The 72089-nt window shown below is 38.5% G+C and overlaps 1 protein-coding gene across 3 annotated transcripts; it reads right to left on the reverse strand.

Annotated features, from left to right (window-relative positions):
• Window positions 1-274: 274 nt before the first annotated feature.
• Window positions 275-31166, reverse strand: PI4K2B (phosphatidylinositol 4-kinase type 2 beta). 3 transcript variants are annotated; one of them, XR_010841202.1, is made up of 11 exons: window positions 30663-31165; window positions 22919-23055; window positions 21161-21361; window positions 20410-20541; window positions 18455-18608; window positions 16857-16918; window positions 14485-14584; window positions 9703-9836; window positions 9073-9132; window positions 1933-2176; window positions 275-697 (listed from the first exon to the last, which is right to left on the reverse strand). XR_010841202.1 is itself a non-coding variant. In XM_059065954.2 (10 exons), exons 1-10 carry the CDS (start codon window positions 31162-31164, stop codon window positions 2003-2005), a joined length of 1641 nt encoding a protein of 546 aa, XP_058921937.2. In that variant the 5' UTR covers window positions 31165-31166; the 3' UTR covers window positions 1872-2002. The 3 variants fall into 3 exon arrangements, 2 of the variants coding, with proteins under 2 accessions (XP_058921937.2, XP_058921936.2); XM_059065954.2 differs by lacking the exon at window positions 275-697 and having other exon boundaries at window positions 1872-2176; window positions 18455-18593; window positions 30663-31166; XM_059065953.2 differs by lacking the exon at window positions 275-697 and having other exon boundaries at window positions 1872-2176.
• Window positions 31167-72089: the final 40923 nt, after the last annotated feature.

Below are 72089 nucleotides of genomic sequence, written 5' to 3' on the forward strand. Positions count from 1 at the left end.
GAAAATGGTGGTTTGTCATCATTTATAAACATAAATGTATTTACAAACATTCTAAATATTCAATATACATACTTCAGGAGAAATCTAGTCTTAAGACAGTGATTTTTATTACCTTTCGTCTACCATGTTTGACACTATAAATATACTTACTGAAAATATTAACACAATATTTAAATAAAAATGAAGTTCATGAAAATTTATAAAATAAAACCAATGTACTCTGACTTGTAATCATATCTTAAATATTTCAACTCTACTTTTCTGGCCTGGTCAGACCATTTAAAAATATTTCCACACTATTTTAATTTTAGGGTATAAAACAGTAGCAACTTACTAAGTTTCCATTTTTAAAATTAATATAGAAATTCTCAAAATACTGAGAAACCTGTTTTATGAAAGCAGTACCCACATCAGAACAACTTATTTCATTAAGAACACATCTTCAAAAGGCACATTTTAATTACTGGTATTTATCTAAAGATATTAGCTTGAGTTTTGAATTTCCAGTCAATTTTCCATTATGTCAACATTAAGATCATGGACGGTCAGGGGAGGTAGGAGAACACAGGTTTCCAATGGACTTCCACTAGGAGAGCAGTATCCTCACTCATCACATCCACGTAGACCAAGAGAAAGATGTGTAGGAAGGGAGAACGGCAGATCTGACTTCCATCCTAATTAAACCTTCAGGAAATAACTTTTTACATAAAAATAACTTAATTTAAAAAATTACAGGACAGAAAGCTTAACAACAAAAGGCCAAGACCACAAACTGCCCAGTTTAGTCTGAGTGGTGATGTTATTTGTTTGGAGCCTAAGAAGAGAATGAAGCTCCTGCTTCTTTGGGATCAAATCTTCATAATGGGCTCATCTCAATTTCAATCACTTGGTAAGTTAAAAGTACTACAAATTCCCAGGATGTCAGAAATACTGATATTCAAAATCAAATAAAAATGACTTAATGGTTATCTCTGTTATGTTCCCCTTTAGTTGGGACTAGCAGTCTAAAGTTGACTGTAATTATAATCACATCAGTAATTTCAAGTACCCTGCAACACTACTATTATTTTTAAGAGGTTATGTCCTAGGACCTGAAAATGCAACTCAATATACAGTTTGAGTTATGGTTTACCTTTCAGTGAAGTTTAATACTAATTGAAGTACTAAATTGAATGAGATCAGTACTCTGAGGTACTAACTGATTCAGTATTGATCCCATGTAAGAAACAGAAGGGAATTTTTAATGCTATTCTGGAATTTCAAAATACTGGGGATCTTAATTTCATATTATTCCCCTCAAGTCTCAGTTGAGTGTTTCCATTTTTTTAAAGGGGGAGATAGCGTTAGATTTTTTTTTCCCTCACTATAACAAAATAATTGACCAAAAATATTCTGAAGTACAAAAAAGAAAATGGTCATTGGTAACTTGAAATATAATTTTCTGGTCCCTAATAATGGTCACTTTAGGAGCATTTATTCAAGTTCTAAAATAGCAGCTTTTAAAATTAAGGCAACATTGTTTTATTCTTAACTATTTTCTATTAACTACTCTACTAAAGCTCATAAGAGCAGTTTCATCCTCAAAGGCCTTTCATAATGTAAAAAGAGTTAACATGACCATTCTTCTCAATATTAAAAAAGTATATAAAAATTTATTGTATTCAAAGTCAACAAACACCTTATTTTTCTGTTTGGAATTCTAGAGTAATTATAGTCATTCCAGAATGTGTAAACTATGAAATTACCTCTGAAACTAACATCAACCACATAAAATACAGTTTTTCTATAAAAATACGACATAGGAGATATATCACTTCTTCCCTGAAATAGAAATTTAATATTTGGACAAAAAACTGTAAACTTCAATTACATTCAAAAGAAAACCTTTTAGAAACTTATATTATTTGAGGTTTTGGCAACTGGAGCTCTTACCAGCAGGTTTACAGGGCGGTAATGTTGTAACAACACAATAATGCCAAACACTTTCTTTCTCTCACATCTGCTACCAGGAGGAAAAAAAAGGCTTCCTGCAGTGGACAGTCTGGGTGAATGAATTGCTGAGGTGGACGATCCGACCCTGACCTCCACCTTGGCTGCGCTCCACAATCACACAAGGCATCTGTACTAGCTGGACAGGACTCCTCCTGTCTTTCAATGCCTGAGTAAGATTTAAGATCTGTGGAAAGAAGAGAGGTTGTCATCAGTTCAGAAAAGATAAAAACCTTCCGTTCATTGACATTATTTTAACCATCTATTCATAACTACAATTTTTATTTCATCCATTTATGCCCAACAGAGACTGTGATGAGTAGTAACTGCTATCAATATACATATGTGGATGTATGTATGCTTATACACACACATACATATACACAGACAAATGCACAGTATTAAAATGAAATAACTTTTGCCAATTGGTAACTCTGAAATATTCTAGAATGCATCTATGTCCAGAAGCAATGGAGTCAGAGACTGAATGAAGTGAATGGTTCCACATACATACCCCATTTGACACTGGACCTAAACAAATACTTGTCTAAATAGTCTGGTTTTTACTAAATACTTGCCTTACCTACTCATTCAACAAATAAATTTACTGCATGCTTATTATGTGCTAGGCTCTCTTCTAATTGCTGGGGATGCAACAGTAAGAAAACAAAATCTCTGCCTTCACAGAGCTCACATTTCAGCAGGGGAGGAGTCAATAAACATCACAGACAAGTCAGTTATACCAAGTATTAGAAGGAAAAAGTGCTATGGGGAAGCATGACGCAGGGCAAGTGAGTTAGAGAACTGGGGAAGGTAGCATTTAAAGTAAAGTTTTATTTAAGAGTCTATTCTTAAATAGGAAAAGTAAAACTAGGAAAAGTAAACTATATTACATTCCATGTTTAAACATACTCTTGGAATTGCTACTTGAGCATATAAATAAGGTTATGAAACAATGCATAGCTTACAGCCTATTCTACTCTGTTCAAATAAAAATTTAATAATTCATTTTCTTTTTTCCCCTGCATATCAGGTAAAAAATTCCCTTTGTTGTGTACTTTAGAAATAAGGATGTCTCCTTCAGGTATTTGAAAATATTTAATATACAGATGGTGTGCATTTTACTAGTTGTTGTAAAGACTGTTTAATAGTGAGATAAGCATAAAGGTTTCAACATAAAGCCATACTAATAAATAAATATCATAATACTTGAACAGTATAAACTAAATGGTTTAGATCCTGGAAGATCTGAAGTATTTAATACATCAGAGAAATAAACCTTTACTAGTAATAGTAGTTACTCATTGTATTTATGGTTTAGGATTCCTTTTAAGCTCTTCCCTTAAAATCTTCTAGGCTGGTTATGTTTTGATAAAAAGACAAAAACAATTTACAAAATTTATGTTTATAAGCATTGTTCTTACCATGAAAATAAATGTGGGTACCAGCATGGCTAAGGAATGAAATATTCAGTTAGTTTCCTCTTTTGATTTTAAAAATCCTGTTCTAAACATGTTAATCTAAACACACTAATTTAAGTAACATCTAATATTTTCCTCACTCTAAAAACAATACATGATTGTTGTAGAGAATCTAGAAGCGGAATGGTACAAAGAAAATGAAAGTCATTCTACAAGACTAAAAAATTTCAAATATATAATAGCAAAAATTATTCAGCCTTAAAACTATCCAAAATATTAGTATTTCTTTGGGAGTTGAGAAGACACTTGATGATTGTGCATTTATTTACTAAAGAAATATTTATTGAGCACGCACTGTGTTGGGGAGAAGACTAAATACAAGGGAAAAAACCCAGCTGAGCCCTTCAAGTACACACATTCTAGAAACAAACAGCCACACAAACAAATAACTGGAATGTAGTGTGAGAAACACTTCAGCAACAGTGGATCTATGCCCTGACTTTACAATCTGATCCCCTCCTTTACATACCACTCATTTTTTCATTTCCCAAAGAATAAACACATCTATTACTATATCTTTACATCAGAGAAGATTATTTTTAGAAATAGACTAAACATTGCAGGCAAGGAAAAACACTTTAGAATGCTCCATCTGTGCCACATTCGATACCATGGTAGGGGTGTGATAGGTCAAGGGCAGATGCTGTGAACTCACAGACTTCTGCATATAGACTTTGCTTTCCTTTGGAATAGTTCACTGGTCCTCAAATTCTAGTGGGCATGAGAATTACTGTACTATCTACATAAAACTATGTATATTCTACTTCCTGGTTGGTTTTAAGCTATTTTTCAACTGTAGTGTGCCCAATTTGCTGTCCTTTTTTTCTTTTTGGCCTGCACCGTACGGCTTGTGGGATCTGTTTCCTGACTAAGGATTAAACCGGGGCTGCAGCAGTGAAAGCCCGGAATCCTAACCACTAGGCAACCAGGAAACTCCCCCAATGTGCTGTCTTAACATCCAATTTCTGAGTGAAATGTGACCCCAATACTCCCATGGAGTGCTAGGGAAATCAGAACACCCTGAGTGGCAGGAAGAGCCTAGGAAGACAGAGCTGGAGCTTGAAGGAAAAACTCTTCTCCAGAGGAGGGGAAAAGGCACTCAAGGAGAGAGGACGACAGCATGCAAAGGGCACCACTGGGAGATGTGAACTGGGACTGAAGAACAGTTCTGAGTGGCTAGGCTTAGGGGAAGCTGAAAATGACAAGAGATAAAGGCAGCTATGTTGGGTGGAGGCCTACTGCAAAGGTGTTGGAGACGGTGCTCAAAGTCAGGGCTTAAGCCTGTACTCACTGACAAATCAGGGGAGTTTTAAATCACAAAAGAGATGATCCTATCTGCTTTGAGAGAGATTGTTCTGGTATAATGTGGAAGAAGGATGGGAAAAGAGGTAGGGACACCAATTAGAAGATCATTAAATCCAGAGAAGAGATGATAAGGACCCCAGGCAGAGGCAATGCCGAAATGTTGCAGATTTGCCAGACTTAGACTCCCTTATTAAACAGATGTAACATGTTACCCCTTTGGGCCAAGTTACAAAGTGCAGACAACTATGTAGAGCTGTTATGAGGAAAAATAATAACAAACATAAAAATATCTAGTAAACAGTCAAGTACTCAGGAGGTATGAAAGCGTCACTTTCATTTTCTTTAACATCAATTTTTACTGAATCTGCAAATGAGCTTCTGGTTTATATATCACTGAATAGAATTTCACTCTGTATTAATAAAACTGTTTTATTAATAATTTCTGCCACTTTTATAATGTGTATACACATTATAAAAGTATAAAATATATTTCAAATAAATATTTCTGAGGTCCAGTGTTCCAAATAGGCACAGGTAGAATAAAAAATGAATGCTCTTATTGAGCTTGATCATGACCCTACTGCTATTTAATGTAAAATTCAAAAAGTTTAACTGAATAAACATTTCTAGTCAAATTTTAAAAGAAATGCCTTCATACTAGTTCCTAATTCCAGTCCACATCTTTATATGTAGAATGAGAATTGTCACTGATTATGTGTGCAAAACTAAAAACTTACTATAAACTAGGACAAAAGACTAGGTTGTACAAAGCACAAATCATGATGTTAATTGGCAAAATTGGAAGGGAGAGGGATTCAAGGGATAATTATAAATGACTGAAATAATGAAATGGAGCAGGACCCTATGTCCTCTGCCTGTCTTTTGTCTGTGGAAAAACCTTAGCCGGAGAATAAGTTTAATCAGAGAAATGAGAAAATGTGGAAACAAAGGAAAACAGCCAAAGGAGACCAAATAATAACAGGTTAGTCACTAAGCATAGTCAAAGACCCTTAGTTTCTCCTCAAGGGCTATAGATAATATTCTGGGCCATATCCTGTGAGCTGTCTTATAGATACTGAAACCCCCATCAGGTGGAAGAAGTTAACTACATGATGACCAGACTGTAGCCATGACCTAAGCTGCCACAATTCCAAGAATTGGCCTCAAGGAAATGGGAACAAACTGATCCTGGAACTGAAGATTGTACTTACAACAACCAAGGTGATGCTGGTCAGACCACCGCATGACCAATATCAAGATGACTGTCAGAGCTGACTGTGCTGTTTCTGCATGTAGCCCCCTCCTTCCATCTATAAAAGCTCTTGCCCACTGGTTGTAGGAGGGGGGGAAGGGAGTTGGCCATTGGACAGGCGTCCGCCCTCCCCCCCTAGTTGCTGGCAGCTAAAATAAAGCAAACTTTCCTTTCCACCAACCTTGCCTCTTTATTGGTTTTTGAGCAGCGAGCAGCCTGGATCCCACTTTTGGTTTCAATAACACAAGTATTTTGACTCAATTAAGGAACTGGCTGAATAATGAATTCTGTTGCTTGAAACACAGGTATTAGTTTTTGTTTGTTAAGCCTTGGTTTCAAAGCACTGATTTACTTTAGAATATAAAATAATACCAGATTTTTTTCAGACCAGCTTTTTTTTTTAAAAAGGGTTAAAACCAGAGAGCTACACAATCATGACTAACCATGACTAACCATGACTAACCATGGTCAGAGTACCTTACTCTTTTTGGCTATCAGAAAGGTCAAAACCAAATTAAAATTAAAAAACCAAAACAAAATCAAATTAAAACATATAAGGTTTTATTTTATTTTTCTTTCCCAGATCCTGATCCTGTCACTTTTATATTCTATTGCACTCATTTACAAAATACTTTATGCCTTTGTATAATACTTTACTCCAGGATATGAATAAATAAACCTAAAATAGCAGATAGCCACTGGTATATCTTTGTAATAGACCTCAGAACTAGAATGTCTCTATATCTGTTCAGACAAGCATTTTAAAATTAAAATTTCTCACTTACTAACTTTAATCTACAATTAAAGCTTACAAGATTATTTACAGCTTTTATTAAAAAAAACACACAAATATTTCTGAAATAAAGATACATCTTTAGGGATAAGAGAATTCCAGAAGATGGAGCATATTGTTAAGTCAAATAGATTTGTTTCAAGCAAAAATGCCAAATTAGGGCATAATTACCTATGCCTGAAAATTTAGTTCAAATATAGTTTAGGGTGGTAACACTCAGCAACATAATTACAATCATCTAAGCCCATCATTCATACCTGAATTACCGAAAACACCTCCCCACAAGGCTCCCTGGTTCTAGACTCATCTGCTGAGTCAATGGGCACCCCACTGTCCAATCTGCAGGGCTTCTTTGTTGGGTTATGGACACCTTTTGCTGGGATATAAATTCTATTGCCCACTCCATGCCCAAGACGCACATATAAACAGAATTTAGCACATAATCTCAGGGAGTTCATAGGAGAAACCCCAGGGTAAGGTCTCCTCTTGGGAAATGTCAGGACATGTTAAGTCTCAGCATAACTCTCCCTTTAAAAAAAAATTCTGATTCCTTTTTTATTATATACAATATATTAGCAGTATTATGCACTACATTTTATAACATTCTGGAGATCTCTCTATACCAGTAAATAGACAACTTAGTCATTATCACAACCCTTTTTTAAAAATTGAAGTATAGTTGATTTACAATATACTGCATTAGTTTCAGGTGTATAGCTTAGTGATTCTTTTTTTTTTTTTTTGCAGATTATACTCCATTAAATGTTATTACAAGACACTGGGTATAATTCCCTGTGCTATACAGTAAATCCTTGTTGATTATCTATTTTATGTACAGTAGTTTGTTAATCCCATACTCCTAATTTGTCTCTCCCCTCTCCCTCTCCCCTTTGGTAATCATAAATTTGTTTTCTATGTCTGTGAATCTGTTCTTGTTTTGTATATAAATTCATTTGTATTATTTTTTAGATTTCACATATAAGTGTTAATCATATAAGTTTTGTCTTTTGCTGACTTATTTCATTAAGTATAATATTCTTTAGGTCTATCCATGTTGCTGCAAATGGCAATATTTCATTCTTTTTTATGGCTGAGTAATATTCTACTGTATTCTAAGCCAATCATCTGTTGATGGGCACTTGGGTTATCACAACTGCTCCAATCCCTTCCGTGTGGAGGCTATACCCGGCACTCAAGACCCTCCAAAATCTGGCTCTAGCCTGCTTCTCCAGCCATTTCACTTACTATTTAAAACTTATGACTCCAGCAAAGCACTGTATAAGCGCAAGAGAACACAGAGATGTATATGTTAATAATCTGTCCCTTTTCCTGACCCCCAGCCTCATCAGAGCAAGAGTTCCATCAGAGTAGGAACTTGGTTTTTACTCACTGCTTTATCTCAATCACTAGGACAGTTTCTGGCTCTGGTTCTGTCAATAAATATAGGATGAATACACAGTTATCTAATTTAACTGTATCTATTTGTTAATGTTATATAATAAATAGTGCAAAACCTAGACTTGTCTTCTTTGTCACAGGTATGCAGCAAATAGCTACCTTAAATGAAATGCATATTTTAGGAAGAAAAAGTTAATTAGTAAGTCACTAAAAGACAATGTTTACACTATAGTTTATTTTCATTTCAAGTCTTCCTTTTGGAATCTAAATACTATTAGTAGAGTAGAAGAACCAGACATCACCTGTAGGTCAGCCCAGCCTACAGGTCCACATCAGCAGATGTAAGTGATACCCTGTATTGCTAATTAAAGGAGGTGAAAAGGAGTGAGAGGATTGAGTTACAACTAGTACTTTTATGTCCCAATTAGTGCTCAACCATGGTGACATGGTTATTTACTGACTGCTCTAGCAAAGGCCAAACATATTTTATGAGGAAAATAATCAACAGTAAACAGAAACTGGTATTGAAACATTCAAGCAAGTGGATTTGAGGAGGAAAACGATACCAACACTCAGGAAAACAGTTATCAAAATGAGGACAAGAATTAGCAGTAGGAGGAAACTGGCTAACTAAACAATACACAACAAGGTAAAAAAAAAATCTAATACAGAAGACAAAAGAGAAAAAGAGAGTATTGAAATCAACTTCATATCTAATCATCTGAGCTATTTTGGTTAAGAATAAAGGACAGTGTTGAGAGCTGCATCTTTGGGTCACAATGGAAAAAAAAAGTTGACTACTGTTTCAAAGAGAGTTTTTCCTTAATGAACAAGATCTTAAAAAGGTGACCTACCTGACCCCTCATCACAGACATCTGCCTTTCAAAAGTGGCTTTGTCAAATCTTCTGTCAGTCTATCACAAAAAGGAAAGAAAACATTACTATAATTCCAAAAATCAGGATCTTTGAAAAAAAGAAATTGAAAACAAATGAACTCTTCAACTCAGCACATAAGGTCATTAGAAAGCTAATAGAAAAAAATAGCATGAAAAGATTATTTTTAATTGATGTATTTTCATATTCTTCCAGAATGACAATAAATAGTGTAGTTATACTCCAACTTGTTCCAGAAAGGATTTAAAATGACTTTCCGGCCAATGGGTTTAGGCTTTTTAAAAAAGAAAATTGAATCATAGCAGATCACCAAACATTTATTATAATTCAAAGTAATTCTGTAAAAATTCAACTTTTGAAGAAAACAACTTCTCAAATTATAATGTAATTTCACTTCAAAGAATACTTATAGTGTAACTTCACAAACTTATGCTCCTATAAAGTAAAACTGCTAATTCCTTTCTGTTATGTCAGGTTCTACTGCAAGCAGTGATACCAGAAGCAGTAAACTTCAAATTAGCTCTATTAAGAAAATCTCTTTTGAGATTCATTTCATTTTCTGCAATAATTAAAACTAAAAACTTATTTACCTTAAAAAGTTCATAAAGATCTTCACATAAATCTTGCACAAAGTTCATGTCAGAAATATATGGTAGAACCAAGTTTCTTATTTCTTCAGAAAAAGGAACTTTTGCTTGAGGAAGCCAAGCCCAGTGAAATGGATCTAATAATAATAATAAAAAAGTATTCTTATCAGTGAGGGGAAATGGTTTATTTAGACCTAAATTTACCCTGTTTTTTCCCTACAGTTCCTAGGTTAAAAAAAAAAGATAGGAGACCTAGAGGGGTGGGAGGGAGACACAAGAGGGAGGAGATATAGGGATATATGTATATGTATAGCTGATTCACTTTGTTATAAAGCAGAAACTAACACACCACTGTAAAGCAATTATACTCCAATAAAGATGTTAAAAAAACAAAAGGAGAAAGGAGGTATCAGAGAGAACAATTAGTTTTTGTCATCTAAATTATTCAGATTTCTAAGTTTGGATGGTTAATTCAGATGGTAAAGCACAGTAAGGTATTACCTGAACTGGTTAGGTTTCTGAGTTTTAAATAGGAAACAGTAAGAGTTTTGATAATGAGTCTATCTCAAACAGCCCTATATCAAAAAATATATCTGAATCTCTGGTTCCTGTGTTTGGAAACAAACTATAATTTGTTCACAGCCCCAGATACCATGGCTGAGGTCTCCCTGCCTTTTCAGCCACAAATTATAAGGAATTGACCAATCATATTTGTATATGTGTGTGTGTGTGTGTATGTGTGCGTGTGTATGTGTGTATGATGTTCCAAAATTTTAAATCATTAGTAGGTAAACAGGTAATTGGCTTTGAGGGATAAAAGATCCATGATTCTGGGCTAACTCTAGCTCTCTCCCAAGAAGACCATTAAATATACACAGTGCCAGGACTAGAAAGATTTGTAACGTAATGAGATTGTCTAGATAGGGTACGTATTCAGATTCTTGCAAGAAAATGTAAGGCTTATGAGAATATGATCACCCATAGAACTCCAGTGGGTACATCCAATGAGAACCTCCGGCTCCTACCACGTAGAAAGCCCTGAGGAAAAAACTCTGCCTTTAGACTCATTCCTTCTGAATTCTCTTTTATCTATCTCTTTGAACACTGTGGGAAGTACAGTCCATTCCAAAGAAAGCCTTTCCTGTGGCCTACATCTCTGAAGCTATGTCCAATTACCCTTTGACCTTTCCCTGACCAATTATATAAAACAAAAGCCCTGATTCTATGCCTGCTTCTACTTCCAATCCCTATCCCTCAACTTCTACTATCACCATTCAAACTCTCCCCTAAGATCACCAGTCATCTCATAAGGGTTTCTCCAAAAGCCCATTTTCAGCCCTCATGCTACTTAATGTGTCTTTGCAGCAAGCAGCACTGTTCTCTATCATCTCCCTCTGTGAAATTCTCTTCTATGTGGTTTTGGAGATACCACTCTCTCAAACTTTACCTTCTGCCTTTTAAGCCATTTCTCTTCTTTGCTGGCTTTTCATCTCATTTTCAATGTCACCATTCCCAGATTCTATACTTGTCCTTCATCTACTAAATATTCATGAAACATTTACTGAGTACCTATGTACCTCACATTGTCCTAGTGGTGACATTTGTTCACCATGATTTTCCCAGGTGATAGCACTACCACCACGGCTTCCACTTACCAAGGTGACAGTTTAAAAATGACATCCTTGGGCTTCCCTGGTGGTGCAGTGGTTGAGAATCCACCTGCCAATGCAGCAGACACAGGTTCAAGCCCTGGTCTGGGAAGATCCCATATTCCACGGAGCAACTAGGCCCGTGAACCACACCTACTGAGCCTGTGTGTCTGGAGCCTGTGCTCCGCAACAAGAGAGGCCGCGATAGTGAGAGGCCCCCACTTGCCACAACTAGAGAAAGCCCTCGCACAGAAACAAAGACACAACACAGCAAAAATAAATTATTTAATAAACGCCTACCCCCAACATAAAAAAAAATGATATCCTCAATACCAATTAATATTTCAAGTTCTAGACCCTTAATCCCCAACTGTGTGTTTGGTAAAATTTTCCAGGTGTACTGTAGGCATCTTAAACTTGACACTTTTAAAATGCAATCTGTGGCATGTGGGATCTTCCGAGACTGGGGCACGAACCCATGTCCACTGCATTGGCAGGCGGACTCTCAACCACTGCACCACCAGGGAGGGGGAAGGGTAAGCTGTGACGATGTGAGAGAGTGGCAGGGATATATACACACTACCAAATGTAAATTAGATAGCTAGTGGGAAGCTGCAGCATAGCACAGGGAGTTCACCTCTGTGCTTTGTGACCACCTAGAGGGGTGGGATAGGGAGGGTGGGAGGGAGGGTGACACAAGAGGGAAGAGTTATGGGAACATATGTATATGTATAACTGATTCACTTAGTTGTAAAGGAGAAACTAACACACTATTGTAAAACAGTTATACTCAAATAAAGATGTTTAAAAAATAAAACAATAAAAAAAATAAAATAAAATAAAAAAATAAAAAAAATAAAATGCAATCTGCATACAGATTCCAAACCGTAATAGGAAAAAAAAAATAGAACAAAGACATCTCAAGTCAGTTCAACCAAAGACAGGAAAGGAAAAAAAGAAAAAATTGAAATTCATGGTAAATAGAAAAAAAAAAAAAGATGGCAGGAAAAGTTCAAACACATCAGTAGTTTATTGAGACAAACTACAGAGTTAAGTGTACCTGTTAAAAGGATCTCAGATTGGGTAAAAAAAAAAAAAATTCAGCTAAGAGCTGCTCATATGTCATATTAAAATAATGAAAGTTGAAAATAAAAGTATAGAATAATACAGGTAAATACTAATAAAAAGAAATGAGGTACAGCAATGTTACAACAGACGAAAAAAGAAATGCCAAAAACACTGAGAGGGATAAAGTGGGATATACTTTACACTAATAAAAAGAACAAGCCAACAGCAAGATAAAATGCTGGGCCTTTGTGTGTGAAATACAAAGCAAAAAATGCATAGAAATGCAAGAAGAAATTGACAAAATCACAATCACAGTGAACTTTACCTCTCAAAAATTAACAGATCAAGTGGTCAAAAAATGTATCAAGAATATGATTTGACTAACAAGCTTTCATTAGTAGACAGACACAGAACTTTGTGCCTAACCGCATTCTTCTCAAATACAGTCCTTCAAACTGGCCATATATCAAGTTACAAAAGAATTACTAAAAAATTTCAGAGCAGAATTCACACAGTTAACATTCACAGATCACAAAGCAATAAAGCTTGAAAATAACAACGGACAGTTTTTTTTTAAATCAACTGCCCTAGAAATTTAAAATCAAACAAAATACTTTTAAATTATTCCTGTCAAAAATAAAATCGTAAAGTATGAATATGTAAAAGCAGAACAACAATGCAACACCTAGCCAATCTGTGCTTTAGCCAAATGATACCTAGAAAAAAAATATATAGGAAAATAAAATAGCACGGGGCTTCCCTGGTGGCGCAGTGGTTGAGAATCCGCCTGCCGATGCAGGAGACACGGGTTCGTGCCCGGGTCCGGGAAGATCCCACATGCCGCGGAGCGGCTGGGCCCGTGAGCCATGGCCTCTGAGCCTGTGCGTCGGGAGCCTGTGCTCCGCAACGGGAGAGGCCACAACAGTGAGAGGCCCGCGTACCACAAAAAAATAAATAAATAAATAAATAAATAAATAAATAAATAAATAAATAAATAAAATAAAATAGCACGAACACAATAGAAGAAAATAATAATGGAAAACATAAATTATGAAAAAGAAAAAGCAAATAAACTGGAAACCTGATCAATAGAAGGCCAATTATCTGATAAAAGCAAAAAAAATTATATATAAAAATATTTATATAATTATGTATATTTGTTTTGTATATTTATATATAATCATATATATTATATATATGGGCCAATGCTTTTTAATAGACAATCTTGGGCAAGTCTAGTGAAAAAAAATCCAATAAGTAGTAGGAATTTAAAAGAGGCATAGTCATAGATACAGAGATTATTTTTTTAATTTATTACATATATTACAAACATACACAAAAATTTTAAAAACTAGTACAATGAATTCCCATATTCTGAATAACCTAATTCAATTATTCCCAAATTTCTTATAAAATCTGTTTCATCTATCCCTGTTTTTCCTCCCCCTAAGTATTTTAAAGCAAATTCCATTTCATTTCACCCCTAAATATTTAATATGTGCAGAGGGGATTTCTTAAATTATAAGAGAATTCTATAAAACACTTATACGCATAAATTACAACTCAAGATAACATGGATAATTTAAAGCAAAATAACAACGTCTAAAACTGGCTCAAGAAGACGTAGAAAACCTGACCATTAACTGTAGAAGAGACTGGTAAGGCAGTTAAGCCACTACTCACTAGAAAAGGGGGAGGTAGGCCTAAATTGTTTTAGAAATGAATACTACCCAAATATGAAAATAAAATTCTACCAAAATATTAAAATAGATAATTCCCATATTACATACACTTAAAAACTGGAAAACTATCAAACTTATTTTACAAGGCTAATACAAGCCAAAAAATCAAAATCAGACAGTCATCCAAAAATAAACAAACAATACATGGCAAGACCCACAGAGTGTAGTACACATCTTTGCATCCCTAGTGCCTAGAACTGAGCCCTAATGAATGACTGCATTTCACCCAGTTTTTCCTCTGCTATTGTGATATCCATAAATTTCATTCCCTTCTTATTCTGGAAAAGGGGTAACTATAGAATCTATGGAAAGTTCTAAATACTCACATGCTCTCCACTCATCAGGATGTTTAAAAGGAAATGCTAGACCATTATCAATTGCAGCTATTTTAATAACTGTTTCTTTATCATCAGTCCATTTTGTTTCCTAAAGGTGAGAAAATTAGTCTGTTGATAAAAAAATTTATATGCATATTTCCAAAAGATAATTTGTAACAATTATTGAGGTTTAAAAACATTTTATCTGAAGAGCTTATAAAAATAAAGTTGCCAGAAGGTACCAATCTACCCTTTAAGGGAAGAGACTGTCTTAAGAATCAGTAAAAACTTCATAATCACTATTTTAAAAAAAATTTGGTATTACAAATTCATGCTTAATAGTTTCATTTTTTTTCCTCTTTGGGGAAGAGGGCTTGGAATTATCAAGACTTTAAAAAGTGCACTTCGGTAGGCTTCCCTTCCCTGGTGGTGCAGTGGTTGAGAGTCCGCCTGCTGAGGCAGGGGACACGGGTTCGTGCCTCAGTCCAGGAAGATCCCACATGCTGCGGAGCAGCTGGGCCCGTGAGCCATGGCAGCTGAGCCTGCGCTTCGGGAGCCTGTGCTCCGCAACGGGAGAGGTCACAACAGTGAGAGGCCTGCGTACCGCAAACGTGTACTTCGGGATAATTTACTGTTAGATACATTGCTTAAATGTATGGTATTTGCAAAATATTGATATTTTTAAGAAAACAACTTTAAGTTACCTTATTAAAATCAAGTCTTCCCTACGGTCTCATAGAAATAATTAGTTCAAATACAAAATTCTTCTAAATAAAACTCCCCAATGACCATAGCTAAATATAATAAGGTCCAGTAGAAGGAACTTCAAGATACTCTTGATTACAGAATGTAGGCCATTCCTAACTTCTCCATTCTTCTGTAATGGAAACGAAGACCTCAGGGACAAGAGACTTTTCATGTTAAACAGTACTTCCTATTATCAAAAAATAGATGGTTGCCATTATTAAGTGGCCTAGATAAAATAACAAGACGTGAAAAAGATAATTTTTAAATTGAAAGTATTAGAGTGAAGGTCCAAGTGATATATGCCAGGTTTGTTCCTGTTAGTTTATATCAAATATCTCGATGAAAATGCACAAAATACTTAAGAGCAAAAGAATAAGGTTTTCAGTAAAATCCAATTGCTTAAGATATACCAATAAAATATATTTAGGAACTGTTATAAATATGAATATTTTTAGATGTGTATTTTAAAACCCATTTCTGCTATAACTGCCATTTATTTTTATTTCTATCATTTTTTTCTATTTACAACTTTATTGAGGTATAATTTACACACAATAAACTTTACATATTGAAGTGTACAATTTGACAAGCACTGACCAGAAGTTTCCTTGTGTCCCTTAGCAGTCCCCCTCCCTCCCTCTACCCCACCCCAGGCAACCATGGCCTGCTTTTGTCCCTAGGGATTAGTTTGCACTTTCTAGATTTTTACAGAAGAGCAATCAGACAGTATCTTCCCTTTTGTGTAGCTTCTTTCACTTGGCAGGATTTTGAGATTCATTCATATTATTGCGTACATCAAGCTTATTCTTTTTTTTATTGCTGAGTACTATGAATATGTAATTTTAAATTTCTTTGATGAACACAGAAAACTACAAACTTTTAAAGTGATGCAACAGCTTTAACTGATGAGAATACACAGACAGAGGCCTGTCTGTGTATTGGAGAAATTTATTTTTAATCAGCTAAAACTTTCTTAAATGTATAAACTGATTTAAACTAGTAAAATTATTCTGAAAATATCTCTCATGTAAACACCTAAAATTTGAACTTGGGTAGTCAAAGTTGACAGGAATGGATCTAAAATCTATCATTCTGATAGTGTTGAGGGTCTTCACAGTCTATTATGTACATGAAAACCAGCTTCTTATAAGCATTAGAAGTATATTTTTTTTAAGTTCAGTGGCTATAATTCACAGGTAAAGCACATAGGTTCCATTTTATTGGGTAATTCTGTATTACCTAATATTGAGTCATAAGGCTCAGAAAGAAGTGAATTAGTAAAATATAAACATTTTGGCAAAAAATACTAGAAGCCTTTCTTTATTACATAAAAGCAAAATAAATATGGTGGTTATACAACAAATTTCCAAAGCCCTAAAAAAAGTACTGAGCTGATATCATTCTTCTATACTAATACAACATAAAAAATAAAACTGCACAGAAATTTTGAAAATAGAATAAAAAATACAAAGTAAACAGGTGAAGGAAAGAAGATAAAAACAGAAAAAGGAGATTAAAAACCAAGGATCTAGGTGAAGGAGAGGATGTGATGAAGAATAACTTAACATCAAGGAATTTTTTACAGAAATTGATAGCGTATGTGTATATACATATATATATTAAAATTTCCTTACCGTAATTTCATCTTCTTGTTTCTGGTTTTCACATCTGATTAACCAATTATCATTTCCCCTGTCTTTCAAAACAAACAAACAAAAAATCTGTTACTTCAGTTTTTTATGGATATCATAGTTTAATATCAAGGGGAAAAACTTAGTCATTGCTTTTTGAGACCTTCATTTGTTATCTGTAGCATATGGACATATTAAAGGCTCCAATTTAACACATACAGACTAAAAATACTCATAAATGTTAGCTAACATTCATTGAGATTTACTCTGTGCCAGACATTGTTGTAAGTGCTTAACATTTATTTGTTCACTGAATTCTTACAACCACTCTGTGGTAGGTACAATTACTGTCAAGAACTCTTAAACCAAGGTTATTAAAAAGGATAATTTCTCTTCACCTTAGGAAGAAAATGCATCTACCCCCATTTCCAGGCAAATTCCTGGATAGGCCCTTACCTAATGTCTCTATAGGAGTATTCTAGATTCTACACTAATTTTTAAAAAAATTGAACTATAGTCGATTCACAATATTGTTAGTTTGAGGTGTACAGCTGCGATTCAGTTATATATACATATTTTTTTCAGATTATTTTCCATTATAGGTTATTACAAGATATTGCATAAAATTCCCTATGCTATACAGTAAATCCTTGTTGCTCATCTGTTTTATGTGTGGTAGGTTGTACCTGTTAATCCCATATTCCTAATTTATCCCTCCTTCCTTCTCTCTTCCCTTGGGTAACCATAAGTTTGTTTTCTGTGTCTGTGAGTCTGTTTCTGTTTCGTATGTAGCTTCATTTGTATTTTTTTTTTGATTCCACATATAAGTGATATCATATTATTTTTGTCTTTCTCTGTATGATTTACTTCACTAAGTATAATATTCTCTGGGTCCATCCATATTGCTGCAAATGGCACTATCTCATTCTTTTTCATGGCTGAGTAATATTCCATTGGACTCTACACTAATTTTAATGTTAACTTAAGACCATATGATTTAATAAAGGTAAATCTAAAAAGGTACATAATGCTTTTCCAGAAACTAATATAAATGAGCAAAGATTTTGAACCAGTGGTTCTCAAGCTTCAGGGTGCATGAGAATTACCTGGAGGACTTATTAAAACATGAACTGCTGGCCTCACATTCAGCAGGTCTGGGCTGGACTCCCAGAAGATGCATTTGTAACAACTGCCCACATAATACTTACCCTGACAGTCCAGGGAACCACATTTGGGAACCACTGTAGCAGATTATCTATTATACTGGCCAAAAAGTTTGTTCGGGTTTTTCCATAAGATGTTACAACATTTCCAATTTCCAGCAGGCTTTGTCCTGTTGCCAAGAAACTCTCCACTCCAGAGGGATAGGAACTGATCGCTATCACCTGGGCAGGAGCCTGCTCTGAGCCAGAATATCCAGTACAAGATTAATTCTGCCTGGGAGAGTTGGTACTACATCTCTGTTTTCTAAGGAACGTAAAGAAAAAGTGGCCTCAAGACTACTGCATCAAAATTTTACATCTTTGATTTGGATAAACAAGAGTTGAATACAATTTGAAAGTTAACAAGATTTGAGTGAACAAATGAGAGAACTTCAGTACCTGTATTTCTGATGAGGTAATCCAAAATAACTAATCTTTCAAACTGTGACTGAAATTGTTTTCTAATATTCTCAGGCAAAGGGTCAGCTTCAAATTTCCTAAGCCAATATTCAGCCTCCTTGTAACCTTCAACAAATAACTGAAAGGAACCAATCTATAATTTTAAGAATTATAGTTAGAAAAGAAAATATAAGAACAAAGAGACTACTTTTTAAAGTTCTCAGCAGTACTGTCATAAAATACTTTATATGAACACAATAAGAAAAATCGAAGTTAACACTAATTTAGATAAGCCACATTTATCAAACTATTTTTATACACTAATTTAAAATAATCACATAAAGAATACATAGCAAATAAAAAATGCTCAATCCTAGACTTTCAAGGAGCATAGTAGCTATAACTAAAAAACAAAATACACACGTGCCCTTAAGGTGATATTCTCAATAAGAATGCTATTTTCTAAAAACAGTCATTAACATGAAGTTAATTTTGAAGACCAAATTTTACACCTATCCTGGTTATTTATTTAATAATAGTATAATTTTATCTTACTGAAAAAATACTTCAGGATTCTTTTTACAACATAAGATACAGTGACTTTATTTTTATAGAAGAATGAATTCTTTGACTATGTAGCTTAAAGATCCTGTCATAAATTTTAAAGAAGTAACCAATTAATCATAACCTCTATAGTGGTTTTTTAAAAAAGTCCTTTCCTTGAAGATATGTCTATTTTATAAAGTTTTCTATCGCTAAATTTACTAGTTGTTAACATTAAATAATTTTTTAAAGACGGAAATACAAATCTAAATAGCACAGGACACACAGGTAATGGGTAACCTAGCTGGCCTCATAAATATTTACAAACAAATCACTACAAAGGAAACCTATTTAGGACTCCACGCTTTCAATGCCAAGGGCCCAGGTTGGCTCCCTGGTCCAGGAACTAAGATCCCACATGCTGGGCAGTGCAGCCAAAAAAAAAAAAAAATCTATCACTTATCCTAACACTTTATGTTCTTATTGGCATGAAATTTTAATGATTTCCTAAATGTTTTCTCTAAAGCACTCATAGTGAAGTCCTAGTAGTCATAAATATGGAAATAATATCCTTCTTTAGTCACACCTATTCCAGCATATGCAAGGAGTTAACAGGCCTTGTAAATTTTTTCAAAACTTCCTGCTTACTTGGAGTATAATATTAAAGACAAGTTAGGATAACCATGCATTTCTACTCAAATTCTTTTATATAGATAAATGCATAGCAACAACAAAACAACAAAAATGAAGGTTAAATATAATTTAAAAATAATAATAATAAAGCCTAGTGCTTTTTCTAGAATGTTTTCCCCATTAACCCTCCCTACCCTTGCTTAGCTAGTTGCTAATCATCCCTTAGGTTTATTTAAAAGTGATAAGAAAAAAGAAAATCTAGTATGTAGTGAGTAAACTCAGCTACTATCGTTTACTATGTGCCAGGTACTGTACCAAGTACTTGACATATATTTTTTCATTTTATTCTTACAACACTAAGAGGTAGTTTTTTATGATCCCCGTTTTACAGAAACTGGGGCTTGGAGAGTAAGGGACTTGCCCAAGGTCTCAGAGCTAACTGGTGGAGAGGGTTGGAATAAAACCTAGGTCTAATTCTCAGCCTGCACTTTTATCCATTACTTTATAAAGCCCTAGGTGCAGCCTCCTCTTGGAAATTCCCTAGCCCTCCAAAGTGGGTTAAATATACCTCCTCTACCCTCTCTGAGCTCCCTGCAGTTAACCATCCTCAACAGCTTTATCACATTGCATTGAGACGGCTTGTTACTATAAGCTCTTGAAGATGAGAAAACCGTTTTTACTAACATATACCCACAGTCCACAGCACAGTGCCTAGTGCACAGAGCTCAGGTAATATGTGAAGAACTTCACCCCAAATAAAGCTCATCGCAGTGACTTACCTTAGGAGGAAGTCCTATCCGATGAAATTTTCTACCTACTTTTGGCACTTTCTCTAAAGCATACTTTTTGCCTCTAGATTTTGCACGGTCAATTGCACTGTAGTTAAATGTCTCACTGACAAGCCAAACCACCTAGAAACGTACAGTTAAGAAAAATGGCTATTAGAATTTGCATTATAGAATTTCTATTCACATACACCATGGAACTCACTCTAATGCTGTAAATTAGCAGTTTAACACTATACTAAATGCTCCTGAGAATCTAACATAGAAAGGCTAAGGGATTTGGCAAAGTTGGTTAAATAGCACACGTGTATTTCTTTCTGAGAGGCAGCCTAAAATTGGCCAGTGGAAGAAAGAAGTAATAGTCTTGAAATGTAGAATTAGGAATGAACATTTCCAGTAGAACTTCAAGTAAAAATGTATAAAGGTCAGAAAGAAAAAGATAGCAGTCTTCTGAGCATATTCGTTATCTCTACCTTCAAAAGAATTTCTAGATTTTTTTCTGCTTTCTAAATGCTAGTTCTTTCTCCTCTTTTCATCAGCATCATCTCAGCTCACCTGAGCAAGAGATAGTCCCTTGGATACTTTGTGGATCTACACTAGAATCAATTTACTAGTCATTTGTGACTCTGGATTACAAAAAAAGGGGCTCAACTTTAGGCTCTGTCATTACAAATATTACTAAAGTGTTCACAGAGAAGTGGGCTGTAAATTAGAAGTACATGATTAAAAACAATTTCTGCTTTACCCTTGTTTTTGGTACAATGCCCAGATGAAGCTTTTCATCTACAAGGGAGGCACCAGCTTCGGAAAGGTATCCCTGATTAGGAAGCAGGCAGCCTCTGCCAAAGCAGCAAGGGCAGCAGACCTTATGAACATATTTGGTCCATTTTGGATTCAGGTGACCATAAGGCTCTTCCGATTTGGGTTTAAACACACCAATAATGTTCTATAGGGGAAAAAAAGTAGAAATTTTATTAGACTTTTAATACAGAGAGATAATAATCCATAAAACACATTCTGATCATTTTCAACTTCTTCCCACCACAAATTTGGGCATCACTCCTATTAAGAGGTTTAATTCCAATAACAGTTTTATACGCATTCTCATTCAACAATCTAAAATCAATAATCCTTTGGGCTAATGGTTTTCAAACCATGCTCTGAGAAATTCTAGGGAAGGTGAGAGAAGAGGGGAGGGCAGGGCTCTAAGACCCCATCCACTGATTTCACCCATTTTATGTACTGGACTTCCTAGTTAAGAAGGGGTTCCACTGATTTTAAAATTAAAATGTTTGAAAACCACTGACCTAGGTCAAACAGTGTTATTATTCAATATCTATTAAATACCCAAATTCTATGTTTATTTATTGTCTACTTTCCCAGTAGATGTGTATTCTAAAAGGGCAGGCACTTTCTCTGTTAGGGCTATATCCTAAGTACTGTGTACCTGGTACACAGTAGACATTCAAGCATCTGTTAAATGAATAAATCCAATGACAAAAAGTCATCTCTAAGATACAAAGGAAATGACAGGATATAGTGACATCTATGCTGCCAGATTCTCCTACCCTAAATCTTTTTTCAGTTATTTCTTTATGAACCAATTTTTATATAAATTCTCTCCTCTTAAAAAAAATTACTCATGGATGTCTAAAAGTCTATAATCGTTATTACTGGTCTGATAAAATACATTAATATTAAATTTAGAAGCTGAATTATCCTTAGACAAGAAATAAAAATCTTACTATAAGTATATAACTGTTTTATAATGCAATAAAGTCTGAGTCACTAATAAAAAAGTCAACAAGAACAAATTAAGAAATCAAGGTTGGAATAAAGATTGAGAGATTGACATTACCTACATATATATATATATTTAAATCTCAAAAAACACTATGTTTTAAAATATAACTTCAGTCTTTGCAAAAAATATTTGGGTCGAATTATAATCTTTTTTCCTTCTGAAAAAGAGAACTGCTGGCTACGTATCATTCAGAAAGCTTTTAGAAATATTACAGATTTTTGAAAAATTCTAGACTAAGTGGAACAAAGTCCCATATCAACTTCTCTTTTCTGCCTTAGAATTATACTTTGGTTCATTTCACTTTGTCACATTCCAACGCCTTCAAACTTCAGACTGCCCAGGCTCCTTCTCTGGTATAATGCTGGAAAAAATATTCTGAGGGTAAAATAAAACTCTGCTTCGTTACTGTATGGTAAGGACTTGTGAATATAAACCCAACAAATCTACAGCTAAATGTGAGTATCCAATAAATACTTGAAACCAAATATTAAAATAATAAAACAGAAAATTATGGCTTAAAATGAATAGCTCAATTTTTAAGTAGTAGAGTACTTTAGTAATAGTAAACTGACCTTTATTTCTGAAAAGGTGTAATCAGATTTATTAGGAAAATATCTTCAGAACCTCACAATGACTTCACATTTAAATTAGTGTTTTCCAAAATGTCTGTTATGTATAGTAGGTCTGTGAAATTCTCACCCTCTTAGGATCCTTCACAAAGTAACTTCCACTTGAACCTTGCGAGATTCTTTCTGGATAAACTCCAAATTCTATTGCTTGCTCTGCTTTCAATATAACATCAGCAAATTCTGGATCATCCAAGAACGTATTCAACTCTGAAGAACCAACAATTATTGCATTAAGAAAAATCAATGTTAAATAGAATGCTAAGAAGAAGAAAGACCAGCTATGAGAATGCTCACAATATGGACCTGTAATACTGGATTACATTATTAGCACTAAAACATTTAGGTGCAGAAAAATGTAATTAAGTATTGTTTGGGCTGGTTTGATGCTTTTTTTTTTTTTTCTCTCTAACCCCACTTCAAGCTATGACACGTGAAAAACAAGATCTCCTATACTGAAATCATCACACTAATGCCTTGTGTTAACTTGAACTCCTCCCTCCCAGTGTTTTTGTTCTTCATCCCGCCTCAGCCTCCGACTGCAGTCAGACCTCAGGTCTGTCATCACTAATACCTGAAATCTCTCCCTACTTTTCACTTCAAGCATCTTCTATTTTTCCTAGTTCACTCCCTCTGGCACCGAGTCCAAAAATTCTTCCATCCCACTAGGACGTTTAAAGCACCGATCTACCATATACTGTTCAAGGGTCTTCACCCACTTTGCGTCCCTACTTCCCTCCTCGGCCAGCATAAATTATGGTTAATCATCAAAAAACTACTCTTTTCCTCCCACCCCTCATCATGGTTACCTGGAAAAATCCCAATCCTGGATAAACCCAACTGTCTGCTGACTATGCCTACGCCTGGACAGCTGAACTTGACTAGATAAACACGATGCCCGGTGTCTCCCCTTAAATTCATCACCACAATCCTCAGGTGGACCCTTCATGTTGCCCTGGGAGCATACTACATTCCTGTTAGAGACTCAATGCTTGTGTCCCTCAAAACACTCGAAGCCTTAACCCCTAATGTGATCATACAGGGAGTGGGGTCTTTGGTAGGTAATTAGGTTTAGATGAGGGTGGGGACCCCATGATGGGATTAGGCCATGTGAGGACACAGTGAGAAGGTTGCCATCTGCAAGCCAAGAAGAGAACCCTTAGCAAGAACCTGATCATGCTGGCACCCTGATCTTGGACTTCCCAGCCTCCAGAACTGTGAGAAATAAATGTCTGTTGTTTAAGCCACTCCAGCTAGGGTATGTCATTATAACGGCCTAAACTAGGACAACTCCCCTAATACACAGACTCTCCCACTCTTCTGGACAACTATCTCATACCCTCCCCTCTCCTCAAATTCCCAACACCTCTTTCCTCTCAGCAGAGGATCTTCCTATTTCAAGAAGAAAAGAGAAGCAAGCAGAAAAAACTATCATCAGCCCTCAGCACCATATCTACCCATCCACAACCTCTGCCTCCTGCCTATTACTATAGATGGACGATCCAGGCTCTAAGATCAACTGCTCCACTTTGTATACTAGACCTATCTCTTCCTGACTACTCCAGGACATTTCTTCTGCAATTCTTTCCTGTATCAATATTTCCCTCTCTATTGGATCATTTCCACCACCATACAAAGCATGGTGTAATTTTTCTCATCTTAAATCTCTCCTAGCCCCCAAAGTCCCCCTAGACACCCCCTCATTTCTTTGCTCCCTTTTATAGCAGAAGACTTCTATAATTATATTTACCATCTACTATTTTTCTTCTCCCACTCTCTTTTGAACCCATTTCAATCACGCTTCTGACCTGACCACTCCATTGATATAATTTTTGTCAGGGTCCATAGTGACACCCACATTGCTAAAGCCAACCTCAGAACTAACCTTCCTTGACCAACACCATCGTTTCACCCTGTCTGTCACTCCCTCCACCTGAAAACACTTTCTTCACTTGGCTTCTAAGATGCCACTTCTCCAAGTTGTCCTTCCATTTCATTAGCTCCTCTTTTTCAGTCTTTTGTGGGCTCATTTTCATCTCCCTGACCACTTAACTTTGGAATGCCCAGGTTCAGTTCATGGCCCTCTTCTCTCCCTCATCAGCACTGATGGCTCCCTGATTTATATCTCAAGCCTGGACTTCTGGACTATTATACTCAGCTTCTCCATTTGGATGTTTAGTAGACAGTTCAAACTTTACTGCCTCAAACTCAATTCTTCATTTCCTCTCAACTGCTTCACTCCCAGTATTCCCTGTGTTAGTTACTGGCAACTCCAAATCTTCTAGGCGCTCTTGCAAAAAACCTTGGAATCATCCATGATCTCACACCCTCACCTCCCTACAGCCAATAGCAAGCTGTGTAGCTCTACCTTAAATAAGCTACTTATTTCAACTTTGCTCACAGTACTGATGTACTTTCCATAATACATCACCAGCAGGTGGTCTCTGGACCAATGTTTAAACACTTTCAAAGAGAGATCACTCCTTTTTCCATACTTTTTGTGTTTAAAAAAACAAATATAAACTTCTTTCTTTTTCAGAAATAGATTTCCTGTAGTTTCACCCAATGTCCTAGACCTGCCATCTGGAGCAAAACAAAAGTCTACTTACTCCTCTCTTCCCAGGGATAGCCCTTCAAATAGCTGAAGATCATTTCATACTCCTCTAAGTCTCCTCTATTCTCCGCCTCCTTCTATATGGAAGTATTTTCAGGCTTTTCAGCATCCGAGTTGCCCTCCTGTTTCGTGCTTCAGTTTTCAAAGTGCCACTTTAAAATATGGTCTCCAGAATCAAGTAACCCATTGCAGAGAATAGAGGTATCTCTCAGTCTTGACACTATACCAAAATAAGAAGCACTCTAGTATTACAATCGTTGTTTAGGAGTCCTGTCATTCTAATTCATGTTGACATGGCTAAACTCTTGGACCCCTTTTGGTCTCTCCCATCCTGTACTTGAGCAATTCTTTTGGAAACTATGTGCAGACCTTGACATTACTATTAGATGTTAGCAAATTGCTTTATGGGTTAAGCTTTATGAGTTCATCATAGAATCTGCCTTTGTTACTCTCATGGAGCCCAGGATCATACTCTGAATACTTAATAATTCAGCTTCAACCCAAATCAGATCAGAATGATTCCTATAAAATCAGCCTGGGTGTTCTCAATCTCTTTTTCTTTAACCTGTCCCTTTATTGAGCAACTCTTTTGGATAAATGAGATTATCTACCTACATGAAAACAGGCATTCTTTGAAAATGGTCTGGATTTACCATCACAATCCAGAAAGGCACTTAAAAGACAACTGGTCCTACCTAACTACTGCCAGGAAAAAAAAAAAAAAAGACTATCAACTATTCTAAAAATCAAAGTAATTATATTTTAGTAATTTTTCTGATTCATAACTCACAATTACATTCTACAACTTTCTTCATTTTATTTACCTAAATGTGTATTTAGAAATGAGTTTAACTTGGAGAACACACCCTAAAGTTACACCACTTCAAGATAGATGTGCCATGGAGATTTGGTTTGAAGGTTTGTTGTCATTGTTTGGTTTGATTTTTAATAGCTGAGGGCTTAATTAGCTATATCTTCTTTAAATTTTGTTCAGTTAAAATTACTTTCTCCCTTTTAAGAAATAAACTATGAGATTTTTATTTGTCCCTGTATCAAAAAATATTCAAATTTTCTGAGGAGAATGTGAGTTCTACCTCTGTATACTCTCTTTGGCACTCCTCCAAGAAGCAGTGGCCTTCTAGTCAAGTTCCAGTCATATTCAAACTCCACACTTTTCACAAGGCATCCAGCCTACCCTCTGAACCTTTGTCCATGCTGCTCTGATGTATATGCCAAGTTTCCTTTCTATGGCTAATTCTTACCCATCCTTCCAACTTCATCTGATCACCTTGCAATGCTATAACAAAATGATCTATGTTCCAGTAGGGCAGAAAGCTTTGTTTTGTCCTGTGATATACGCCAAGTGCTTAAAACTGTACCTGGCACATGGTAAACCCTCAATAAATTTGCGAATTATTTATTAACAAACCCTTAACCACACTTAAGGTTTACAGCTGATCCTCTGATAAGCAGAAATTGAAAATGGATTAAGAGAACCCCTTGTATAACCTCTTATATTTAGTTTTATATAAGTGTGCATGGTAACTTATCAAGCTCTCATTTTAAATAAATAAATCAAAATGAACTCTTCCTCACCTAAGGGTTGGGAATATATCTTACCCATTGGCCAGAATATTTTCTAAAAAGAAAAGTAGCTGGCTCACAAGTTTGGTGATCTGACCCACACTGGAACCCTCAGGGGTTCCAGTGCTATTCATCCTCAAGTCTCAAATTGGATGCTACTTCCTCTGCTAAATCTTCCCTGGCCCCTAAATCCAGGGTATGGCTCTATGGAAGCCTTGGCTTTCCCCATCTAAGCACATATATCCTCTGTTAGAACTGTTTGTTTTAATTGACTCTTTCCTTCATTAGGTTATAAGGTTGCATGGGGACAAGGCTCGTGACTGGACATCCATTTGATATCTGGCCACCACTGTGTTTCCCCAAGGCCTCAATTTCCACTGGCACCCCATAGACACTGAAACATTTGCTGAATGATGGATCTCTGCAATAAATGGAAAACAAGAATAAGTGTATTCTAATTATGGGTTGAGGAATAATCTCCAACACACTGCTGCTCACTACCTTTCAAAAGTTCAGCTTTGGAGGATCGTCAAGATCCATGGGATATCCACTCTTCTAATACCCTCCTCTAAATTAAGCCAGACTATCAGCATCTTGAATCTAGACCCAGCAATACCGATAACACCACCCACTAGAATTACTTCTACTGAAATGAACTTCAGGGAAGTTGTAAGAAACACTCCTATGAAAGTCATCACTTTTATTACCAAGATATTACTCAGCATATAATCTCTTCTCCAAGAGAATACATGACAGCTTATCCTTTGCCAGTTTTGTTTTGGTTCAAATCACCAGTCTGTTTTAACTTTATGGACAGAGTGATTGTGTTTCTCTCAAGTTGGCTGCTCAGTAACCTTAAATATCAAATTTGTGGGCTGCCTGTATCGAGTGTGTGATGTTAATTTTGTGTACTCTTATTCCAGCCCCCATCTTATTTATTTCATTGCTCTTATTTCCCATTCTCATATTTCTTCCTTACTTTTAAATGATTTTATTTTGTCAGTACATTTATAAGCCACCATGAATCATTAAATGGCTTATAAACACACACTTTCTTTTACTTTGGAAGCTCTTTGTGAATTCTAACACCATTCTCTAATTGCCAGGCTCTCCAACAAAATTGATAAGTGCCTCTGGTTTATATTAACTGGGACCTTCACTTCACCTCTCTGTGCTTCCTTAAAATGAAAATAAATAAAAAATAGTGCTCACCTCATAGGGTTCGTTACAAATTAATATATGTGCAGCACATAGAACTATGCCCTGCACGTACTAACTGTTCTGTGGGTATTAACTATTATCATCTTTACTACTCTTCAACTCACTGATTAAAATGACAACTGGAACAAGGAATGCCACTAATCTTTTTGACATTGATCCAACAACACTATGTTTATGCTGGTTCTAGACTTTGTCACATGTCTTGTTCAAGTAAAGGTAACAGACATATGACATTCTTCCACTGGGTAAAGTACATAAAGCTCCTGTTTACATAAACAAAATAGTTAAGCATCATAAATGATGTTAATATTAATCTAAAGGCAAGAATATCTTGGAACTAGAGAGGTGGCTTCATGGAAATTGGATGGTAAAGGACAAAGCAAGTTAATGGACTCAAAAAATAACTAAACTTAATCATCTAGTTAAATTAATCACGAACTTTCGAGGAGAATGGTTTGAAATTTTAAAAATAGTTTTACAGTTTAAAACTGTTTTTAAATCCATTAAAAATAAGACCTCCATAATAAGTAAACAAAAGTTAACAATTATTTTATAACACTTGGGGATCTACAGCAAAATGAAAAAACTGTAGGACATGAAAAAACTAGGTTCAGTCTGGCTTTTCCACTTCCTGGACCTTGACTTTGGCTTACCTCTGAAGTTCTATCAACTACTAGTTATTACAGTTTTCATTCATTTTCAGTCTTCACACTCAGGATGGGGGTAAATAACAACTAACTTGCTGTGCTATTGTGAGAATTAATGAAATATACAAAAAAGATCTTAGCAAACTGTAAACTGTGATATAAGTTACTGCCATTCAAAAGGCTGGAATTCTCTTTAATAATCCATTTGTATTCAAATATTATACTCTATCTCCACTTTTACTTTCTCTAGCCTTAATATCATTTGTTTACAAAACCTCACCTTCATAGAATAAATGCATTTTCAAGGTTTTAGGCTCTTTTAAAATCTAGTTACACAGGTAACCTTGGGTAGAAAAAGGCAAGCTAGCCGCACAAATCTTAGTTACTTCACAGACCGGTTTCTAGGTAATATATACCCATATTACCAATGTAGCTGGGTGAATGTGGATCCATTTGTGATTTGATTGCAAATGCATATTTGTTTGTTCTGTTAAATGTTGTACTGTCAATGCATCCGAAAGCTAACATAATGGTAGCTTGCCGACCTGTATATTAGACAGGTTTGTTAAAGCTTTATTCATCAAAGTCTGCTTCCCTTGGGCTGCTCTGATTTATTTACTCTAGAATATTTGTCCATAAATTCAACTACAACTAGAATAACCTACTCTATCCAGAATTCTTTAAATTGTAGAAGCCCTATTAGTGTACTAATAACAGGACATGTAAAATCTAACCACTCCAGAAAAACTTAAGCAGCATTAATGAAAACTACATTTTCTGTGCCTTTTCTTTAAGCTCACATGTGGAATGAAACTCCAGACACAATGCACACATCTCATCATTTAAACCATCCTTAAGACCAGCAAGTAGGTGTTATCATGGCCATTTTACAAACTAGCCTGTCTCAGCTCTACCTAGGACTCTTACAAGCCTATTCTATTTTACTATCAAATTAGCCTTATTCGACTCGTTCATGCCAAAAAATTAGATTTATCAATAAATATCAATGCCTGCAGTCGCATACCTTTCAACATCATTTCAATTATCCTCTCTTTCACCTGAGGCTGTCAGTCTACTTAATAGTGAAATTTTTTTTTCTTTTTCTTTTTAAAGTATAAAAATAGAAATGACTCAAGAAAGGGAACTTTGCAAGAGAGAGAGCTGATACAGAAATTCAACTGCTTCTGCGCCCTCTGGCTAATGTTACAGTAACAATATTTAATTTAAAAAGTTTTTGAAACGTGTCCCAGTGGCGACCGGATATTCTTGCTCTCTATCTCTCGGCTGTCATCCACCTTGCAAATTCACCAACTTTCCTGGTAGTTCAGGGTTCTTAACCCAAAACTCAAGTCCAAACTTAAGCAAACAACTTACGTCACTTTACAGTGTTAAGTTTTCCTGTTTGATTCCAAAAGTTTAGGCTCACTCTTAGGGGAGGCCTCAAGGATCAGTGTTTAATGACAACCCCGGGCCTCAGGTGAAGCAGCCTATAGCCCCTGGAAAAGCTGCGAGTAAACGGGGGAGCAGGAGAGAAAGGCGAGGTGTCCAAGGTGTGACCAGCGGCTGACCCCTCGGCCTGTGCGCCGGACCTGATGCCCGGCGAAGAGCCTTTCCTACTAGGCAAGGGCCTGCGGGAGACAGCGAAAGAAGCCGGGGGTAGGGACCCAAGGAGGGGCTTGAATGGGGGGCTGAGCGGCGGCGGCGACAGGCGCACTGGGAGGGCGCCGGGGAAGGGAAGAGCTGGATCGCACCTGAACCCACGGGGCGGTTCCGGTCCAGGTTGATGGGCGAGCTCCGCAGGCGCCCCAAACTCAGGGAAGAGGAGGAAGACGCATCCCTGGGCAGCAGCAGCAGTTCCCGGTCACTGGCCTGGTTAGGGGAGGCCGCGCCCTCCTCCCCGGCAGCCTTCTCCAGCCTCACGGCGCTCCCCGGAGCGCCCTTCCGCGGCTGGGCCCAGGCGAGCCGCGGCAGCAGCGGCTCCAGCTCCTCGTCCTCCTCGTCCTCCTCCTCCAGGCTCCCGCCGCCCGCGGACGCCTGCCGCCCGGGCTCGGAGGGCTCCGCCATGGCCTCCCTCTGTGCCTTCCGCGCTAAGACCGACTCAGAGAGTCGAGGCGTCCGGGTCTGGCCTCGGCATCGCTGGGAACCGGCGCCGCTGGGTCTGACCGAAAGCACCTCTCTAGTGTGTGGCCCCACTCGGCGCCCGCCTGGCGATTGCCCCTCCCAGCCGCCAACCGAGCCCCACCTCCCGCCCATCCCGCGCCTGCGCGGAAGGGCAGGGGGCGGCTGAGATGGCGGGGCGGAGCGGGGCGCGGCGTGCGGGGCGGGGCCGCCACCTGCCTCCTAGGGGCTGGAAAGACGCAGGGAGGGGCTGACGTTACTCGTAGTGGAGCGCAGGGGTCGAAGTTAACTTACCTCTGCAGAGGTGCCCCTCTCCAACCCCAGTCGGCCTCTCCCACCCCTGCAGAATTCTCATAGAGTTTACCGCAATCTATACCTGTATATTTTTTTGAATGACCATGTAACATGTTTCCCCCACTAGAAATCCACGAGAGCCAGGACCTTGTTATTTTTTCAAACATCCCTGATTTTGGTATTTTGCATTTTTGGTATTTTTTTTTTTCTACTGACTAAGATGGTCAGAAGTTTATAAAAATTTTAAATTTTTTCAAAAAGCCATCTATGGTTCTATTTATTTATTCTCCAGTTTATTGACTTTTGTTCTTTATTATTTCCTTCTTCCTACTTAACTGGGATTTGATTTCCTCTTCTTCTAGCTGATTAGAGTAGAAGATTACATTACTGATTCTGGACTTTTCTATTTTTTTCATATAAGCATTTAAAGCTATGCATTTCCCTCTAAGCACTGCATTATCTCCATTTCACAAGTTTTGATATGTTGTGCTTTCATTTTCATTCAGTACAGAATACTTTTAAATTTCCCTTATTGTTTCTTCTTTGACTCACTTCTTTGAAGTGTGTTGTTTAATTTCCAAATATTCAGGGGATTTACTAGATACTATTTAAAAATTATTATATAGATATATTTTTAGGGAGATTGCGATTGACACATATACAGTATTTATTTTTAATTTATGTATTTTTGGCTGCGTGCGGTCTTTGTTGCTGCGCACGGGCTTTCTCTAGTTGCAGTGAGCAGGGTCTACTCTTCGTTGCAGTGCATGGGCTTCTCACTGTGGTAGCTTGTCCTGTTGCAAAGCACGGGCTTTAGGCACGCAGGCTTCAGTAGCTGTGGCATGCGGGCTCAGCAGCTATGGCGCACAGGCTTAGTTGTTCCGCAGCATGTGGGATGTTCCCGGACCAGGGCTTGAACCCACATCCCCTGCACTGGGAGATGGATTCTTAATCACTACACCACCAGGGAAGCCCTAGATATTATTTTTTAATTACAGTATAGTTGACATATGACATTATATTACTTTCAGGTATACAACATAATGATTCAATATTTGTATATATGTTTAAATACATAAACGAGACCTAGAAGGACACATCAAATGGTAAACTGCTTGTGATGATGGATGACTTTGTTTTTTGCTTCTTGGACTTTGTTTTTTGCTTCTTGTGTTCTTTGGTTTCCTAATATGCACATGTTAACTTTTAAGAAATAAATGTTATATTGAAAACCTTAAAAAAATTTGTATATATTGCAAAATGATTCCTGGATATTATTACTGATTTTTAATTTAATTCTGTTGTGGACAGAGAAGAGTCACTAAAATTTCAACCTTTTGGAGTTTATTGAGACTCATTTCATAACCCACCATATTATCTACCTTGGTCAACATCCTATGTGTGCTTTAAAAAAGAATGTGTATTTTGCAGTTGAGTAGTTATATAACTGTCAATTTTTTTCTATAAATATTAATTCAGTTTGGTATTGATAGTGTTATTCTGATCAACTATATCCTTATGGATTTTTAAATTTAGTTGTTCTATCACTCAGCAAAAGGAGAATATTACAATATGTGAATGTGGATTTGTCTATTTCTTCTTTTAGTTTGATGAGTTTTGCCTTTATGCATTTTGAAGTTGTATTATTAGGTGCATATATATATATATATATGATTTTTATGTCTTCTGTTAGGCTTTCAAGTATTCCTGATGATTTAACCCTTCCTTCCTTTCTTCCTTCTTTCTTTCTTTCTCTTTCCTTCTTTCATGAACTGCCCCTCCTTATCTCTCTTAATACTCCTGGCTTGAATTCTATATTGTCTGATAATAATACAACCTCTCCACCTTTCTTATGTTTACTGTTTGCCTGGTAAATCTTTTTCCTTTTCTTTTCAATCTATTTGTATCTTTATACTAAATATGTGTCTCTTGTAGATAGCTTCCAGTTGGTTCTTTTTCTTTTTTTTTTTTTTTGGCTATATTGGGTCTTCCTTGCTGTGAGCAGGCTTTCTCTAGTTGTGGCAAGCAGGAGCTACTCTTTGTTGTGGTGTGCAGGATTCTCATTGTGGTGGCTTCTCTTGTTGCGGAGCACGGGCTCTAGACATGTGGGCTTCAGTAGTCGTGGCACATGGGTTCAGTAGTTGCGGCTTGCAGGCTCTAGAGCGCAGGCTCAGTAGTTGTGGCGCACGGGCTTAGGTGCTCAGCAGCATGTGGGATCTTCCCGGACCAGGGCTCAAACCTGTGTCCCCTGCATTGGCAGGCAGATTCCTAACCACTGCACCACCAGGGAAGTCCTATAGTTGGTTCTTGATTAAAAAAAAAAAATCCAGTCTGATAATTTCTACCTTTTAATTGGAGTTTTTAGTCTATTTACATTTAACATAAGATTAATATCGTTGGATTTTAAGTCTATTATTATTTGCAATTTGTATTCTATTTGTTTCATCCCTTTTTTGTTCTTTTGTTTCTCCTTTCCTGCTTTCATTTGGGTTAATCGATATTTGTTTATATTTATCTTCATTTCTTTATTGACCTTCCACTAAACTTCTTTACATTAATTTTTAGTGCTTACTCAAGCATATGCATGCTTAAAGTGTCTCAATGCATGTAAAAGTGCATTTTGAGAAGTGTAGTTCTATTTATCCTCCATCCTTCACATGATTGCTTTCATATACATTAGGCCCACCTATGTTTAAATGCAGTGAACTATTTTTGCCTTAAACAATTACGTCTTTTTTTTTTTTTTTTTTTTTTTTCGGTACGCGGGCCTCTCACCGTAGTGGCCTCTCCTGTTGCGGAGCACAGGCTCCGGACACGCAGGCTCAGCGGCCATGGCTCACGGGCCCAGCCGCTTCGCGGCATGTGGGATCTTCCTGGACCGGGGCATGAACCCGTGTACCCTGCATCGGCAGGCGGAATCTCAACCACTACGCCACCAGGGAAGCCCAACAATTATGTCTTTTAAAGAAATTTTTAAAATGTATATTCTTTTCTATTTACCTACTATTTACCATTTCCAGTGCCCTTTATTTCTTCCCATAGATCTGAGTTTTCATCTAATATCATTTCCCTTCCCTCTGAATAATTTTTTAAAAGCATTTCTTGTAATGTATAACTTCTAAGTTTTTGTTTCTCTGAAGTCATCTTTATTTCACTATCATTTTCAAAGAATACTTTCTCTGCATATAGAATTCTGGACTGATGTTGCCCCCTACCCCTGCTACCAGTTAACTCTTAACAATATGATGATTCCATTGTCCTCTAGCTTTTGTTGTTTCTGAATCCTGTCCCTCTACCCACCCCCTCAATTTCTACTATGTTATTTTTCCCTAGCTGCCTTTAAGATTTTCTCTTTATCTGGTTTTCAATAGTTTGACCATGATGTTTGTGACATGAATTTCTTTTTTTATATATCCTGCTTGGGTTTTGCTGGGTTTATTCATTTTTAAAGTTATGTATGCTACCAAATTTGGGGAAATCTGTCATTATTTTTTCAAAAAATTTTCTGCCCCATTCTCTCTTCCCTTTCTTTCTGTGATTCCTATTACATGTATGTTAGGCTCTTTAATATTGTCTTGAAGGCCAGTAGGTTTCTGTCCATTTTTTCAATAGTTTTTATCTCTGTTTTTCAGATTGGATAATTTCTTTTAATCTGTTTTTAAGTTTGCCAACCCTTCAGCCATTTCTAAATAGCTGTTAGGACTACCCACCCAGTGAATTTTTTATTTCAAATTTTGTACTTTTCAGTTCTAGAATTTCCATTTGTCTCTCTCTCTCTCTCTTTTTAGAATTTCTATATCTCTGCTGAGTTTTTCTGTTAATTCATTATTTTGACCATATACTTTTTCATGTCCTTGCATATATGTATAATAACTGTTTAAAACTCTTTTCTAGCCACAATGGAGAATGGTATGGAAGTTTCTTAAAGAAGTAAAAATAGAGTTACCATATGATTCAGCAATCCAACTCCTGGGCATATATCCAGAGAAAACCATAACTGGAAAGACACATGCACCCCAATGTTCATAGCATCTCTATTTACAATAGCCAAGACGTGGAAGCAACCTAAATGTCCATCAACAGATGAATGAATAAAGAAGATGTGGTATATATATATATATATATATATATATATATATATATACATACACAATGGAGTATTACTCAGCCATATAAAAGAATGAAATAATGCCATTTGCAGAAACATGGATGGACCTAGAATTTATCATCCTAAGTGGAGTAAGTCAGAGAAAGACAAATATCGTATGATATCACTTATATGTGGAATCTTAAAAAAATGATACAAAGAACTTATTTACAAAACAGAAATAGACTCACAGACATAGAAAACAAACTTATGGTTACCAAAGGGGAAAGGAAAGGGGGTGGGAGAAATTGGGAGTTTGGGATTAACATATACACACTACTATATATAAAATAGATAACAAGGACTTACAGTATATAGCACGGGGAGTTATATTCAATATCTTATAATAATCTATAATGGAAAAGAATCTGAAAAAGAATATATATCACTTTACTGTACACCCGAATAACACAACATTGTAAATCAACAGTACTTCAATTTAAAAAAAAAGTTTTTGCTAATTGTTACATCTGAGTCATCTTGGAGTCAGTTTCTACTGACTACCTTTTCTCTGAACTATGAGTCAAACTTTCCTGTTCCTTGGAATCCAAATTGGAAAAGAAGAAGTAAAACTGTCACTGTTTGCAGATGACATGATACTACACATAGAGAATCCTAAAGATGCTACCAGAAAACTATTAGAGCTAATCAATGAATTTGGTAAAGTTGCAGGATACAGAGTTAATGCACAGAAATCTCTTGCATTCCTCTACACTAGCAACAAAAGATCAAGAAGAGAAATTAGGGAAACAATCCCATTTACCATTGCAACAAAAAGAATAAATTACCTAGGAATAAACCTACCTAAGGAGGCAAAAGACCTGTACTCAGAAAACTATAAATACTGATGAAAGAAATCAAAGATGACAGAAATGGAAATGGAGAGATATACCATGTTCTTGGATTGGAAGAATCAGTATTGTGAAAATGACTATACTACCCAAAGCAATCTACAGATCCAGTGCAATCCCTATCAAATTACCAATGGCATTTTTTACAGAATTAGAATACAATTTGTATGGAAACACAAAAGAACCCAAATAGCCAAAGCAATCTTGAGAAAGAAAAATGGAGCTGGAGGAATCAGGCTCCCTGACTTCAGACTATACTTCAAAGCAACAGTCATCAAGACAGTATGGACTAGCACAAAACCAGAAATATAGAACGATGGAGAAGGATGGAAAGCCCAGAGATCAACCCACACACCTATGGTCACCTAATCTATGACAAAGGAGACAAGAACAGACAAAAGAAAAGACTGTCTCTTTAATACTGGACAGCTACATGTAAAAGAATGAAATTAGAACCTCCCTAACACTATACACAAAAATAAACTCAAAATGGATTAAAAAACCTAAAGTAAGGCTGGACACTATAAAAGTCTTAGAGGAAAATATAGGCAGAACACTCTTTGACATAAATCACAGCAAGATCTTTTCTGACCAACCTCCTAGAGTAATGAAAATAAACAAATGGGACCTAATTAAACTTAAAAGCTTTTGCACAGCAGAGGAAACCATAAACAACACCAAAAGACAACCCTCAGAATGGGAGAAAACATTGCAAATGAAGCAACTGGCAAGGGGTTAATCTTCAAGATATACAAACAGCTCATGCAGCTCAATAGCTAAAAAACAAACAATCCAATCAAAAAATGGGCAGAAGACCTAAATAGATATTTCTCCAAAGAAGACATACAGATGGCCAACAAACACATGAAAAGATGCTCAGCATCACTAATTATTAGAGAAATGCACATCAAAACTACAATGAGGTATCACTTCACACTGGTCAGAATGGCCATCATCAAAAAATCTGCAAACAATAAATGCTGGAGAGGGTGTGGAGAAAAGGGAACCCTCTTATACTGTTGCTGGGAATGTAAATTGATATAGCCACTATGGAGAACAGTACGGAGGTTATTTAAAAAATTAAAAATAGAACTACCATATGACCCAGCAATCCCATTCCTGGGCATATACCTGGAGAAAACCTTAATTCAAAAAGATATATGCACCCCAATGTTCATTGCAGCACTAGTTACAATAGCCAGGATATGCAAGCAACCTAAATGCCCATCATCAGAGGAATGGATAAAGAAGATGTGGTGCATATATATAATGGACTATTACTCAGCCATAAAAAGGAACGAAATTGTGCCTTTTACAGAGATGTGGACCTAGAGACTGTCATACAGAGTGAAAGTCAGAAAGAGGAAAACAAATATCATATAATATTGCTTATATGTGGAATCTAAAAAATGATACAGATGAACGTATTTGCAAAGCAGAAATAAAGACACAAACGTAGAGAACAGTGTATGGACACCGAGGGGGGGAAAGGAGGGATGAGATGAATTGGGAGATTGGGACTGACATACACTACTATGTATAAAATAGATAACTAGTGAGAACCTACTGTATAGCACAGGGAACACTACTCAGTGATCTGTGGTGACCTAAATGGGAAGGAAATCCAAAAAAGAGGGGATATATGTATATGTATAGCTGATTCACTTCGCTGTACAGCAGAAACTAATACAACATTGTAAAGCAACTATATTCCAACAAAAATTAAGTAAAAAACCCCCAAAACTTTCCTGTTCCTTTATATTCTTGTTTTTTATTGTGTACTGGATATTGTAGGTGATAGAGCCTCTAGATTCTGTTATCTTCCTCTGATAAATGTTGATGTATTCTTGCAGGTACAGTAAGTCCCCTACATACGAATGGGTTCTGGTCCGAGAGCACATTCGTAAGTCCAATTTGTTTGTAAGTCCAACGGAGTTAACCTAGGTACCCAACTAACACAATTGGCTATATAGTACTGTACTGTAATAGGTTTATAATACTTCTCACACAAATAATACAAGAAGAACAAACACAAAAAATAAAGAAAACGTTTTTAATCTTACAGTACAGTACCTTGCAAAGTACAGTAGTACAGGACAACAGCTGGCATACAGGGCTGGCATCGAGTGAACAGGCAAGAAGAGTTACTGACTGCAGGAGGAAGAGGAGGTGGGGGGATGGTAGAGCTGAAGGATCTCAGCAATAGGAGACGGAGGGCAAGCTGCAATTTCACTCACGCCTGACGTTGACGGCACAGGTTCTGGTTCCTTGCTGGATTCAATTCTACCTACCCTCTTGAAAACACGATCCGGTGATGTCTGGGTAGCTATTTTTTTTCTCATCGTAGGTGACACGGTAGCACTGGATCGCATTTGAACGGCTGCTGCAACCTTCGTGTACTGTTCTCCGTTCGGGTCCTGTGCCTCCAAAAGTAACAATGCCTCCTCACATAAAGAAACCCCCCTGCCATTTCCTGCATTGTGAATCGCTTCGGTTCTGCAGTTACTTCTTCTTCCCCTTGTCTCTCTTCATCCTTTCTCTGGGCCTCCAATTCCTGGTGCTTCTTAGCAGTACCAGCTACATCACCAGTGTAAAAGCAGTGGCTTTTACATCCTGGACATCCTGGGCTTGAAATAAAGATACTGTACTCTATACAGCACTGTACAGTAAAATACACAAAAGCACAACCACTTGTAGAAGATGCATGCACGTGACAATGTACAGCAGACACGTGAACTAACTTACATGATTGGACACGAATACACGTTCACATCTTTGAAAGTTTGCAACTTGAAGATTCGTTATGTAGGGGACTTAACAGTAGTTAACTTTTATCCTATTCAACAGAGTTCAGGAGTCAACCAAGTATTTGGGCAGAGTGTATGTGTAGATTTTGGAGCTCTCTCCCTCTATTACTCCTTCCTTTTCAGGAGTTTCATCCTCAACTTCCAGCTGCTCTGGGAGCCCCAGCGTCCACTCTCTAATTCCTTAAGCCATTAAGATTGTGGCTTTCTGAGTTCTCGCTGCTTTTCACAGTGCAGACTGAGTAGTGCCCTCAGATAAAAAGATGTGTGAGCATAAATCACACTCATTATATTTCAATTCTTTGAAGAGTAGCCATCCCTTAAAATCCTGCCTGCTAGCTTTTGGTTACTTTCCAGCGTCTTCAAATAATTGTTTTGATATTTTATCCAAAGTTTATAACTTTTATCTATAAAAGGCTTAGTCTGATATAATCTCCTATAACATATTTTTATGGAAATGTATCTTTTAGTGAGATGAATGGTGCTATTTTTTCGTCCATAGTTCATATGTTAGTAGAGGAATATTACTTATTGCTAGATAAGACAGGATTCAGCATCAGTTCTATTCGTAGTTTTAGTTTTTATAGATATAAACACTGAGAAAATATGTTCAGATAAATAGATGCTTATGGGGAATACTTTGTAATAGCAATGTCACTCAGATCTTTGATCTTCCAAATGCTAAAAGTCATATAGCACTCTATCATCAAAAATTATGTTTTATGAACTATCATAAGGCAATTTATTTAGGTCCTCCTTTGTTTGAGTTATTCACTTTGTCAATCTCTGGGAAGTATACCAAAAAGGCTTTTAAAAGACTTATCAGTAATTAATAATTGTACTGTAACTCTTTCATTTCAAGACACTTTATTTTTTAACTCAGAATTGAGAAAATAAGAACATTAACATTTCTATAGACCTTTGGCAATACAATATTATTTGTTAAAATGCTTTTATCTTATCATGAGTTTTAAGTATTTTTTTGCCAAAACTTTAGAACTGCAGATTTGGCTCATTCAGTGTATGTAAAAAATCTAACTTAAAAGTTGATCGATAAAGCCAATGTTTATTACCAAATCAATCAGCCAAAGCAGACTTTTTTTCAATTCTCGTAAACATGGTAAAATATATCCCTGTTTCAGCATCTCAGTTTTGAGTTCTAAGGCTCTGCTGCCTCCACTATTTCTCACAGATATTTCTTAATTTTGTTCCCATGGAATATTCCCTTAGGAGTCCATTCTTCAATAAGAGTCAGGGTTTAGAAGATGCAAGATCTTTAAATGAAACTGGGCATCACTCTTACGACATCACTCTACAATACCTATGTATTCAGAACATCCTAACACAGGCCTAAATGCACCATGTCCAATGTCACCATCACCTGTAAAATATTGCTCCTTTAATAAGAGAAGCCACAGAGAGCTGCTATTTGCTGGGGCTTTTGTTAATGGAGGCTGTGTCAACATCTGTATTTCAAATCCAGTCTGTTGTGAGCCTCATGTTTTTTAACACCCCGGAGCAAGGAGCCATTGGAAGATTCAGGATAGGCATTCCAGCACCACCTGGAATACTACAATTCAATTCTGCCACTAACCACCCAGAGTTGGCACAGATTCCCACAAGTTAAGGGGTCAGTTCTCCATGAGACTGTCCTTACTACAGATGCCAGCTACACTTCAGGGGTCCCCAGGCCACCCCCTTTTATGACCAACTGGCTATAAATTTGGGGGCCCCATGACCTCCTCAGGTTCTGTAATTTGCCAGAACAACTCACAGAACTCAGCAAAGATCTCAAGGTTTTTTCCTTAAGGCAGAGTATGATGAGATGGAATTTATGAACAAATAAACAGGCAGTTACAATACAGTATGCTGTAGCTATGTGGAGGAAGTACAGGCTGCTATGAGAGCATATAAGAGGGGCCAAGATCAGGAAAAAGGGTTAAGAAAGAGAATTCAGGAGCAGGGAAGAGACTTGGCTGGAGTAAAATCCCACCTGAAATGTCTTATCATTTTTTTTCAGCAATCTAGCTGCTGCTTTTTGCTAGTGGTACTGGTTGGGCTCCATCAACAACCCTCCTCCCTCCAAGGTACCCCAAATGATCTTCATTTTCACCCCTAAGTAGAAAACCATCCTTAGTGAGCAAACATGGACTCAAGAAAGTTTCCTAGTTCCTCCATACATTCAACAAATAAATTGTGCCAAGTGCTATTGCAGTGCTGGGAAGAGAGGAGTGAACGCACCTCTGCTCTCATGAGGCTTCCATTCTCCTGGGGGAGATAAATGATAAAAAGTAGCCAAGAGAATATTAGAATGTGAAATGATGACAAATGTTATGAAAAAGAATAATGCAGGGTGAGGAGTACAGAATGATGGTAGTACAATGGGTGGGTGCTATTTCATACAAGGTGGTTGTAGTGGGTTGAATGGTGATTTCCCCCAAAAGATAATGTCCTGTCAAATCCCTGGAACCGGGCTTCCCTGGTGGCGCAGTGGTTGAGAGTCCGCCTGCTGATGCAGGGGACGTGGGTTCGTGCCCCGGTCTGGGAGGATCCCACATGCCGCGGAGTGGCTGGGCCCATGAGCCATGGCCGCTGAGCCTGCGCGTCCGGAGCCTGTGCTCCTCAACGAGAGAGGCCGCAACAGTGAGAGGCCCGCGTACCGAAAAAAAAAAAAAAAAAAAATCCCTGGAACCTGTGAATATTACCTTATTTGGAAAAAAAGGTTTTGCAGATGTAATTAAGTTAAGGATTTGGGGATGATATCATCCCAGATGGCACTAAACCCAATGACAAGTGTCCTTATAAAAGAAAGGCACAGGGAAGTTTGAGACAGAAGAGAAGACACACATAGAGGCAGATGTGAAGATGAGGCACAGATTGGAGTGATGTGGCCACAAGCCATGGAATCCAAGGAATGCCAACAACGGCAAGAAACTGATACAATAGTCAAACGCTCAAAGACAGAATTGAGGGTGAAAGTGATAGCTATTAGGCTATGGGATAAGAATGTTCCAAATACCTGGTTACTTCTAAATCCCTTCTATATAAAAATTCTGGAGCTTCTACTTCTGTTTTTGGCACTGTTTTAATTTTTGTGTTTGTTTTTTTTTAACTAAAAAGTTACATTAAAATGATTTTAGTTCATTACAAGGTTTTTATAGCAATGGGGGAAAAAAGAAACAAAGACTACTTGACTTAGGTGAATGTCTTAATTAGATGAGGTTGATTTTTAAAGTTATGATTCAACTGATATGCCATGTGTAACCATGGAAAACAGAAAGAACACTAGCCTTTCTGATATATTATAAATATATTATAAATACCATAATATTATAAATCTGATAATAGCCACTTGGTTGATTATCTATATTGGCTTTGTTTAGCTAGCTGCAGTGGACTTTTACTTCATGGCGAATTATTATTGTCTTGGAGAAACACAAAGATCCTCCAGAAGAGCCCTCCAGTCTTTGTATTCTGCTCCACTTCAGTATTTACATGTCTATGTTGTGATTTGAATACAGATATATTAAAGAAAATCCTGATTCCCAGTTTTCTGTCATTTCCCAAATCTATCTTATACTAATACTGGATCTTGCTTTAAGCAGAATCTGTTCCCAAAAACTTACATGCAGATAAAATGCTTGTGAAACAAATGCTGATTTTATGCAGTGATAATGAAAGCTACAGCTTATTGAGAACCAGATGCTGTTCCACATGCTTTGAGTTTATTAGCTTATACACCCTCACAACAGTTCACTGTGGCAGGCGTTCTTATTATCCCCTCTTTACACATGGAGAATCTAAGGTATATACAGGTGAAGTGATTTGTCCCAGATCACCCAGCTGTAAGTGGCAGAGTTAATGTTGGAGCGCTAGTGGTCTGGCTCCACCCTTTTAACCATTCTATTATACAGCCTCTCTTCACTTAGGAAACCAATGGAAGGTTCTTTCTAAATCACCGTTCTGATCATTGTCACTAACTTATTTTTTTTTTAGGAGATTTTTTTTTAAATTGAAGTATAGTTCATTTAAAATGTGTTAATTTCAGGTATACAGCAAAGTGATTCAGTTATATATATGTATATATATATTCTTTTTCAGATTCTCTTTCATTATAGGCTATTACAAGGTACTGAATATAATTCCCTGTGCTATACAATAGGTCCTTGTTGCTTATCTATTTTATATACAGTAGTGTGTATCTGTTAATCCCAAACTCCCAATTTATCCCTCCCCTCCTTTCCCTCTTTGGTAACCATAAGTTTATTTTCTATGTCTGTGAATCTATTTCTGTTTTGTAAATAAGTTCATTTGTATCATTTGTTTTTATATTCCACATATAAGTGATATCATGTGATATTTGTCTTTCTTTGTCTGACTTGCTTCACTTAGTATGATAATCTCTAGGTCCAACCATGTTGCTGCATGGCATTATTTCATTCTTTTTTATGGATGAGTAATATTCCATTGTATTGAGATATATATATATATATATATATATATATGTACACCACATCTTCTTTATCCATTCATCTGTTGATGGACAGTCACTAACTTCTAATGTTATCCCATTGCTCACCAAAAAACAAAAACAAACCTAAAAATTTACCATTGCAGGGACTTCCCTGGTGGCGCAGTGGTTAAGAATCCGCCTGCCAATGCAGGGGACACGGGTTCGAGCCCTGCTCTGGGAAGATCCCACATGACACGGAACAACTCAGCCCATGAGCCACAACTACTGAGCCCGCGTGCCACAACTGCTGAAGCCTGTGCACCTAGAGCCCACGCTCCACAACAAGAGAAGCCACTGCAATGAGAAGCCCATGCGTGCACCGCCAACGAAGAGTAGCCCCAGCTCGCTGCAACTAGAGAAAAGCCTGTGCGCGGCAATGAAGACCCAATGTAGCCAAAAATAAATAAATTTATTTTAAAACAATTATCACGGCATGTAATTCCACCCAGACTGGGCTCTAACTGCTCACATCAACCCCACAGTTGACCTTGTCCTGGCTGCAGCCATCCTGAGCATCTCTCTATTCTTAGAACCAGTTATTTCATGCCTCTGTGGCTTTATTCTTGCTGACAGGAAGTCCCTACCCTCTTCTCCACTTGGCCAACCTCTACCTGACCTCTAAATCTCAGTTTAATGCCAATTCCTTTGGAACACTGTCCCCACTTTCCTAAGCAGAGATCACCATGTCTCTGTCCTGTTTTCTCCCCAAATCCTTGCTCTGACTTCCTCCAGTAGCACGTCTCCCACTGAAGTTTAATTATTTCTCTATTCAAAGGTACTGTGAAACTGTGAGCTCCTTGCAGGGAAGGATGTGATGTTCTCTCTGTATTTCTCTTTCGCTCCCTCCAGTTCCTAGGAGAGTGACTAGAATATAATGTGTGCTTGACAAAGCATATAAATTCATGAACAAATGAATGAATAAGTAAAATTAGATTTAAAGGAGTTATGTAAATAAACTTTGTAGTGAAAGCCATCAACCCTCCACTTCTCTTTGATAGTATTGATATTTGCTCCCCAAAATATCACAAAGAAAGCCTGTGTTGGGAGGTCCCCAAGAGCATCCCCAGGTTTGATGATTCACTAAGAGGACTCACAGGACTCAGCATATAGTCATATTTACATCTATGACTTACTATAGTGAAAGGATATAAAGTAGAATCAGCAAAGGGAAAAAGAACCTGAGACGAAGTTGGGAAAAACCAGGCCCTTACTTCCAAGAGCTCTCTCCATTGGAGGCACCACAGGCCACTCTTACCTCCCTAGACTACAAGTTGGGACAACACGTGTCAAATGTTGTCTACCAGAGAAGCTCATTAGAGGCTCAGTGTCTGAGGTTTTTATTGGGGCCAGTCATGCAGGCAAACCCTGCCTAGCATCTAACAAAATTCCACATCCCTAGAAACAAAGCACATGTTCAGCATAAACCGTATTGTTTGCACAAACATTTTAGGCATAGTGAGCCACTGTTATCAGGAATGGTGGGAACCGAAGTTCCCAGATGTCAGTCAAGGGCCATAACGACCTCTTCAGTGATGAGGTCCCAAAGATGAGAAGAGCTCCCAAAGGAAAGGGTACATCTCAACAAGAAAAGAGGGAAAAGGTTGGCCAGCCCCACACTCCAGAATGAACATGAAGGACAGAAGCCTAGTTCCTCAGAGGCCATCTCAGAAGAGAGTTAAGCAAAAAGTTGCCAGATTTTCTTTTCCAAAATCCTGGCTGGAGATGGGGATGGGTTCATGGCATACAAGGCTGTGGTGGTGGTTAAAAATATAGGTACTTAAAAAATAATAGTAATAAATAAATACATATATATATATATATGTACTTGATGAAAATGCATTGGTACTTCCGATTTGTGCAGTTTATATCAATTTTAGGAAATATTTTAAAATTTTTATAACTGTAGAGAAGTATACAATTCAAGTTTTGTTTGTTTTTTGTTTTAACAGACAGAAAGGAAAAATACCCAAGTGCCAATTTAATTGCAGACGCTAGCTAAATCCAGGAACAAGATAGACCAGAAGAGCAGTGGTTTAACAAGTTTTATAAACCTTGGAATTTCCCCTGCATTCTTACTTGTGTGATTGCCTGACTGTCTGTAGTAATTAGTAAAAAAAAAAGTAATGAAAGCAAAGAGAGGACTATGAGCTTGTCAGCAGGAAAAGGAGGACCTGGGAAAATTGGGTACCACTCTGTTGCTGGGCTTGGGTGAGGGGAGGTGAGCGGGTGGTGACAACTGCTGAAATAAAAGGAAAATAGGTCATCCTTAAGCCCCTGGTGGAGAGGAAGAAATGGGGTCAGCAGGCGTGGGCCTGCAAAGAAATCTGGGGCTCAGCCTTTGAAGCATGTATTAGTTTCCTGGAACTGCCCTAACAAACCATCACAAACTGGGTGCCTGAAAACAACAGAAATTTATTCTCTCACAGTTCTGAATGCAAATAGTTTGAAATCAAGGTGTCAGCAGAGCCATGCTCCCTCCAAAGGCTCTTGGGGAAAATCCATCCTTGTTACTTCCAGCTTCTGGTACCTCCCAGAAATCCCTGGCCTTGTGGACACATCATTCTAATCTCTGTTCCAACATCACATATCCTGCTCCTCTCTGTTTATCTCTGCTTGTCCTCTCCTCTTTTTATAAGGACACCAGTCATTAGATTTAGGGCCTCCATTAATCTAGGATGACCTTGTCTTAACTCATTACATCGGCGAAGACCCTATCTCCAAATAAGGTCACATTTTGAGGTTTTTTTTTGCGGTACGCGGGCCTCTCACTGTTGTGGCCTCTCCCATTGCGGAGCACAGGCTCCGGACCCGCAGACCCAGCGGCCATGGCTCACGGGCCCAGCCGCTCCGCGGCATGTGGGATCCTCCCGGACTGGGGCACGAACCCGTGTCCCCTGCATCGGCAGGCAGACTCCCAACCACTGTGCCACCAGGGAAGCCCTGAGGTTTTTGAATGGACATAATATTTTCTTTTTTTTTAAACAGGGGACACTATTCAACTCACTGTAAAACCCCATCGCAGTAACTTGCATCTGTCATTATTAGATGGAAGGTCCCCAGCCAAAACCTCACGGTGTCTATTAGCATAGCTTTCCTGGAATCTGTGACTATCAAAAAAAAAAGGAAACCACTGAGCAAACCTAAGAAGTGGTCAAAAAAAGGATAAGGAAAATTTCTTCCTATACATGACCAGATTTAATGCTTTTCCATGGATGAAAAGACCATGATTCCAAACCTCACAATGAAAGCTCTTTGTTGATGGAAATCTGCCAGAAAAATCTGCCTATGAAGCACCATATGCTGAATGTGGTTCCATTAACTCTTTGGGGTGTCTTGAATGTGCTCTGAGCTTCCTCACACAGTCCCTTCCACAATGGGTGTGTGACAGGCCCACCCGCAAGGATCCAGATGCAGTCAGATGACAGGATGCACATACATGTAACCATATCCAAAACCGTCCAAGCCACCCACAAAGACACCCCAGCTACACTAAAATGACCTCTGGCCACTCGCTTCTGGAGACTTCTCTACTAGGCTTTCCTGTCAAGCTGGCCTCAGAATAAAGGAAATCTTTATTTGTTTAAGGAAGCTCTGGCAGCTGAAATTTGTCACTCTTGGTTCTGAGAAAACACTGGACAGTGGCTGCAAAGTCATTTCTGCTCCTAGAATTATACTTCTGGACTCTGGCACAGATTAAAAAACAAACAAACAAACTTATATGCTGATACTATTTTTTATTTTATTTTATTTTATTTTTTGCAGTATGCGGGCCTCTCACTGCTGTGGCCTCTCCCATTGTGGAGCACAGGCTCCGGATGTGCAGGCTCAGCGGCCATGGCTCACGGGCCCAGCCGCTCCGCGGCATGTGGGATCTTCCCGGACTAGGGCACGAACCCGTGTCCCCTGCATCGGCAGGAGGACTCTCAACCACTGCGCCACCAGGAAAGCCCCTTATTTTTAACTTCTATCACAGAGTTGGTACTGTTGGTCAATGAATGAGATGCAGAAGAACCTCAGAAGTACAACTGCAATCATTTCTGGTCCACGAGAAATTTTCAAAGGGCATATTAAACTATTAAGTAATTGCCATAGATTGTGTTTCCCCCAAAATTCGTGTGTTAAAATCTAATCTCTAATACGATGGTGTTTGGAAGTGGGGCCTTTGGGAGGTGATTAGGTTGTGGGCGTGGGACCCTCATGAATGGATTTAATACTCTAAAAAGACCCTAGAGAGCTTTCTTGCCCTCTTCTACCATGTGAGGACACAGTGAAAAGATGGGCACCTATTAATCAAGAAGCAGGCTTTTACCAGACACCAAATCTGCTGGCACCACAATCTCGGACTTCCCAGCCTCCAATCAATTTCTATTGTTTATAAGCCACCAGCGTATGGTATTCCTGTTATGGCATCCCAAATAGACTAAGACAGACATTGTCAACATGGGATATGGCATGGAACTTTCCTAATGATTTAATCTAACCATCCTTCCATTCATCCACCCCTCACCCTATTGATTCTACTTCTGAAATATCTCTTGAATCATCAGCTTCTCTCTCTCTTCACCACTGCCACCCTCGTGCATCAGCATCTCTGTCTTGACCACTCCAACAATCTCCTAATTGGACTCTCACTTCTACTCTAGCCCCCTAAATAGTTAAGAAGTCATAAGCAGCAAAAACAGAAATCCCAACTCAAATTGGTTTAAAAGAAATTCATTATCTGACTTAGGAGAAAGGCCAACAAGAGGGCACGTTTGGGAGCTGGTTCACTCAGGGCCTCATCACTGTCACCAGAGACCCAGGTTCTTTCCATCCTTTAGCTCATCCATGCTTAGTTTGTTGGCTTCACTCTCAGGCTGCTACTCTCATGGGTGACTGATGACTGCAGGTGTTGTCAGCAGCTTCATAGCCAGACACAGTCACATCCAGAAGCAGAAAGGTACTGTCTCCTAGTGCATTCCTACAAATGAAGATGCCATTCCCAGAAGTCTCCCACAATAGGCCTCCCCTCACAGCTCATTAGTCAGAACTGGTTCACATGTCTACTATGGAACCAATCACTGACAAGGAGAATGGAACCATCATATTGACTTGGGCCAATCAGAAGTTACCCTTGGAGTTGGGAATATGATCCCATTATCCTGAATCACCCTGAGTAGATGTACACCAGACCAAATTATAATTCTGTCTGCAAGAGGTAAGGGAGGAAAAGGTATTTGACAAGCAACCCAAGGTATCAGCCAGGTATTCCACCCAAATCTCTTTTCTGTAGAGCAGCCAGAGTGATGTTCCTAACTTGCATTTCCAATTGTGTTCCCCCTCTGCTTATATATTCCGTGGCTTCTCATGATACTTATAATATAATCCAAAATATTATTTGGTTTACAAGCTGTGGTCCAGCTGAACTGGAGGGAAACCTGATAAGGAACTAGCTTCTCTCCTTGCACCTCAGCAGCAAGGAGTCACCAATTCCCTGCCATTCTGCTGATTCAGCTCTGCCCCATCTCTTCTGCTCTTCTCCTGCTACTACCCATGAACAATTTCCCATCTGTCCACACCTTCCTGACCTTGTGGCAGCTGTTTATGAGTAACACGGGCTCACTCATGTCTTCTCTTTGCAAGTTTTCAGAATCCCTTCTTGAACCCAGCTGATTCTCTCTTCATACTTTCTAGATCTAATTTCTGACCAAGGCACTCTGGTTGGCGTCTTCTCTTCCTACCCTTCCTGTTTGGATAGAGCTTCCCAATTGGTCCAACTGGTTGTGATGGAGGAGGTCAGGAGACAGGCAGATCACATGGAAAAGAACATTCCAGAGGCTGTGGGGGAGGCCTTTTTTTTTTTTTCCCCAGGGACTGAGAGTGAGGCAGGTACCCTCACTGATCTGTCCAATACCACAGAAAAAAGAAGGCCAGAGTTTTTGGATAATAGTCTAAAGTGTTTTCTACTGGCAAGGTATAGGAGTATTTTAAAGAGGCTCAGTCTCCCTCATTTCTGGCATATGGTGGCTCTAGATTTTCTTTTTCAGGTTAAGAGGCTGGGAGTAAAACATGCTGGGGACAGTGTGAAGAAAATGGGGAAAAAAGTGTCAAATGGATAGAAGTAAAATAACCTGAAGATTATAACATTATTTGATTTGGACAATAACAAGTGAATTTAAATGAAGCTAGATCTCGAAGTGATTTCTATGAAAACAGACAACTAAGTTTTATTTTTCTTCCTTTCTTTTTTTATAAAAATTTTAATCCAATCTGGTCAAGTAGAAGAAAATAACTCAATGTTCTGAAAATAAATTTCTCAGAGGAGGCCATTAAGGCAGCCCTTTTGTTTCCTGTCATACTCGGAATCAGTTACAAGGACAAACTCTATTTGTTTGGGTACATTAATTTTGCTCAATGGCCTTTCTATAAAATGAGCATCAAATTGATGGGACTGGACCTCAGCAAAGAAGAAGTTCCAATTTTCTCTGCATGGATTGTTCTGGACGTGGGGTGGAAAATTATTATTAACAGTGATTCATGTTTACTATCCAGTGAACATGGAAGACAGAGTTAGAAATGCAGCTGTATCCAACTAAGCACTGAACATCATAGGACAAATTACTATGCAGTGATGACCCCAATCTTCAGCTCCTGTGCGGCTAGTCTATTTAGACCACATTTGGTGTGTTGGACCATAGGTGTTCTCTGAATGTGCTTTGGTTCAATAACTTCAGGGAAGCAAATTAGGTTTTTGACACAATCTATTCATTTGAGTTGTCTTCCTGCATGTACCGCATAGTGCTTATACCCTGAATGCATCCACATGTTTCTTTCAATCATTCAGCTGGGCACATGGAGGTGGGCTGAACAGACATGCTTGCTCCCTTCCCTCATGGAGTTGATATTCTAAGTAATAAAATCTGGTTCCTAAGGTCTTCCTGATTCAGAGCCAGCCTTCAAAGGTCAAACCAAATTAGAGGCATATGGTAGCTCTAGATTTTCCTTTTCAGGTTAAGGAGTGGGGGATAAAGCATGCTGAAAGAGGGTGTGGAAAAGGAAATACAAAGAAGTAAAACAACTTCACCTTCCTGGAGCTTAACCAGAACCCAGCTAGTCCCTGTGATCAGTGGGGTATGGACAGTTGCTATAATGTTCATTTCTCATAAATGTATATGCCTTTGTCATTTACATTCTGTGTGCTAAGCTCACTCCCGAGTTCATTTTTCTTTCTCTTCTGTGAAAATAAATGAAGACCAACCAAATGAGAACAGGCAAGATGTCTTTGTTTAGAGTTTGCTATAGCAAGGGCGTCAGCCACCATTACTTGACTTTTGGCAGAGACTGAAAGGCAGGCAGAGGAGTGGGAAAGTTTTATAGTGAAACAAAACAAAGGCTTCGGGTATGCCCTGATTGGAGCCTGTTGGCTTGGAGAACCTGGAGGTGGGCTAACTAGAAGTGGGGCATCCTATGTGATTGGTTAGGGGTGCATATTGGGCTGTGTCTGATTGGTCCTAAGTTCAAAGTGGGGACAAATATTAGGAAAGTTCAGTTATTAATCAAGTCCTGGCTTGATTTGGGGCCAACTGTTATAGCGATTATTATTTAGCTTCCTGGGCTGGTTGATAGAGATAGCAGTCTGACTTATAGATAGAAGACTGGCTTTCCAGTCTGGTTACTGTAAATAATAGATTGGTTTCTCAGGCTGGTTGCTACAGTTGTGGGTCAGAACTCTATTTTTGTATATGGTCTGACCATTGTCTTTTTGTATATTCAGTTTCTCATTGTCTTTTTGTATATTCAGTTTCTCACTTATTATTTACCTAGGTTGCTTCAACTATTTTAAGTTTTACATCCTTTATCTTATACATATCTATTAATATCCATCAATTTTTCAGCCATCATGGTACATTTCCAAAAACTTTTGATTATGAAAATAATGCATGTTCATTGAATAAAAAGTTTTAAAGTAGAAATAAGCAAAAGGAAAAAGAATTTTTATAAACTCCCACCAACCACATCTCAACTGACAGTTTGCTGTATGTTCTTTCTACGCATGTACAGTAATCAATATAAACCCATAACACTTTGTAACTCTCTTATAAACAGTAGTTGGTGTATGTTTCTCCCAGTAGAGATTTTCAGAAATGGGGAGTATTTCTTATTCAACCTTTACTCCCCAAGCCTTGCATAGTGCATTGAACATGGCAGTATGTTCAATAAGTATTAATTGAATATTTTATATTGAACCACATGAAGTTGCATTTCTTGTAAGTCAAAAATGATCAAATAATGGCAATTTCATGTTGTTAAACCTAGTGGATGGATAGATGAGTGGATGGATGATTGGATGAATGAATGGACAGACAGACGATGGATGGATGAATGACGATGGATGGATGAATTGTAATGCCTTTTACCATTGTCAGTTCTATTCCACATAACTAATGATTTGAGCATCAAAATTCTAGATCAATGTGTTGTGACCTCTTAAAGATGATGGGGAAAATTCTGACGTCTGCTCTCAACTTGGTTATTTCTCCCATTTGTTTATGACTGTTAGCCAATTACCAAATGGCAGTGTCAATCCTTTTCATCCATATATGCATTCAACTTTTTTATTAGACTGCAATCTCCCTGTCATGAGTAGATGGATCATTTTCATTTTTCAATTATTTGAGCTTCAGTTTATGACTTTGGTTAATGATTTTGCAAGACATTGATTAGAGAGGTCTTTTTCTTTCCTGATTAAAAGCATGTATGACGTCTTCTCTCCATCTCTCTTTTATTTGTGTCTAGTAATTGTGGATCTAAATATATGACTATGGTGATCTGTCACATACTATATTATATGAATTATTAAGGAAGCAAAATCTTTTTTATTTAAAAAAAATCATTCCAGTAGGTTGTCATTAATCAGACTAAGGATTCTGGAAGTAAGTCTTCAGTAAAATGAATTGTTTTCAATAAAACACTGTAATAGCAAATCACTGCTGCCAACTCCTATTCAATATTCCTCCTATTATAGCATCTTTGTATAATATCTAGAGAAGAGTTGCCACATAAATTATCTCTAAGGGCTTGTCCTTGGGGCTTGGTCTCTAAATACAGCAAAAGTTGGTAGTTTAGTATGGTAGGTAAAAATACAAAGTTGGCTGTCCTGAGTTCTCTTTCTTTCCAGTTCTGTCTGGCATAAGCTCTGTTACCTCGGGAGTGTCACCTTCCCTCTTGGAGTTTCAGATACCTCCCCTGTAAAACGGTTCTATCTATATATCTGAATGTTTGTGGCCTTCCCCTCAAATACATATGTTAAATCTTAACCACCAATATGACAGTATTAGGAGGTGGAGCCTTTGGGAGGTGATTAGGTCGTGAGGGTAGAGCCCTCACAAATGGGAATAGTACCCTAATAAATGATACCCCTGAGATCCCCCTCATCTTGTGTGCCACGTGAGGTTACATCAAGAAGACTGCCATCTACGAACCAGGAAGTGAGACTTCACCAGACACTGAATATACCAGCGCCTTGATCTTAGACTTCCCAGACTCTAGAACTGTGAGAAATAAATGCTTGTTGTTTATAAGCCACCCAGTCTATGGTATTTTGTTATAGCAGTCTGAAAGGACTAAGACAAATGGGGGTAATGTTATCTTATAGGATATAGTCATTCATTCTTTCATTCAATACACACTTACTCATGTGTCCAGACCCTGTTCTTAACATTGCTATTGGTGGCACAGTTTCATGTAAAATATGTTCACATAACACAGGCGACCCTTCAAATCTGTGGGCTCTGAATCCTCAGATTCAACCAACCGTGGAGTGAAAATATTTGGGGGAAAAATCCAGAAAGTTCCCCAAAACACCTGAATTCGCTGCTCACTGACAACTATCTACATAGCACTAACATTGTATTAGGTATTATAAGTAATCTAGAAATGATTTAAAGTATTCGGGAGGATGTGCTTAGGTTAAATGCAAATACAGCACCACTTTATAGAAAGGACTTGAGCGTCCTTGGATTTTGGTATCTGTGTGAGTCCTGGAACCAATCTCCCATGGATACCAAGGGACGACTGTACTTTCACTTTCTCTCTAGGTACTGGGGATGCAGTGGGGAAAGGAGGAAGGCAAACCTTTTTTTGAATCTTTTGTTCTAGTGTAATGTTATTGGCATCTTAAAGATACGAGCCAATTCTTGAAACAAGCATGTTGTAGTTGGGGAAGTTACTTGGGTTCAAGCCTGCTGGATCTTGGGAAACTTCTGAACTCTCTCCTCTCAATTCCCTCCTGGGCGAAATGTAAATAATGGTTTTTGCCTCACTTACCTCCCAGAATTGTCTAGACAGTTACACCTATTAGCACTTTACATACATTATCATAATTCAATGAGATTATCAAATAAGATTATTTCCATGATGACCTTTGTAAATTGTAAAGACAGAAGTAGCAATTAAAATTCTTACTTTAAAAAAATTCTTACTTTAGAAAAAAAAAAAAGACAAAAACCTCAGGTTGGTTTGAAGAAAGCAATATTTTTCTAGTTTTTTGGTTAGAGAGTTAAATGTTCCCAGAGGAATTTTAGAACTCTTCTCAACACTTTACATGGAGAATTTATCCACACACAGTATTTCCTGAAGCTATCACTCTCTGCTCTGCTTATTTGCATTAACTGGGAAACATCTTAAAAATACCCACACCCTAAACAATAGATTTCTTATCTCTGGGGGTGGGGCCCTAAAAAATTCTCTCAGGCCATTCTAATGTGCCTCCTGGACTGAGAAGCACAGCGCTAAGAAATGCTTTTCTAATCTAACACCTGCGGTTTTGCCAGATAAACTCTTTTAAAAAAATATCTTTATTGGAGTATAATTGCTTTACAATGGTGTGTTAGTTTCTGCTTTACAACAAAGTGAATCAGTTATACATATACATATGTTCCCATATCTCTTCCCTCTTGTCTCCCTCCCTCCCACCCTCCCTATCCCACCCCTCCAAGTGGTCACAAACCACCTAGCTGATCTCCCTGTGCTATGCGGCTGCTTCCCACTAGCTATCCACCCTACGTTTGGCAGTGTATATATGTCCATGCCACTCTCTCACTTCGTGACGGGAATAAAACACAGACCTACTAGAGCATGGACTTGAGGATATGGGGAGGGGGAAGGGTAAGCTGTGACGAAGTGAGAGAGTGGCATTGACATATATACAGATACACTCTTAAGCATTCAATTGTTCTGGGTGGGCAGCGGTGGTTTGCCCATCCTCCCTCCCACCTTCCGGAAGGCGGCAGCTGCGCAAAACTTGAGTGCAAAACTTGAGTGCTCGGGTAGTTGGTTAGTGGATCTGTCCTCTGACTTTACAAATGGCATTGCCAGCATTTAATATGTTTTACAGTAGTAATGAAATCACTTTTATAATTGAATTGCTTCACAGATTACAGAGTGCTTTCAAATGCATCATCTTATTGAAATAAGTTTTTTTTTTTCAGGCATAAAGAAACATATGCTCATCATAGGAAACTTAAAAAAGTTTAGAAAGGTGAAAGATGACATTAAGAAAATCTCCCAAACCCCATTACCTAAAGACAACCATTGTTAATATTTTACAAATTTCCTTCCAGTTGTTTTTAATGAATTAAAATTTTGTCATAAAATGCGTCTTCATTGTAAAAAAAAAAATCAAATACGGAGTTTATAAAGTAAAAAATGAAAGTTCTTGTCCTCTCCCTAACCATCCCCCACCCCAACTCCTACAACCACCTTGCCAAATCATATTCTTCAGAGACAGACATTGTTAATGCTCTTTTCATGCAAACACTCTTAGGCTTTTTCCTCTCTAGTCATGTTTGTTTAAATTTTTTTTTGTTTTTCATGGTTGTATTCTTAAAGCAAATGCAATTTCTATTCTGGTTTACCACAGTGAACATTATATCATAAGCTTTCTTGAGCATACTTTTTAATGGCTGCATAATATTTCATTGAATATATGCATTATAATTTGCTTACTTATATGCTGTTGAATAATTAGGTTGTTTCCAGTTTTTCACTATTATAAATTCTGCAATGACTATCTTTGTACATAAAGCCTTTTCTGTCCTACTTAGGCAATTTCTATAGAAAAATCCACACTCCGGAAGAATATTCCTGGGTCACAGTGATCATTCTTTCCATGATCTTGGTAAGTAGGCTATGCAGGTGCCTGCCTGTTTTACAGTAACACAGAGAAAGGATCATGGGCTTTGGAGTCTGATAAATTTGTATTCAAATCTCAGCTTTGACATTGATTAGCTGTGTGACCTTGGAAAATAACTTAATCTCTCTGAGTCTCATATCTGCAAGATAGCAATGCCTACTTGATAGTGTGATTATGAAGATTATTTTGTAAGGCACTTAATAACTTCCCTAAGTAAAGACTGAGTAAAAAATGTTTCCTATACCTTCTTTAAAAAACAAAAAAACTTCTTTTGTCCTTTAAAAAATTGAGGTATAACATATACAGTAAGGTATATACATTTTAAGTGTACAGATTAATTTTTTATGTGTATAAACCCAAATAACCACAATTCAGATCAAGATGTAGAACATTTCCATCATCTCAAGAGATTCTCTTATGTCCATACTCCTCAATAATTATCCACCCTTCCCAGAGGTAACCACTGATAGTTCTATCACCATGGATTAGTTTTTTCTGTTCTTGAACTTTATTTAATGCAAACAAACAGTATGTACTTGTGTGTATATTGTCTTTTGCTCAATAGTATGTCCGTGAGATTCATTCACGCCATTGTATTAACAGTTTTCTCTTTTATGTTGCTGTATAGCATTCCAAAGCATGAATATTACAACATTTATTTGTCTGTTCTCCTGCTGATAGACATTTGAGTTGTTTCCAGTTTGGAGCTACTATGAACACTGTTTCACATGTCTATTGTGGACATATAACACACACACATATATATATATATAGGTATATATATATATATATATATATATACAGGAGTGGAATTGCTGGGTCAGAGGTAGATGAAGATTAAGCTTTGGTAGATATTTCTTTTATCTTTTATGAAGACAAATTTTGAAAAGTTAAAATAATTCATTTATTCATTCAATAGATGTTTGTTAAGCGCCTAATATGCACCAGGCACTGTTCTAAGTCTTGAGGTGCAGAAGTTCAAAGATGTCATTAAGGACCACTTTTCCTTTTAAACATCTTTAGGGTATTTTAGAGTGTTCAACTTCATCCTTAGGTTTGTGTCCTCATAGTCTCAAGAAGGCTGTGACTGCTCCAGGTATCACATCACTATAAGACCTTATCCAAAAACAAAAAGTAGGGGGAAAGAGGGTCCTTCTTGTGCATGTGTGTTTTATTTTTTTAATCAGGGAGAAAACTTTCCCCAAAATCCCCAGCAGACTTCCTCTCAGGCCCCATTGGCTAGGTTGCATCAAAGCTCATGCCCTAGCACCAAAGAAGTCTGGGATAAAGTATATTCAGCATTTTCAACTTCTTTAATGAGAAGTGTGTTCAACCAGCAAAGAGGAAGGAAATAGTTATGCACAAGCAATCAACAGTGTCTGCCATAGATATTTTATAGCTATTTAAACTTGGGTAAATGACTTCCCCTCTTTGAGGCTTTCCCATCAGAAAAATGGGGGCAATGACACCTGATTTAAAGGTTAGGGTTAGTATTAAATGAAATAAAATATGATGAGATGGGCACATAATAGGTTCCGAATAAATGTTAACGCCCTCTGTTTATACTATCCTTATGCCCATGCCACTCAATGTTTGTGGAGATTTCATCAAGAATTGTTAAAATGAAAAACCAGTTGAGAAAGGTGAAGAGGAAAACCAAAGAGCATGTATTTCCTGTTGTGATATGTCCATGTAATTTATAAATTATATGGCTAGAGAAATTGTAGCTTATTATTTTAGGATGCAAAAGAGAATGTGGAAATCTGAATCAGTTACACGGAGATGTATTGCTGTTAACCAAATTTCGTTGCTTCACAAATACATGAAAAAATATGATCATGTGAAGGATACTGGATACCAAATGGGCTTTATTTTTAACTGTTTTAATAGCTTGTGAAAATATGGTGGTGCTTTTTATGGCTGCCATGAATTTTAGAGATATGAGACTTCACTGCAGCTTTCTAGTACTAAATCTTTTTAGTGGAGATACGATACGCAGTTTGCTGGTGTCTCTGCATGCATCCTGGCAGCCAATTCCTCCTTCTGTTGCTATTCATGCTTTCCTAGAAATTGCAGGCTATAAGTATTGGTAGAAGGGGGACAGTCTCTGCAGCTGGTGCCTAGGAACTTGGTATCCCCCATGAGCTTCATTTAACTTGAAACCAAGAAGGACCCTGTGGGGCTCCTGGGCACAGAAGCCTTTTTGTCCCCCGTTTCTTGTAGGCAAGACTCCAGCCTTCATGACCTTCCCTGAGTTCCAAAGGGCAGATTCGAACAGTTGCTAATCAAGGGAGGAGCAGCCAAGCTCCCATCTGAGGCAAGGTTAAAGGGACCACGGATTTCCCTGGTGGTCTAGTGGCTAAGACTCTCCCAGCAGAGCTCCCAGGTTCGATCCCCGGTCAGGGAATTAGATCCCACGTGAATGCTGCAACTAAGAGTTCGCATGCAGCAATGAAGATCCTGCGTGCCACAACTAAGACCCAGCACAGCCAAAATAAATAAATAAATAAATAATTTTTTTAAAAAAGACTAAAGAGACCAGAGAAGCTGATCAAGATTAGGAGATGACAGGGGCTGCCCTGGTGGCGCAGTGATTGAGAGTCCGCCTGCCGATGCAGGGGATGCGGGTTCGTGCCCCGGTCCGAGAAGATCCCACATACTGCGGAGCGGCTGGGCCTGTGAGCCATGGCCGCTGAGCCTGCGCGTCCGGAGCCTGTGCTCCGCAACGGGAGAGGCCACAACAGTGAGAGGCCCGCGTACTGCAGGAAAAAAAAAAAAAAAAAAAAGGAGATGACCACCTGAGACGACATTAAGCGAGTGCAGGCCTTGTACACACCCTAACCTTGTCAGTAATCCCACCCTTGAACTATTGCTATAAAACTCTTCATCAAATCCGCAAGCGTTAGGACACATAGTTTTCGAGGGCAGGAGCCCGCTGTGTCCCCCTTTGCCTGGCAAAGCAATACGCTATTCTTTTCTACTTCACCTAAAACTCTGTCTCCAAGATTCAATTTGGCACCCGCGCAGAGAGGCCAAGCTTTCTGCACCAGCCTTCCTTAGGTTTATTCTCATTTCTTAAAGACGGACTTTTCCCCTTCCTGTGAAGGGCACATGATGGCTTCTTTGGCATTGGAACTTTAAAAAGAGAATAAATATATAGGTGTATTAAGACTCTTTGACTTCAATAGCAGAAACTCAACATCTTTGCCATAAAAAGGGAATTAATTGGCTCACATAACTGAAAAGTCTAGGCCATTTGATCTCAGGCATGGCTGGATCCAGGAGCTCAAATGCTGTCAAAGGCTTGATTCACATGTCTTGGGGTCTTGCCTGCTTTCCTCTATAGTGGCTCCATTCTCAGACAGGCTGATCTCTAGTGCTGACAAGATAGCTGCCAACATTCTGTCTTCTCAGAAAACCCAACAGAGAAAAACACAATCTTTCTTCAATAGTTCCAAGAGAATGTGTCCACTCTGGAGGATGAGGGGTAAGGACAGGGTTGATGCTTACAGATGGGACAACAGTTTATCACTGCCATCAATTGGGCAGTGCCTATGCTGTACCTGTTGTTAACTAATCTGAAGTAAGGAGAAGTGGCAAAGAGTTATCCTGTTGGGTTTTTAATAGCTTTTACTTCATTTCATCCATTTTCATTTTTATTTTTCCCTTACCTCTTTCTTTGCTCCTCCAAAGTCTCAAGAAGTGGAGGGGTAAGATTTGATCTTAGTTTGGGGGAATGAGTGTGATGTAGTTGTAGTAGTGGTGATTGTGTGTTTGAGGAGTGGGGCCTGGTTATTCCAGCTCCTGTTTTCCACCACAAATCCCTTTGTCCAAGAAGAAACTAGGAAAAACTTCAGCTTCACTAGGGCAAGTGCCTAACGTCTAATTCACCATTAATTTCCAGCACATCATAGTCCAGTGCCTGGAGTACTTCAGAAGTATTCATCAAGTATTATTTGAATGTAGAAAAAAAGAAACTTGAAGAAGCTATAGGATTTTTTTCTCCTTTAGTTGTCTTAAAAAGCATGAGCTATGGAGGTAGAGTTCCTGGACTTGAAACCTGGCATCCCAGCTCTTCCCTTACTACCTGTGCCACTTTGGGTATGTCACTTAACCTCTCTGTGGCTCAGTTTCTTTATCTGGAAAATGAAGGTAGTAATAGGGGGTTGTCGAGAGAATTAAATGAATTAATACACATGAAAACACTCAAGTGGTAGACAGGATTTCTAATCACCTATACCTAATCAGCTATGGGAAGAATGTACCTCACCACCCCCTTTGAAGTCAAGCTTGGCCTTGGGACTTGATTTAGCCAAAGATGTGAGAGCAAATGCCACATGTTACTTCTAAGTAGAAGCTTTAAAAGCCAATGTGTGTTTTGACATATGCTACATAGTAAGGAATTTGGCCTTGGCCAAAGAAAAAACTGACTTTGCCATCAGCTACTAGGAGGTAATCAATGTCATACCAGGTAGGAGTGTCTTTGCTTAGTGTAGGGGCTAGCCACACCAGAAAGACCACCCATGGGGTTCAGGGGGGTGTCTTTGAGTCATGTGTTATCTCAACTCAGGAGACTGAGTTCAACCGTGTGGATAACCATTCCCTCAATCATGCCTCTGTAACCCCATAAAAAGTCTGAACACAGAAGCTCAGGTAAGCTGCCTTGGTCAGCAATATTCTGTGTGTATTGTTACATACTGATGCCGGCAGAGGAATGCATCCTGAGTACAGCATAGCTTTGTGTTTGGAACCTTCCCAGAGTCTGCCCTATGTGTCTCTTCCTTTAGCCGATTTTGATCTGCACCCTTTCCTTGTAATAAATAGTAACTCTGAGCACAATAGCTTTCAGTGAGTTCTGAGTCCTTCGGTGAATTATTGAACCTGAGGGTAGTTTGGGGAACCCCTGAACTTGCAGTTGATGTCAGAAGTGAGGACAGTCTTGGGGGCTGTGCCCTCAAATTTTCTAGTTTGGCTACCTCTGAGTATTGATACTGAAAACTTGGCCTCTGTGCACTGGTGCTGAATTGAATCTCAGAGACAAGAGTTTTGGGTGAAGTAGAAAAGAATAGCTTTATTGCTTTGTCAGGCAAAGGGGGACACAGCAAGCTTGTGCCCTAGAGAACTGTGTATCCCCAGCTGGGAGGATTTGGTGAGGAGTTTTATAGCAATGGTTCAAGGGTGGAGTTGCTGATAAGGATCAGGGTGTGTGCAGGGCCTACACTCCTTTATCTGGCCTCAGGTGGTCTCCTAATGAGCTTCTATGGTTCTCAGCCACCATTCTACTGTTTCTATGAATTTGACTACTCTAGATACCTCATATAAGTGGAATCAGATAGTATTTGTCTTTTTGTGACTGGCTTAATGTGACTTAGCATAATGTCCTAAGGCTCATCCATGTTGTAGCATGTGTCATAATGATTTTCTACCTAATCACCTAACATGTTGTTTATTCATTTATCTATCAATGGACACCTGGATTGCTTCCACCTTTAGACTACTGTGTAGAATACCACTATGAACATGGGTATACGAACACCTCTTTAAGACCCTGCTTTCGACTCTTTTGAATATGCATCCAGGAGTAGAATTGCTGGATCATACAGTAATTCCATGTTTAATTTTGTGAGGAACCACGATACTGTTTTCCATAGCAGCTGCATCATTTCATATTCTCACCAACAGCTGGAGCAGTTTTAAAATAGATTCTGCATTGAAAGCTCACAAGGGGCACTTTAGAATTTAGCCATGGTCTATTCTTCCTATTATCTCTTCCATCATAGAAAAGTGGGAACTAAGAAGAATCTTCTTGCTCGAGTACATAGGGGGAGGACTATTCAGAGAGATCAACCATGATAAGGGAGTAAGCCATACCCTCATTTGACTTCCTCAAAGCCTCATCTTTTTATACCACTCACCTCCTATATAGTCTTAATCTCTCATCCAGAATCTGCAAAGAGGACAGAGCTTGAAAAGTTTCCACATTTGATTTTCAACCATTACTTTTTCTCCTCTTTTCTAAAAGGAAAAATTTTGTTTTCTTTTAAGGATTACATGCTTCTTTTTACTCCACCTGTCTTACCAGTACATAGGTGGTTATCAGCCCAGGTTAATTTCTGGTTATCTATTGCTTTGTAACAAATTACTGCCACAATTAAAACAACAACCATTTAACTCTATCTCATGATTTTTTGGGTCATGAATTCAGGTAGGCTTAGTTGGGTGATAATTCTCCATCCTGAGTATCAACTGGGGTCACTTGATGGTGTTTAGCTTGTGGATGATTGCTCTGAAAGGCTTCACTGGCTTGTACAGTTTCTTGGAAGGGATGACTGAGAGGCTGGGCTTAGCTGGGGCCCTCGGCTGTGGGATGCTCTCACACAGGGCTTCTCCAGCATGGTGGTCTCAGGGCAGTCAGACTTACAGGGTAGCTTAGGGCTCCCAGAGAATGTTCCAAGGACAGGAGGTGAATGCTTCCAGTCTCTTAATGCCTAAGCCCAGGCACAGAGTTAGCTTTTGCCATATTCTGTTGATGAAAACAATTACAGAGCCCACCTAAATTGAAGGGGAGGGGACACAAACCCTATCGCCTGATGGGAGGAGTGTCAAAGAGTTCTTGGCCATTTTCAATCTTTCACGTGATTTACATAAGAAGAGACTAACAAATACTGTGACTCAGGTAGAGTCGAGTCTGAGTTTCATAGTGATCAGTGAAGGGAGGATTAAATGACAGTCGTAGGTTTAGGCAGAATAAAGATTGAGGTTCCAAAAAGTTAGCTATAGCCAAATCCCCAAACTGTGAATGAAAGAGTCATAGATTAATAAACTAATTAAACATTAAAACTACTAAATAGAAAAAATAAACAATTTACAAGGGAAAATAGTAATATGTTTAATAAATAAAGGGTTACTATCCTTAACATAGAAAGTACTTTTTGAATTAATAGTAGAAAAATACATTTGGAAATGCAAGGGACCCAGAATATCCAAAACACTCACGAAAAAAGAAAACAACAACTAATTTGGAGAACTTACCCTTTCTGATTTCAGAAATTATTACAAAACTATTTTAATCAAGACTATGTGGTACTCGCATGAGGATAGAATACAGATCAATAGAACAGAATTAAGAATAAACCAATCTGGGCTTCCCTGGTGGCGCAGTGGTTGAGAGTCTGCCTGCCGATGCAAGGGATGTGGGTTCGTGGCCCGGTCCGGGAAGATCCCACATGCCGCGGAGCGGCTGGGCCCGTGAGCCATGGCCGCTGAGCCTGCGCATCCGGAGCCTGTGCTCTGCCCCGGGAGAGGCCACAGCGGTGAGAGGCCCGCGTACCACAGGAAAAAAAAAAAAAAAGAATAAACCAATTTATGGTCAATTAATTTTTGACAAGGGTGCCAAGAACAATTCAGTGGGGGGAAAGATTCATCTTTTTTTCTTTTTTTTTTGGCCGCATCTTCCAGCATGAGGGAGTTTAGTTCCCTGACCAGGGATCGAACCCATGCCCCCTGCAGTGAAAGTGTGGAGTCCTAACCACTGGACTGCCAGGGAAGTCCCAAGATTAGTCTTTTCTAATAGTGCTGGGCCAACTGGATATCCACATGCAAAAGAATGAAGTTGGACCCCTGCCTCATACCATATACAGAAAAGAACTAATAATGAACCAAAGCCCTAAATGTAAGAGTTTAACCTATAAGACTCATAGGGGTAAATCTTCTTGACCTTGCATTAAGCAATGGTTTCTTAGACATGAAACCTAAAGCTCAGCAACCAATGAAAAAATAGATTAATTGTATTTCATCAAAATTTACAACTTTTGGGCTTCAAAGGATGCTATTAAGAAAGTGAAAAGACAACCCATAGAATGGGAGAAAATTTTTTTAAGTCATATATCTGATAAGGAATTAATACTATCCAGAATATGTAAGGAACACTTATAGCTCAACATTAAAAGGAAAAATTACCTATTTAAAAAATGGCACAGGATTTGAATAGACATTTCTTAAAAGATAGACAAATGGCCAGTAAACATATGAGAAGATATTCACAGCATTAGTCACCAAAGAAATGCATATCAAAACCACACTGAGATGCCACATCACACCTACTAGCACAGCTATAGTAAAAGACAGATAATAACAAGTGTTGATGAGGATATGGTGAAACTGGGACCCTCATATATTGTTGATGGGATATAAAAACGTGCAGTTGCTCTGGAAAACCATCTGACAGTTACTCTAAAAGTTAAACATAGGTTTACAAAATGAGACTCAATTTCACTCCTAGGTATATAACCAAGGTAATTGAAATGATATAAACTGCAATAGCATTTCTAGAGAGCAAATTAGAAATAGTTATCACAACTTGAAAAATACATACCCTTCAACCCATATAATCCACCCCTTAGCATATATTCTAAGGAAACATATTAAGGCAAGAGTACAAAATATATATCTAAGATGTTCATTGAAGTATTGTTTAGTAAATTTGGAAATAACCTATGATATCTATCAATGGGAAATAAGTTCTGATATGGTTTCTTTTAGGCAGTGGAATTCCTAGGACTTGTTTAAAAGGATATTATGTGGCTGGGCTGATGACTCTCTTACACTGTAAATTTTTTCCTTCTTGTGGAGATTGAATAAACAGACTAGGACAAACGTCTATATTTCTTATCCACCTCTGGGCCCAATTCCCAGAAGATGGACTGTGTATTTGAAGCAAAGGAGGAGAATGCGTGATACTTGTAAATTTCTTTTCCATGGTTTCTGTTTGTTGGAGGTTGTGCTGAATTGCTTTCTAGGTTGTCTATTTGGGAACTGGGGGAAAAAAGATGCCCCTCAGTGTCCCAAATGAGAGAATAGAAGTGTGATTGGGAGTGGCTAAGGGTCACAATTTCAGCCTAGAGGAAGGTTAATAAGAGAGATAAGGGTAGCTTCCACCTTAGAAAGGCAGTTCTCCTCAAGCCTGAAGGACATCAGAGGCTGCTTGTCATCAGCTCCCAAATCACCCCCCGAGCCTTCCTGACTTGGGCCCAGCATCACTTGGCAATCTGTGCATCCCACCTTCAGGAAGAAGGTTGGAACAGTATGGGACTAAAGGCTGCACTTTGCTTAACCTTGAGTGGTCTTTGACTCTCTTGGCCCTGAAACTTCTACCTCATTCCAAAATGTCTAAGTAAAACCTAGGCCTGGGTCGCAGCACAGCTGGCCAGGCTGAATTTTGACAGGTCTTAAGATAGCTATTTATAGAAAGGGAAATATGTCCAGAATATATTAAGTAGAAAAAACAAAGCTGAAAAGTTATGTATGTTATGATTTCTACTTTTGAATATTAAAAAGCACACGAGTCCTTGCATAGACAAAACATTCTTATGGACATACAATGAATGTAGTTAACAGTGGCTATCTCTGGGTGTGTATTTTTGGAGGTGATCTTATTTTCTTCTACATACTTCACCAGTGTTTGATCTTTTTATTTTTTCCCCAATGAGCATATATTACTTTTATAAACAGAAGAAACAGAACTATTTTTTTAAAATGTGCCAGTGTGAGAGGGTCAAGTAGATATTACTGGCCTGAACAGGTGGACTTTGGAGCCTGGCAGGTCCATGCTGACATGTGGAAAGCACAGAGCACGAGGGTGACTGCAGATTACAGGGCAGAGGGCGTTTACTGTCTGGCCCATTTATACCCTTCACTAGATGCCAGAGGTCATGTTTCTTCCTGTGTTATGTGGAAGTAAAAGGGATGTCAGAACTGGTCTGCTAAATGGAAGAGTGTGGTGGGCTGAATTATATCCCCCTAAAATTCCTATGTTGAAGCCTTGACCCCTAGCGCCAAATACACCCGAGACTATATTTGGACATAGGGTCTTTAAAGAGTAGTTAAGTTGAGGTCATGAGAATGGCCCCTAATCCAATCTTATTGGTGTCCTTATAAGAAAAGGAAATTAGACACAGAAAGACACCAGGGAGGTACAAGCACACACACACACAAAAGGTGTGAGAACACAGCCAGAAGTCAGCCATCTGTAAGCCAAGGAGAGAAGCCTCAGAAGAAAATAAACCTGTCGACACCTTCCTCTTAGACTTCCAGCTCCCAGAACTGAGAGAAAATAAATTTCTGTTACACCACCCTGTCTGTGGTATTTCATTATGGCAGCATTAGCAAACTAAAACAAGGATATTCACAATTTTAAGTTTTTGCATGTTGAAATGTGTAACTATTTCAGCCCAAATATTTTCACAGATGCTGACTTTTTTTGCCTTCATTCAGAGTGACTTTCTTTAACAAATATTTCATAAGAAAAACCTCATCAAATAAGTTGTCTCTACTTATGATTCTGCATAATTATAAGCCTCCTAAATTTCATTTCATTCCAGTATAGAACATAAATTTACCCAATTAAAAATAGGTACTTCAGCAAATGATTCATTCTGCAAGTTGAGATATCCCAAAATGCAATTACAGAATTTCAATATCAATATTGTATACCATTTAGGGGCTCATTGTTTAATTTGTTCAGTAGCTCCCGTGCTCATGAAGTTATTGCTTCCAATAACTGCATTTTGGCATTTCATTTGATAGATTTTTTTTTTTTTTCCATACGCGGGCCTCTCACTGTCGTGGCCCCTCCCGTTGCGGAGCTCAGGCTCCGGACGCGCAAGCTCAGTGGCCACGGCTCACGGGCCCAGCCGCTCCTCGGCATGTGGGATCTTCCCGGACCGGGGCACGAACCCGTGTCCCCTGCATCGGCAGGCGGACTCCCAACCACTGCGCCACCAGGGAAGCCCTGATAGATATTTTGATTAAACAGTTTCATAAGCACATGAAAAGTGTCCAACTTTATTGGTCATCAGAGAAATATCAATTAAAAGTCACAGTGAGATACCACTATACACTAGAATGGAGGAAGTGAAAAAGACTGATGCTACCAAGTGTTGGCAAGGATGTGGTGCACCTGGAACTCTCAGACATTGCTGGTGGGAATACAGTCACTTTGGCAAATGGTATGGCATTATCTTAAAAAGTTAAAGATTCATTACCATACAACCATACCATACAAGCAGAAATTCTACTTCTGAGTATTCACCCAGGAGAAGTGAAAATATATGTCCAGACAAAACATGTATATGAATGGTTATAACAGCATTATTTGTAATAGCCCCAAACTGAAAATAACTCAAATGTCCATCGCCTTTGAATGGATAAACAAAGTGTGGTGTATCCATACCATGGAAAACTACTCAGCAATAAAAAGGAAGGAAATACTAATATAGACAACAATATGGATACATCTCAAAAATATCACGCTAAGTGAAAGAAGTCAAACACAAAGATTCCATACTGTATGAGTCAATTTATATGAAATTTTATAATATGCTAAGCTATAATACAATGGTTGCCTGAGCCAGGGTGAGGGGAGATGCTGGGTATGAGATGAGGAAACTTTTTAGGGTGAGAGAATCGTTCTATTTCTTGATTGTGGTGGTGGTTCAATGATTGTACAAAATTACAAAAGTTCACCAAATTGGACACTTGAAGTTAGTGTAAATATTACTTGGCTTAACAAAAAAGAGGAAAAAACTTCCAGCCAACTGTGAACGACATACAACCAAAATTTAGAGGACTTACAGAAAAAATAGATACATTGGTAGAACATATATTCATTTGCAAAGTAGTTATTTCAAGGCTCAAATGTTTTTAATGTCAGATTGATGTGTTGGTTTCCATCCTTGGGAGTTCCCTGATAAAATTCAGAATTGGTATCCTTACGTGGAGAACAAAGAGAGACCAAAGAAAGAGGCAGATCATTGCAGATTGGTAGGTGGCAGTTTTAACAAGCAAGAGACCTTACATACGAGGTTTGTCTTGGGTGGCTGCAACATGAGTAGATCTCTCCACCTACCCACCAGAATCTTAAGAGTTTGTGTAGAAGCCTTAATGGGGTTCAGTCATGTATACTGTCTAGATGTTCTCAATAATACATTGCTCTGTCAAAGCTGTGTCCTTTAAGTGGCTCCTAGTGCAGGTGCAGTGGGCAGAATGTACATTCCAAGGACAGGGGAGCAGGGAGTGAGGAGCCTCTGGTTGCTTGGGTCCAGCTTGAAGGTCAACTGGGGTCATGTCCTCTTAATCACCTCCTCAAACATGATGAGATTCCAACAATGCTTTGAGGAAGTATGATCTTCATTTTGAAGTTGTTAAAGCAGGCCGAGAGACCATGAGTAACTTGCCCAGGGAAACAACTAGTAAGTGGTGAGGCTGGGATTCAAACTAGGTCTGAGGTCACAGCTCATATTCCATCTACTACATGCCTTTGACTTCTTAACTGAATCCGACATTAGTGTTTAACGTGGTCTTTGGGGGCCATTTGGACATGTTGTGAATAGAATTTAATGATAAACCTCATTTTTAGCTTGTTTTAAAAGTTGTTTTCCTCTCGAATCCTCTACCACAGTCACAATGCTCTACCAGTGGTCTGAGAATGTCTCATGTGTCCTTCTCCACACTTTGGTCTCTTCCATTTGAATCACCTTCTCACATTCCCCTTCGCTATCCATCAGTGGTTCACACACCCAGTAAAGTTCAGCCCTCCAGGGGTATTTGGAAACGTATATGTCGGGGAGTATTTTGGATCCCTGGTCCGTAGGGGGCAGGAGGCAGGGATCCTAAGCATTATGCCATGCATGAAGCATGAACGAGTCATCCAGCCCCAAACTGTCAATAGCACTCCCTCCAAAACCTTGGCTAAATCCTGTCTTTAGAGACCCAGCTCCAGTCATCCCTGCAACCCAGCCTGAAGGCACCTCTTCCTCTTAAATGACTCCATGCCATTGCTACCCCGCCAACTCGTGAGTAGCTTTTCAGTCTTACTTTCTCTGGTTTCCTTCTCTTCTTGATGTAAAAGCCTATCTGTCGAAGCACATTGGAGGCACTCTGCCTTCAGGAAGCCAGTCTGCTATTCAGTTCTATCCAGCACTTCAGAAGCACAGTGTTTTGCTTGCTCAGTCAGGCATAAAATGATTTTAAAAGGCTTCCATAGGCAGTGCTTTAGGAATTTCTTTAGAGATTGTAGCTAGGGAGACATGAACATGGGCCTTTCTACAGAATGAGTATAAATGTGTATGCTAGGGATGCCAGTGAGAGACCTGGGGGTGGGGGGGGGGTTGGGATGGGGGTTTCAACCACGGCTGGCCTTTGCTTGGGGCTCTAGGAGGCATCAGAGATGGCTCTCCTGGAACCTCCTGTTAGCACTTAATTCTGAGCGGGTTGTTGCCATGATTCATGCACCAGGCCATTAATCCAGTAAGAGGCTGCTAAATGGGCAGATGAACAAAAACAGGAGGCCCTTCTGAGAGCCATAAATTAACTCTCATAATAGCTTTATATACTTGAAAGTGAAGGGTATTCTGAGAGCACTGTGGAAAGTACCTGGAACCTCAGTTTCTAATAGAAACCTGGGAAATTTTATTCAACTACTAACAAATTGAAGACTTATTTTGTACAGGTGGCTGGGCTGGTACAGAGATGAATAAAAAGACAGTGCTTAATCCTTCTGGAGTTCAAAAACTTGAGAGAGAGAGAGAGTAATTTTTCGAAAACTACATTTCCTTCCCCTACCCCGACCCTATAGCTAGCCGTAAAAACTAGCCCTTTAATACCCTCTCCAGACCTTCTGCTCCTCTTCAGCCCTATCCCTACTGCCAAGTTTTCTGAAAGCCTGGATGGAGAGCAGCAACAGCTTCTCTACATGGTTTCCCGGACCGCTCCTGCTCCATCCGGATCCAACATCCTCACAGCAGAACGTGAACATTTCCAGAAAGCAATCTGATCCTACCATTCAGTAATTGACGCCAAACCCTTTAACGCAGGGGTCCCCAACCCCCCGGGCCATGGACCGGTAGGGCTCCGCAGCCTGCTGGGAACCAGCCGCACAGCAGGAGGTGAGCGACAGGCGTCGAGCAAAGCTTCCTCTGCTGCTGCCCATCGCTCCCCATCCCTCCCCATCGCTCCCCATCGCTCCCCATACCCCCATCCCTCCCCATCCCTCCCCATCGCTCCTCATCGCTCCTCATCGCTCCCCATCGCTCCCCATCGCTCCCCATCCTTCCCTATCGCTCCCCATGCCTCCCCATCGCTCCCCATCCCTCTCCATCGCTGGCATTACTGCCTGAACCATCCCCCCCACCCCCCATCTGTGGAAAAACTGTCTTCCATGAAACCGGTCCCTGGTGCCAAAAAGGATGGGAACTGCTGCTTTAATGGCACTCTAATGTTTTTAAGGATGAAATCTGAACCCTTGCCAAGGCCCTTCACCATCACAGGTCTGTTTGCATCTTCAGCCTTTCTGTAATATAATTCTCTAATCCAGATATACAGACCCTCTGGCAGTTTCCCAGGCCTCCATGTTCTCACTCGCTGCTCCCTGATGCTATGTGTCCCAGCCCAGAATCCAGTCAACCACGCTTTCAAAATTCAGCCCAGGTTCCATCTCCTCCTTCTCCTCCTGTCCCCACGGGTCAGGGGCACCTCTATTTCGCCTCTCATCACCACCATGCTTTCTTACTTGTCACACATACCATACCTGACTCCTTGTTTGTCTGTCTCAGTCAACTTTGATTTTCTGAACTAAACCACAAGAACTATATCTGACTCATCTCTGACTACTCAGCACCTAGCAGTGAGTCCAGCATCTGCTAGGCACACAGTAAATGCTTGCTGAACTTATTTGAATGAGTCCTATGTGAGGTGATAATAAATAAGACAAGAATGGCTGTATTGTGCCTTTATGTGGTCCCTGCTTTGTTTCTAACATTGCACTTGGAAAAGTTGTCGTGGACAATTGAATGCCTCATTGTTCCTGAATGATGTATGGGAGGGTTATGATCTTAGAAAAGAGACAAGGTTTGTTTTCCTTGGGGAAATCAAAATACAGGTTTCCAATATAATTCTATCTCACAAATGATAAGAACATCCATGTTCAAAGTGATATATGCATAGAAGATCTATAGTTTAGTAGGCTGAATATTTTAGTTAAGTAGCTGAGTTTGAAATGCCATGATTTTGTTAAACGATCTGCCTTGCTTTTGACTCCATTTGATTTTTTTGGACTGTGTGTTAGTTTCCTAGGGATACCATAACAAGTCCCCACTAACTTTGTGGCTTAAAACAACTGAAATTTATTCTCTCACTGTTCTGGAGGCCAGAAGTCCAAAAGCAACATGTTGGCAAGCTGCGCTCCCTCTGAAGACTCTAGGGGAGGATCTCTACCTGCCTCTCCCATCTTCCGGGGGCTCCAGGCTTTCCTTGGCACAGAGCTGCATCACTCTAATCTCAGCCTCCATCTTCACATGGCCATCTCTTCTCCCTGTGTCTTCTCCTCTTCTGTCTCTTCTAAGGATACTTGTCAATAGTTTTAGGTAATTCCCCAGATAATCCACGACGATCACATCTTGTGATACTTAATTACATCAGCAAAGACTCTTTTTCCAAATAAGGTCACATTCATAGGTTGCAGAGATTAGGGTGTGGATAAAACTTTTTTTTGGGGGGGTGCACAATTCAATCCACCATAGACTAATTTAAATACATTTATAAATGCGATCTGGATGGAATTCTAAGAGGGTAAATGATTATTTTGTAATTACAAATTACAAATAACTATTTTGAAATGCCTGAGAGGGGTTTTATTTCCTAAAGTAAGGGGCTGCGACTAGGTGAGTATTCAGTATTAATATTAAATGGAGATGCCACCACCCACTGGTTGCTAAGATCCACAATTGGCAGAGCTCGGAGGTAACAACACAAAATGCAGAATAACATGTGATATCACGGATAATACACTTAATTATGTCGTATCTGTTAGCACTTTTGAAAATGTAAAATGGCCATTCAAATACATTGGATATGTTGAGCTCAGCAAGGACAATTGGCAACCTTATTTTTCTCTTGGGCTTTGAAGGCCTGAGTTGAATGAGTAGAGTTAGAAGCCTTTTTTTTTTTTTTTCCCCCTTAGAGCTGTTGGTATTTCATGTTCATTAAGGAAGAAGCAAGGAGAGGCAGATTCTCTTGGAATCACTGAGTATCAATTCAAGAGTATGCAACAAAGGGGATAGAAAAAGTATTGCATAGATATTACTATTGTGCCATGAAATGAATCAGTTTATCCAGTCCAGGGGTTGGCAAGCTATGGTCTTAGGCCAAATCTAGTCCACTGCCTGTTTTTGTAGGCAAAATTTTATTGGAACATAACCATGCCCATTCATTTATATTTATTGTG

Source organism: Kogia breviceps, chromosome 6 (genome assembly GCF_026419965.1).
Source record: "Kogia breviceps isolate mKogBre1 chromosome 6, mKogBre1 haplotype 1, whole genome shotgun sequence".
Classification (NCBI taxonomy): Eukaryota; Metazoa; Chordata; class Mammalia; order Artiodactyla; family Physeteridae; genus Kogia; species Kogia breviceps.

Excerpts from the sequence above, each read along its gene's own strand:
- PI4K2B (XM_059065953.2), bottom strand. The coding sequence starts at position 31,164 with ATGGGCGGGAGGTGGGGCTCGGTTGGCGGCTGGGAGGGGCAATCGCCA. Across the intron at positions 20,542-21,160 it reads GCATTGTACCAAAAACAAGG|GTGGTTTGGCTTGTCAGTGA; the intron begins GTAAAGCAGAAA and ends GTACGTTTCTAG. Across the intron at positions 14,585-16,856 it reads AACAAGAAGATGAAATTACG|GAAACAAAATGGACTGATGA; the intron begins GTAAGGAAATTT and ends TCTCACCTTTAG.